This window comes from Zingiber officinale, chromosome 5A (assembly GCF_018446385.1).
Source record: "Zingiber officinale cultivar Zhangliang chromosome 5A, Zo_v1.1, whole genome shotgun sequence".
NCBI classification, from domain to species: domain Eukaryota; kingdom Viridiplantae; phylum Streptophyta; class Magnoliopsida; order Zingiberales; family Zingiberaceae; genus Zingiber; species Zingiber officinale.
Genome location: NC_055994.1, coordinates 151,921,703 through 151,992,789, shown reverse-complemented (window position 1 = coordinate 151,992,789; position 71,087 = coordinate 151,921,703). Strand labels below are relative to the sequence as shown.

The following is a 71,087-nucleotide window of genomic DNA, read 5'->3' as shown; positions in this document are numbered from 1 at the left end:
CGAGCTTGTCTTTAAATAATCCGAAGGACGCTACGACGAGCTCCGTTAAAATCAAGAGCCGACCGGCTATAAAACCGCCGAGCTCCGACGATAAATATCGAGAGACGAGCCGTTTTAAATAATCCAAGCGGACGCGCCGACGAGCTCCGTCGTTAAAATCAAGAGCCGCGCCGACCGGCTATAAAACCGCGTCGAGCTCCGACGATAAATATCGAGAGACGAGCCGTCTTTAAATAATCCGAGCGACGCACCGACGAGCTCCGCTATTAAAATCAAGAGCCGCTACCGATATAAAACCGCTACGAGCTCCGACGATAAATATCGAGACGAGCCGTCTTTAAATAATCCGGCGGACGACGAGCTCCGTTAAAAATCAAGAGCCACGACCGGCTATAAAACTGCACCGAGCTCCGCGTCTATAAACGCCGAGCTGGAGGTCTTATAAAATCCAAAAAACCCTTTGAGACGAGGATTTCTAGCTAAAATAGAAGCTAAAATAGAGAGGAACAGAAGATTATCTAATATGCAAGTCAAAAGTCATTACATAAGCCGGGCCGAACGCGGAATTCAAAAAGCTTACAAAACGCCTTCACACATCAAATCAAAAGAGCGCCGGGATGGCATCCATCACGCCGCTAAGTCCTCGGGGATGGTCACCAGACAGTGACCTTTGGTCTTCAAGTAGCCCACCGCCGCCTTGATTGCCTCCTCGAACGTGAGGGATATCTTGTCGGTAAACTTCTCTCCGAAGCCTTCCGAGCGGAGGAACGCCTTCCTCACTTCCTCCGAGCGGGCCGACTCTCCCTCTTGATATTCCTTGAGCGCGGCATGGGCAGCGTCGCTAGCGGCTTGGAGATCCTTCAAGTCTCCATCGAATCTTTGGAGATCAGCCGAGCGGCTCTCTTTTTCGGTGGCCAGCAGAGCATCCAGGTCCTTAATGCGTTGCTCCAGCCCCCGGATCTCCACCTTCATGTGGTCCATATCATTGATGGCCTGTTGCTTCCGAGTGGTCGCCGTCTGGATCTCCTTGTCTCGTTGTTTAATCATTGTTTCAAGCCGAACGACCTTGCTCGCCAGATCAGCAGCTCGTTTCCGCTCAGCTTCTAGTGATTTTTTGGCCTTCTCCAGAGCGGCCGTCGACTGCCTGGCGTCCCCAGCTGTTTTTTGTTTCTTCAGTTCCTCTTCCAGCTCGGCCAATCGATCGCTAATGGCGATCTGCTCCACCCAGTTCTGCTAGCAAACACGAGCAGGTTAAAAACTTCAAATAGGAGAGAAAAGAAGGGAAGGGGCCATACCCCGGTAGCTGATTGAAGGTTGCTGTCGCCGAGCTGCCCGGGAGTCAATTTGGCTATACGACTCCGAGCATCTATCCAAGCTTGTGCGAGAGGACCCGTCAGGGTGATCATCTGCTCGGGAAATACCGGCCGATCGGCGGCAGCCATGTACGCCTCCGAAGGAAGGCGCAGGACGGTTTTAAGTAGATTCTGGCCGCTCGGCCCCCCAGCAGAAGAGGAGGGTAGCTCGCCTAAACGCTTGAGACGTCGTCGAGTCCTCGAAGGGCTGGACGGCGGAACTTCCGAGCTGGCCCTCGGAGAATCCTGAGGGGTAGGGGTACTCTCGACGGAAACTGTTCCGGACAGCACCGGCGCACCTACACCCTGCTCAGGTTGTGGCTCATCAAGTGTAGAGGCAGGTGCGGATTCCGGTCGCCGGCGTTTCCGAGTGCGCAGCGGCGCATCATCGGCCGAACGGGCCTCCACTTCAGCTTCACTTCCATGTTCTATATTGCCCGTGGCCTCATCAGGAGGGGCAGGGGCGTCCGGGGCTTCTGGGACCGTTGGCGTCCCCTCACCTTCTTCGCCGGCCGGGTCAGCCGGAGCCAGGCCCCGTTCGGCGGCCTCCTTGCTCGTCACCGCCTCAATCTGAGCGGCTTTCAGTTTGAGCTTCTCGGTAGCTCTGGCTCTCCACATGACCTCAGCTGCAGAAGCAGAGAATAAATCAGTTAGAACAAAATAAAAGAGGAGATAGGGAAGCTTACTCATGCTACAAGGCAGATCGGCTGGTGCAGAAGACAAGCCGAATATATGCATTACTCCTGGGAGAAGCATCTTGTCAATGTGATAGCGCTGACCTACTAGCCGTTCGGCTGCATGGAGATAGTCTGCGTCACCTCTAAACTTGCCGAGTTCCGGTTGCGCAGGCATAGCTGTCTGCCACTTAGTGCGGAAAGTAGGCCGCTCGGGAAAACGAATATAGAAAAAATGCTCCTTCCAGTGTTTGTTGGAGCTCGGCATATTATCGAAAAGGACGAAGCCTATCCTAGATTGGAAAACAAAGGTACCCCACTCGGCTTGCTTGGGATAGTAGAAGTAGTGGAAGATTTTCGGGTTTAAGGGAATGCCGTTCAGTTTGAACAAAACTATCACTCCGCTCAGCAATCTAATAGAATTGGGAACTACTTGGCCGAGCGGAATGCGGAAATAGTTGCAAACTTCTAAGAAAAACTTGTGAGGAGGAAAACGTAGGCCGGCCAGGAATTGATCACGGAAGAAGACAACAGTGCCGGACGGAGGATCGTTAGGCCGATCGGAAGGCGTGGCTAACACTATTTCGTGGTCGGTCGGTAGGTCATATGCTCGAATAAGGCGCATGGCGTCTTCCTCGTCGAACCGACTTTCCATGTTCGAGTACCAAAGACCCGGAGCACCGCCGGTTGACTGCGAGGTACTGGTCATGATCGAAAGGCCAGAATGCGGGATAGAAGAGGATGGTTCAAGCAAAGGAAGAAAACCGACTGACGAGGATGATTAACAGAAAGAAGAACGCGTCTCGAGCGAGAAAAAGGATCTTACAAGCGAGGGAGATGATCGGAAGTTGCCGTGTGATCGTCGGGAAGTCTGAGCACAAGGTCGCCGGCGAAAGGAGGAGCGACAGGAATCTGGAAATGAAGAAGATGAAAGGCGGCGGAAACGGAGTCAAGGGCTTTATATCGCCGCCCGGAAGCGATCTCCACCGTCCGATCCAGGTCGTCGATATCGAGGTTGTCATCTGATCGTCCGTTTCAAACGGCGGCTGTCCCATCGGAAGTGACACAACCGCCATACTCTGACAAATGCACGATCGCCACGTGTCAGCCGGTTACTAGCTGCATTTAATGAACTCCCCTTACCGTGCGCAGAGCACGTGATGGGAGGTGTGGGAGAACAACGGACGTCGATTCCAAGAAAATACAAGGCATGGACAAAGTATTGCCGAACGGACAGATATCGCCGCATGGATGAGCAGCCGTATGTCGCGCCGAGAGGCCTAATGCAATAATCATTGTTCAGCAGATCGACAGTCCAGTCAGTCGGACTTTGCCTCCTTCGACTAGACTCGAGAGGAAGGCAAGTGATCCGGCGGTAAAAAGCCGGAACCCCACAAGGAGTCAACGCTGAGGGGAGGTCAAAGGGTCCAGTGGCTCACCCGAAAGGGGCGAGCCGACCGGACTCGGAAAAAAGGGAAATCTGATAGTAAAAAGACACCCTGGTAGGGACCAGGGTTCCGACGCTCAAATGAAGCAGTGCACAATGACCGAGCGGAAGGAAGCACCCCCCGGACGGCGCAAAGAATCAGGGCCGTCCGGACGACTTTCACCGCGTCCGGACTTTCACCGCCCGCCCGGTGGGCCGGGCTCCCCAGACAGGTGGTGGGTAAAAGATGGGAACATTTTCTGACAGCCGTCAAGTCGTGTGGCTATGCCATACGACTAGCCTGACAACGGGGGTCCTGCCGTCCCATCAAAGAACATTCTCTCACGGTAGCAGTATGGGATCAGGTAAGCTCTCTGACAAGTGCATACCGTGGTATGGGTTGCTGACACGTACGCATCTCGATGGGCGTGCATCAATTCTTTCTCCGTCCTATATAAAGAGGCTATTACTTCGCCAAAGGTACGCATGATACAGATTTGGCAGCCACTTTCTCCATAGCCTACCTAACTTGAGCGTCGGAGGACCGTCGCCGGGAACCCCTCCCGGCCCGGTTTGTTGCAGGTTCGCCGGAGCACTCGAAGATCCAGCAGAGAGCGCCACGTGCCCAGCGTCCGCTGACTCTTGGTTCGGACAGGATCAATAATATTTAAAACTAACATAATACTTGCTGGTGTTGATTTCAAATTAATATTAGTACTGATCTTTAACCAGCACCAACATGATGCTGGCTGATGCTGATTTGAAACTAGCGTTGGTGTTGGTCTTTAAAGATCAACACCAAAGTTGTGCTAGTCTTGAAAGATCAGTACTAACGTGGTACTGGTCTTGAAAACCAGTACCAATATGGTGTTGACTAGTGCTGATTTCAAACTAACGTTGGTGCTGGTTTTTAAAGACCAGCATCATATTGGTGCTGGCGGCTGGTCTTTAAAGATCGGCACCAACTTTAAAGACCAATAATATGTTGATGTTAGTCTTTAAAGATTAGTACCAATGCTGGTTTGAAACCAGCACCATGTTGGTGTTGGATTTTAAAGACCAGTACCAACGCTAATTTCAAATCAGCATCAACCAACATCACATTGATGTTGATCTTTAAAGACTAACACTAACACCGGTTTCCAATCAGTTTTAGCCAGCACCATGTTAGTGTTAGGTAAAGACCAGCATCAATACTGGTTTGAAACCAACACTAGCCAGTACCAACGCTGGTAGCCTGATATTGGACTTTCAAAACCAACACCAGTTGGTGTTTGATACGGTGCGTGTTTTGTGGGGTCGATAGGATGATGTGGTTGAAAGTCAAGATCACAGGAGTGTTAGGACCAAAAGTAGCTAGAGGGGGGGTGAATAGCTCGTCGCGTGCTCGTTGCTCGGCGTTGCTTGTTGTTGCTTGTTTCTTCAAGAATGCGCAGCGGAAAATACATAAACAAACACAAACACGCTAACACTAGGAGTTTACTTGGTATCCACCTCACAAGAGGTGACTAGTCCAAGGATCCACACCACGCACGCACCCTCCACTATGGAAACACTCCTTTTCGGTAACTACCGAGGGCGGAGAAGCCCTACAAGACTCTCAGTACAAGAAGAAAGGAAAGGGAAACAAAATACAAGCTTACAAGCTTACAATGAGTACACAACCCTAACCCTAGCTTCTCTTCTTGCCTTTGATCCGCCTCTTGACTTGGAAAGCTTCCAAGATCCTTCAAGAACTGGCGATCTGATCTTTGAGAGCGCTGTGGAGGAGCTGGCGAGTAGTCTGGAGTGAATCGGAGAAGTTCTGCCGCAGCCATCGAACGCCTGCAGCTATAAACGACGCCAACGGTCGGATCCCGATCGATTCGAATGTTCCCAATCGATCGGGGAGGCTTTGGATCGATCCACGGATCGATCCAGAGCGCCTCTGTGCTCTGGAAAAACGCCTGGATCGATCCACGGATCGATCCAGCGCTTATCGCGCGAAGCAGCTGCGTCCCAATCGATCCACTGATCGATTGGGACCTCTGGATCGATCCACTGATCGATCCAGATCCTGGATCGATCCACTGATCGATCCAGCACTTGATTTTTGTCCAAACCAAGTCCCAAACCTCCCAAACCAACATCCGGTCAACCTTGACCTGTTGGTATGTCATGCCTAGCATCTAGTCAATCCCTTGACCTGCTAGGACTCCCTTACCAAGTGTCCGGTCAATCCCTTTGACCCACTTGGACTTTTCTCTGTGCCAAGTATCCGGTCAATCCCTTTGACCTACTTGGACTTTTCTTTCATGCCAAGTATCCAGTCAATCCTTTGACCTACTTGGACTTCCCAACACCAGATGTCCGATCATCCTTGATCCATCTGGATTTTCCCTTGCCTGGCTTCACTCACCAGGACTTTCACCTAGCTTCACTCACTGGGTTTTCCATTTGAGCTTCTCACCTGCATGTGTCCATCAACCGTCACCCACTAGGACTTCTATCTTTGCGCCAACTTCTTGCTGGTTTTCTCACTAGGTTTTCTTCTTCATCAGCCACTTGGAATTTTCTTTTTGCCAAACCATGTTGGACTTCATCAAGTATCCAATAACCCTTGACCTACTTGACCTCTTCCTCAATCACCTACTTATTGCTCAAACATAAACCCAAACCAAGTCAAATCAAGCTTGGTTACCCAGATCAACCTTGACCCGAGGTTGATTGCACCAACAATCTCCCCCTTTTGATGTTTGACAATACCACAATAACACTTACAATCCCATATGTAAGTTAGGCTAATCCCATAGCCTCCTTCTTCATGCCACTAGGTAATGAAAGCATAAATTAAGCTCTTCATTCTCCCCCTAAGAGAGCAAACTCCCTCTAGGTAATGAAAGCCTAACTTACTCCCTTTCATGAGTCCTTTCATTCTCCCCCTATGACCTTCCCATAGGTAATGAAGGACTAAGCTTAACCATACATTCTCCCCCTATTGGCACACATCAACCCATCGTTGGACACACATCAACCCATGCTCCAACTCTGGGTACACTTCAACAAATCCATTTGTTGAAGACTCTCCCCCTGAAGAGTTGCTCATCGTTGTTCACAACATCACTCGTTGTGATCAATACAATAATGAAGGTCCCATACCCTTCATTTATCCTTAACTTCTCCCTCAATGTAGACAACTACCCAACCTTGAGTATTATCTACCACTTGAGTGTCCACTTGAAATAATGAGGATATCCACTCCCCATTTCTCCCCATTTCAAGTTTAAATGCTCAACCTTGAGCAAGTTCACAACAGAAGGTTAACCACCTTCCTAGGTTCATGAAAAATAATTTTCATGTCTTTAAAGAGTCCCTCCCCCTAAAGACATGGTGGTAACTTCTGTCATTGCACCAACAATGACTTGGAATCCCTAAACCTTTAGGAAACCCAAATTTAGAAGTTTTGAGGTTCAAATATTCAAAATGTGAAACAACCTCAACCTAAACTTCTACTTAGTCTTCGTTAACCAATCCATCCTTGTTTTCAACATGAAAACACCCTTTGTATGTATACAAATGTATTTAAGAGGTTTGGAATGGTTACCTAGACTCAAAGCGGTTCAAAGATGCTGAAATCAGCCTTCCCACCAAAATCAACAACTTGGATCGATTGAAGTTGGGTTCCAATCGATTGAACCCTTTTGAATCGATCCACGGATCGATTCAGACTTCGGATCGATCGGCTGATCGATCCAGCGAGCTTCTGCTCGCTGAATTGCCGTTGAATCGATCCATGGATCGATTCGGCACTCCAATCGATCCATGGATCGATCGGAGCTCGATAGTTGCTGAAATTCTATTTCATCAACTTCGAAACCCCTAGAAAATTCTACAAAATCCAAAAATCATGAAATTTCGTGTAGACATTATTTAGGGCATACTTAATCATGGAAAATAGTTTTCTATGAAAATACATCATATTTTCAAAGATTGACACAAACTTGAAAACTTGCAAAAACTTTAGTGTTTTTCTTCAAGTTTGTGTCTAACTATTCAATGGTGATTACTATCAAAAGATAGCCTTCACCAAAGTTTTCCAAAACATTTTAAAACCATTTTCAAAACCAATATCCCATCACATTCCTTGGGCTTAATGCACATGACTTGTACATTAGCTTTCCCAATGATGGGAAAACACATAACTATGTGTTTTGATGAACTTAAAACTCAAAAGAATGTACTAAATCAACATCTTGAGTTTTGTTCATCATCCTAACATCTCACTTGTATATAATATGCACTAAAACACATACAAGTCACCTTAGAGGTCTTTGTGAGATGTAGATTTTGGTTTTTGCCCTAATCTAGGGATCATGCATATCTATCTAGGCATTTTAGAAATGTTAGACATCCACCTAGGATGTCACTTGTCAATAAGTGTCATTAGATGCCATTTGTCCTTAATTACAAGGAATTGAACTTAAAGCATGATTATGTTATGGCATACATCAAAAGAAAATAATTTTCAAAAGAAAATATCCTATTGCTACATGATGTATGAATGTCATGACATGGTATTTTTGTATTTTTCATGATAAGTCATGAATGCAAAATACAAATAAGATAAAATATGATGTCATGGCATATTATGAGCAAACAATCATGGCAAGGTTTAGCATAAATAAAATATACCTAGATTAGCTATCTAAGTATCCTTAAAATCTTAGCTAATCCTAAAACTTAAACCCTAGATTGCCCAAAGTGCTTCAAGAGAGTGCCAAAATCTAAGTTTGCATTTCTTATTCCCTTGATTAATTTATGCCAATTAAAATAAACATGTCCTCAAATGTTGGCATATTCCATTTTTTCTCAAGAGTAGCACTTTTAAATTTAAGGCCCGGATTGCCTTAAATTTCCTAAGAACATACCAAAAACCCAACTTGATAGTTCTTATGAATTTTCCAATATGTGCCATTTAAGATTAAAATCAATTCTTCCACCATTAGACACATCTTACTCTTTCAAAGAGTAAGTAATAATTCCATTTCATTTCAAAGGTTAACAAAAACCCTGAAAATGCTCCTTGAGTGTCAATTTCCTCAAAGTTGGGTTAACTACCTTTCTAATCGGAGTTGACACTCTCTAACCCATCTATGGGGTAGAGAAGATGCTCCTAGGAACCCAACACCTATTGGTGCTCCTTGGATGCTCTAGGTACTCACTAGGGATAACTTCCCTAGATACCTTCCTAGTGACCTTGTTGGGCTTCTTAGAAGCCTTGGTCACATTTTCTAGGTCAACTCTAGGGATAACCTCCCTTGTGGTCTTGTTTGTGACTTTCTTAGACTTCTTAGAAGTCTTAGTCACATTTATTGCAAAAATACTCTTAGGGATGACTTCCCTAGCATTTTTGGCTTGACCTCTAGACTTAGGGTTCGTTCCATAACTATATGGAACCCTATGATAACTAGGCACATCCTTCTTGGCTTTTGGTTTGTATCCCAAACCTTTATGGTCATTGGATGGCTTTTGTACCCCTAAACCTAGGTTATGCTCATTTTGCCCTAATAGGATATTTTCCATCCTTTTTAGGGTCTTTTCCATTTTATCAAGCCTTGATCTCAAGACTTGATTTTCTATCACTAAGTCCTTAGTTTTTGGTTTTTCATTTGATCCATGAGCATTTTTATTTCTAGGCTTGTATCTTACATCCTTAGAGTTATCGCCTAGGTTTTTACCTACATTCCTAGCCTTAGGGATAGTAGTTTTGGCATGTAGGGCCACATGCTTTTCCTTAAAGCCCTCATGCTTCCTATTCTTATGGTAAATCGCATTAAAATGATAAAAATTAGAACTATCATGCTTTTTACCATAATGTAAAGGAGTAGGCTCAATAAATGTTACCTTCCTTTTTACCTTGGAGACTCCCCCTTGACTAGTGCCTCCTTGAGCCTTGACCATCTTCTTCCCCTTGAGGCATTGACTTCGATAATGCCCTTTTTGTTGACACAAGAAGCACACAATGTGCTCCTTGCTCTTCTTTGTCCCGGGGGTGGTCACCTTGGGCTTCTCCTTGCCCTTTTGTGCCACTTGGCCCTTCTTCTTGGCCAAGTTGGGACACTTGCTCTTATAGTGCCCATGTTCCCTACACTCAAAACATATTATATGATTTTTATTATTAATTGAAATATTTATACCTTTGCTTGTAGGGGTGGCATCTTTTTCTTTGGATCCGGAGGTAGAAGCTTCCTCTTGATCGGACCTTGATTCTCCTCCATTTGATTTTTCTTGACTTGTGGAGGTAGAAGCTTCTTCCTCCTCTTCTTCTCTTGACCCGGATGTAGAAGCTTCTTCTTCTTCTTGATCCGGTGTCACCAAGGATTGCTCCCCCTCAATTCTAGAGGTGGAGGCTTCATCATCTTGAATATGAAACAAGGAGTATGCTCCCTCCTTGTTCCCTTCGTTGCATTCCCTTGAGGATGAAGCTTCTTGGATTTCCTCTTCTTCGGAGGTTGAGTATCTCTCAACCTCGGAGTCCTCCTCTTGGTCTTGCTCCAAAGAGTCACCCTCTTTGGATTCTTCATGATCTTGTACAGTGGAGGGGATCTCTTCATGAAGCTTGGCCAATTTGCTCCATAGCTCCTTTGCATCTTCAAACTCTCCAATTTTGCAAAGGATGGTGCTTGGCAATAAATTGACCAAAAGCTTGGTCACTTTGTCATTTGCCTCGCACCTTTGGACTTGCTCCGGGCTCCATTTGCTTTTCTTTAGAACTTTGCCCTTTGAATTGCTTGGAGCTTTGAAGCCTTCCATTAGAGCAAACCATTGCTCTATCTCCATCATAAGAAAATTTTCGATTCTTGATTTCCAAGAATCGAAACTTGTAGAAGTGTATGGTGGAGCCACCCTTGTATCAAATCCAAGTCCATCTTGGAATTGCATCTTGAAGTTGAGCTTCTTGAATTCTTTGACTTTGATGAATTTGCTCCAACTTCTTCACCCTCTAGCTTTTCTTGTTGTACTTGACCCTTCCGGCGATGATTCCGGTGAAGAGCGACCTTGCTCTGATACCACTTGTTAGGACCAAAAGTAGCTAGAGGGGGGGTGAATAGCTCGTCGCGTGCTCGTTGCTCGGTGTTGCTTGTTGTTGCTTGTTTCTTCAAGAATGCGCAGCGGAAAATACATAAATAAACACAAACACGCTAACACTAGGAGTTTACTTGGTATCCACCTCACAAGAGGTGACTAGTCCAAGGATCCACACCACGCACGCACCCTCCACTATGGAAACACTCCTTTTCGGTAACTACCGAGGGCGGAGAAGCCCTACAAGACTCTCAGTACAAGAAGAAAGGAAAGGGAAACAAAATACAAGCTTACAAGCTTACAATGAGTACACAACCCTAACCCTAGCTTCTCTTCTTGCCTTTGATCCGCCTCTTGACTTGGAAAGCTTCCAAGATCCTTCAAGAACTGGCGATCTGATCTTTGAGAGCGCTGTGGAGGAGCTGGCGAGTAGTCTGGAGTGAATCGGAGAAGTTCTATCGCAGCTATCGAACGCCTGCAGCTATAAACGACGCCAACGGTCGGATCCCGATCGATTCGAATGTTCCCAATCGATCGGGGAGGCTTTGGATCGATCCACGGATCGATCCAGAGCGCCTCTGTGCTCTGGGAACGCGCCTGGATCGATCCACGGATTGATCCAGCGCTTATCGCGCGAAGCAGCCGCGTCCCAATCGATCCACTGATCGATTGGGACCTCTGGATCGATCCACGGAGCTTTCTGTTCGCTGGGACAGGTCTGGATCGATCCACTGATCGATCCAGAGCCTGGATCGATCCACTGATCGATCCAGCACTTGATTTTTGTCCAAAACCAAGTCCTAAACCTCCCAAACCAACATCCGGTCAACCTTGACCTGTTGGTATGTCATGCCTAGCATCTAGTCACTCCCTTGACCTGCTAGGACTCCCTTACCAAGTGTCCGGTCAATCCCTTTGACCCACTTGGACTTTTCTCTGTGCCAAGTATCCGGTCAATCCCTTTGACCTACTTGGACTTTTCTTTCATGCCAAGTATCCAGTCAATCCTTTGACCTACTTGGACTTCCCAACACCAGATGTCCGATCATCCTTGATCCATCTGGATTTTCCTGCTCGGCTTCACTCACGGGACTTTCACCTAGCTTCACTCACTAGGGTTTTCCATCCGCCAGCTTCACTCACTAGGACTTTCACCGGCTTCACTCACGATTTCCATCCGCCTAGCTTCACTCACTAGGACTTTCACCGGCTTCACTCACGATTTCCATCCGCCTAGCTTCACTCACTAGGACTTTCACCTGGCTTCACTCACCAGGATTTCCATCTGCCTAGCTTCACTCACTAGGACTTTCACCTGGCTTCACTCACCAGGATTTCCATCTGCCTAGCTTCACTCACTAGGACTTTCACCTGGCTTCACTCACCAGGATTTCCATCTGCCTAGCTTCACTCACTAGGACTTCCTTCTGCCTGGCTTCACTCACCAGGACTTTTCTTCTGCCTGGCTTCACTCACCAGGACTTTCATTTTGCCTAACATCCCAGTTAGGACTTCCCAGTCAAGTATCCAGTCAACCTTGACCTACTTGACTCTTCCTCAATCAATATCTTATTGTCAAACATCTAAACCCAAACCAAGACTCAGCTTGGTTACCCAGGTCAACCTTGACCTGAGGGATATTGCACCAACAAGGAGGGTTAGGAATCAAGATGACCTGTAAGGCGAGAAGGTCAGAAGTCATGCCAGCGTGGCTGGTCAACAGGCTAGCTGACAGGGAAGTCAGCAGAGTCAAAAATCAAGCCAGCGTGGTGGGTCAACAGTCTAGCTGACAGAGAAGTCAGCAAGGTCAGAAATCAAGCCAGCGTGGCTGGTCAACAGTCCAACTGACAGGAAAGTAGACGGAGGTCGGGAATCAGACCCAGCGTGCGGGTCGGAATGCTCATGTCATGGATAAAAGCAGACACATGTGGGTCGGGAATCAGACCCAGCGTGCGGGTCGGAACGCTCATGTCATGGATAAAAGCAGACACATGTGGGTCGGGAATCAGACCCAGCGTGTAGGTCGGAACGCTCGTGCCATGGATAAAAGTAGACACATGTGGGTCGGCGGACAGACCCAGCGTGCAGGTCGGAACGCTCGTGCCATGGATAAAAGCATACACATGTGGGTCGGCGGACAGACCCAGCGTGCAGGTCGGGATGTTCATACCATGGATAACAGCGGACAGATGCAGGTCAGGGAACCGACCCAGCGTGCAGGTCGGGACGTTCATACCATGGATAACAACGAACAGATGCAGGTCAGGGAACCGACCCAGCGTGTAGGTCGGGACGTTCATACCATGGATAACAGCGGATAGATGCAGGTCAGGGAGCCGACCCAGCGTGCAGGTCGGGACGTTCATACCATGGATAACAGTGGACAGATGCAGGTCAGGGAACCGACCCAGCGTGCAGGTCAGGACGTTCATACCATGGATAACAATATGCGGGTCGGGAATTAGACTCAGGTGCAGGTCGGAGCGTACATGCCCTGGATAGCAATAAGCAGACGTGGGTCGGGAATTAGATCCAACGTGCAGGTCGAAATATACATGCCTTGGATAGCAATAAACAGAGGAGGGTCAGGAATCAGCAGGTCGTCGGGATGTACATGCTTCGAATGACGCAGACAAAGGTGGGTCAGGAGGCCAGACACTACATGACAAATAGGCCTGCAAGGAATCTTAACCACCTGTCAGAGAACAATCATCACATGTCAGGGAATATTCTAACGGTGGGGCTCATGCTCCTCTTGGTTCCTCCGCCAGCCTATGAGAGAAAGTCACGTGTCGACCACCACCAGACAGAGCCTGACATCCGACATTCCCTGACATTCGCCAGGTTCCAGAAGCTTCCGTTGCAGTATAAAAAGGGATGCTTTGTCCCTTACGCAGGTACACTCACTCGTCATTTCTTACCAGTCCTTCACTTTTCGTGCTTTTTCTGTGATTTCTGGGGAAAAAGTACCTGACTTGAGCGTCGGAGGGCCTGACCCGGGGACTTTTTCCCTGGTTTCTGGTCTCTAACGATCGTGGGACTCGTTTGAGTGTGTGCAGATTGATAGCGTCATCATCCTGATCATTTCTCTCCATAGAACCGCCCGTGTGAACCTGTCCAAGGGGTACCTCGCTGATTCAGCCTCTCAACGACTCTCCGTCAACTTTGAGCACAACAAGGACCGCCTTCATCCGACTCAGCTTCCGGACGGGATCAGTGTTGGTTTCAAATCAACATTGGTGTTAGTCTTGAAAGACCATCATCAACACTAGTTTAAAATCAGCACCAGTCAGTACCATGTTGGTTCTGGTCTTTCAAAACCAACATCAACGCTGGTGCTAGTCTTTCAAGATCAACACCAATGTGGTGATGGTCTTGAAAAACCAGCACCAGCTGGTGCTGATCTTGAAAAACTAGCACCAGCTAGTGCTAGTTTCAAACCAGCACTGGTGCTGGTCTTGAAAGACCAATACCAACGTGATGCTGGAATTGAAAGACCAGTATCATGAAAGACCGACACCAACTGGTGCTAGAATTGAAAGCCAAGCACCAACGTGGTGCTGGCTGGTGATGATTTCAAACCAGTATTGGTACTAGTCTTTAATGATCAGCAACGACATAATGCTGGTCTTTAACGTTGGTGCTAGTCTTTAATGACCAGTATCGATATAATGTTGGTATTTAACGTTGGTGCTAATCTTTAAAGACTAGCACTAATGCTGGTTTGAAATCAACACTAGTGAACACCACGTTAGAAAGACCAACTTCCAATGTGGTGTTGGCTGATGATGATTTCAAACATATAGGAGAGAGACTTACATGCAGAAAGGAGAAAACCGTTATGCATAATCCATGTCTGCTATCACCCGCCGTTATACAAGATAAGTTATACAGGGTATATATATATATATATATATATAGATAAAAAGATTGATCAGTCGCCGTTTATGCGCTAGTGCAAACATTAGTTCTCGATATACATAAAATGCACATTAGCAAAAAAAAAAAAATAATGAAGATCCTATTACTTTGCCTTTGATCCACAAATTAAGTGAAAAGTCAAATTTATTGATTTATTAACGTTCATCAGCAAGTAATTCTGCATAATAACTGGTGAAGCTAACAATACATGTAATATCAGGCAGGGCAGCATTCAAATGATAAGATTGTGATGTAGAAATATCAAGAGTAGTTTTCTGCATACTTTATGAGTTGCACCAAGAAGGATTGCTGGTAAAGTGATATGTTATACAGATCTGTTGATATACATACAGCATTATACATCTCAGGTCCACTTAACTTGCATTCTATGTTACCAGATCTTCATCATTGTTCCGAGATTAAGGAGCAATTAGATACTTTTGAACAGAGAACTTCAAGGCTGCACAGTGATGATACCATCTGCTGAACTTTCATCGGTGATGCTGGTGGCAGTGGTATACTCATCTTCATTAGGATGGGTTTCAGAATTCTCTATTGCGGATTCAGGAACTTCATTGCCTTCGATTGCATTTATGTCCTCAGGATTAATCTGAGATTTGCATGGAGCATCCTCATGACTGCCCAAACTCTGATGCCGTGGCCCACCATTTATTCCACTGGAGTTATCTCTACTTGCGTCACTGCAGCTCTTCCTCCGACCAAGTTTAGGAGATTTAGCTCGTGTTGGAGGAGCCTTTTAGTTCGAAGAAAATTGGTCAATTTAAGAGAAGATTCACAAGTATTTCACCTAAGCTGTGTAGTGAAATTGAGGCAGAAAACTTCAATAGCACGAGGCATAACCCAAATCAACGTGATGGAAGGACCAATCACATTCTCTTTAATGCATAGGTAGATCAGTTGTGGAAAAGTGAAATCTACATGAAATGCATGCCTCCAAATATGATTGATGGTAAATCATGAAGATTTGTGATATTAGTAATTAACCTTGCTAGCATACATGTATCCTTTGTTTTCTTTGTGAAAAATCTCATAAGACTAGTCAGTCACAGGGTGCTCTTGCACGGCTGGAGAAATATAGTTCTTTGTGAGGCCAAAAACGAATTGATACACTGAAAGTTTCCATCTGCAGGGAAGTGTTTGAACTTAATAGACTTTGAGAATCATTGATATTCCATTTGTGGGAAACTCAATTCAGACCAATTTAAACCTGGTTAGGCAAGAAGCTATTTTCAATGAAAGTTAATTTTGAGGTTTCTGGAAACTCTAATGTAGTATTTTTTATGAACTAGTAAATAGGGCTGTGAATATTAAAATATCTCTTTAGATTTGCATTCTAGTTGTACGATTATTTCCAACTTAGAGTGTCTCAAAAAGAATGCCATGTAGCCGGCGTGAGAGACATGCTACACGAATGGCCATGAACATCCACTTGGGATGTGACAAGGTAAATATATGAGCATTGCAGGTGGCAAACCAAGCCCGCATAGAGCTAGAAAATTGAGTACTACATTTTGATGAAATCAAATGCAGGGGCAGATCAAAGATATGGGAAATATGAATGACTATTGCTGCATATTGCCAATCATCAAATTGTGTTAGTCTCAACTATTTAGATGGCCTAGATAGGCAGTATAAATTGAATCCTGAACAAAATTATTATATAAATAAAGTTATTTTTTATTATATTAATTATAGTTTTTATGTTGCATATTGGCTATTTAATCCAAAAAATGTTAGGCAAGATACACCTACCTAGCCAGCAAGTTTTACCAATGAGCTTGAACCTCATACGGAGGACAATTAGGCAAAATGAACAAAAATACACAATCAAATTGACTGATAACAACCCCAACAAATAATCCTGCAGAGATTGCATTAGTTTATCCAGAATTTCTAACAAATAAAATAAACCAAGTGTATCAAGTGAAAGCATTTTTATTTTTCTACTATCTAAACGCGTGAATTTTAGCTAGTACCTTCTTCAGTTCGACCTTAGGAGGAGGGCCTTCATGGTAGAAGCTAGGCATTGGTGTCGCTTTGAAATTCAAGCGCTTTCTTATCTCCTTCAGAGTTGCCTCTTCCTCTTCCTAAAAAAATAGAAAGTGAGACAAAGAACAAACTCCAAAGGATGTTCAATGCAAGTATATTAAACAATGAATTGTTGGGATAAATATATTATAAGCAGAATTTATTGGGATCCTCTAGAATGCTACAAGCAGTACATACAATTTCAAACCAGAAAGGAACAAGAATCAAGAATCTTCATAATGATAAAAAAAAAATCTCAGTTATCATCTCAATTTGCATATTGGCAACATATATCTACCAGAAAATTTTGGAATGCAGATAAAATATAAATGACTACATAATATGCAGATAAGAAAACTATGCTCCCTAAGGCCAATTTCATATTTCCAAACCTTTTCAACAAATAGAGGACCACCAACCAGTTTCAAGTTAATGTTATGTTAGCACATGCACGTTTAGACATGAAAGTATCATCAAGAATAGCAAACTGCATCGACAATTATGCAAACTATATTGCTAGTAACATCCTTATTGTTTGTGGCACCTCGTGCCAATTATATGCAACAAATACAGGGATTTCAAAGTGAAAAATTCCACATGCTGACCAATATGCAACATGGAATTGGAAGATCAATGAGACATTGCAACAGGTGCTTATTCCGATTTTTGACAATAGTGATTTCATATGGAATATATAAAAGTTGTAATGTCAAACTTCTCAAACCTAACTTCACTTCTAAGTAGTGATTCCAAGCTAGTAACATCCTTTTTGATTAACTTAGAAACTCATTAGACTGATACAACACAAATTTATGGGATGATAGCAGATTGAATGGTTGAATTCCAACATATTGCATGACATATCAGTTAGGGATTCCAATTTGACAACTCTGATGAGAACCAACACGAATCCAACCCTAAACCATGCATCATGACAAATATGGGAAGGAGAAGATGTAAAATTTTAAGTTCTGCCATCTCTGTTTTGCCCCACATGATATCAAGTGTACATATACTTCTCCACCCATCCATCATGCCTCATAAGGTGGGGATGAGAAAGAAGACTATCATGAATTCATAACCGCCCCATCTTAACCCTATCTCTGTCCATTATACCAAATCCTAACCATTCAATATTATTGGGTAAATAATTGAAAGAATAAAAACGTGGCATATAAAACACTAAATCAGCAACAAATCAAATGCTCAAAAAATTGATTGATGGCCAGCCCAACAAAAACACCAGGTAACAGCTAGTTAATAACTACAACTTTGATCTAAACCATCAAAATGCTTATAGATAAAGGAAGATATCTAAAATTCTGTATCCTCAAACTTCTGCTACTATAAATTCCAATCTTGAATGGACAAGCACTTGATTCTCATCTCTCTTATGCCAAAATTATGACTTTTCCTTTTCCAACTTTCAGACAATTTATCTATTCAAGTTTCAACCATCCTGTTTATACCAGCATGATCTGTTTTAAGCATGCAAATGATTTTTTAGCTAGAAATTACTAGCACATAATAGCATCCTGGTTTAAGATTTTGAAGCAGTACATTTGGTCTCCAGTCAATATTTTTCTTTTTTTATAATAAAAAATGCAATTACACTAACGTTTGATAAACCAAAGTAACCTGACCAAAAACTTATCAGTTCGAGTCAGTTTGATGTGGGTTAAACTGAATAAATATAATTTTGTTTATTTAGTTAATTATCTTATTTTTTAAAATTGAACAAGAATAAAAAGTTACATTAGTCCTGATTCTTTGGGGGCAACTAGATGGGTCTTATCCTCTGGTATACTCTAATTTTATTACCTCAGCCTCACTATATCCCCCTCATCACTACTTTAATCAATATATCTAGAATTAGTGTTTGTCTTTGAATATATTACTGTCACCAAGATCTACTTTTGCTTATTATCTATTGGAGTTGCATTTAATTGAACCAAAGTAATAGTATAAACGTATTACTAGTATATTGATTTTTGTTAATAAAAGGGCAACCCGGTGCAGGAAGCTCCCGCCATGCGGGGAAGGATCCATTGTATGCAGCCTTACCCTACTTTTTGCAAGAGGTTGTTTCCAAGATTCAAACCCGTGACCTTTTGATCACAAAGCAACAACTTTACAGTTGTGCCAAGGCTCCCCTTCTATATTGATTTCTTTTAATAAAACTAATATAAAAAAATACTAATCTACAAATTTATTGTATATATTTTTCAGACTGAATAAAACCAAACTAATCTATGAAGAATTCAAATGGCAAGCAATTAATTTACTTTGGCAGGTGCAAGACAACTTTTAAGATCTGAAATCCTATTTACTAGATGTTTTCATACGACTTTTCATAGCTTACCAAAATGCCCCAAAATTGAATAAAAGATAAGTCCAATTGCGCCATTACCATCAGAGACTAAAACAGAAGAAAAAAACACACACCTTGGCCCTAGCTTCATGTTCGAGTTTCTCTGCTTCAAGAGCCTGTTGTTTCTCTTCTAACTTTGAGTAGAACTATTATGGAAGAAAAATAAATGTTAAAACCCATTTTTAAATGAATGTAATCTCCAACAATACAAAAGAAAAATACCTCTTTTCGTTTTTCTGCACGTTCAATACATCTGAAGGTAGGGGCAATTGCAACTGTTTTAACTTTCGAATTTTTGACAGATGCCGTGCTACTATAAGCAGTTCAGGAAATGTAAACAAGTGTTTTTCCTAAAGAAGGCAAAGGAAGTTCAAGAAACAAAAGTTGGCAAAGGATACAATGAATCAACGGAGCAAGAATCGTCTTCATCTGGGTGCATGATATTATCAGCATTTAAATCTTTCTCTCCACTGATTGCCGTTTCAGGAACAAAAACACGATGTTCACCAGAAGCACGTTTTTCAGTTGCAAGTGAGAACGGTTGGGGAATAGTGCAGTTAGATATCACAGTCACATTAGCAGAATGTGATGATGCTGACTTTTTATTCAGTGATTTCTGGTCGACATGTTTCTTTCCTGTGCTGTTCTGATCCAAATCCAAATTTCCAATTCCAGGTGTGTTATTCACATGATAATTTGCATCCAGATTGTTATCTGATTCAACATCTAAAGTCTCGTGAGGATTAGCATGACTGGTTTTGCCCATAAAGGAATCCGTTTCTTCAACCACTGAACTCTCTTCAAATTCCTTGCCCATTGGACTGCGAAAGGTGAGCAATACATAGAGCACTCGTGCAAATGAGAAGATACACAAACAGGAATTAGATGATTTTAGAACATACTAATACAAAAAACAAAGTAAACATAAAATACAATGTCAACTGACACCCATCAAGCGCAAAAGATCTCAAATGCCAAACACAGATCCGACACCATAATGGCATAATCTAATCCTCCCGTTATTCAATAGCATCAGATCAGCAGTTAAGATTGGGTGAAGCAGAATGAGAAATCGACAGAAAGCACTTACAAATCACTCTGCAAGCACCGATTCCAGGGATCGAGGAGGTTTCCCCTTGGTTCCGCCTCTCTCGTTCGACACTCGCGGGAGCGGCAATGAGACGCCCTTTTATCGTAATCTCCGGGGTTAACGCCGTCAGCTAACGGAGCGGTGACGAGATCCTTTTCGCTAGCTGTCGCCTCCGAGCTCGGGTCGGAAGTCCAAACGCTTGGATCGCTTTAGTTTATCGGTACCAGAGAATGGTCACTGTCCTCTACCTGCCGGTGACGGTATCACCGCGACGAAACCGCGAGGTCGCAAGACGCGAACCGAATCGGTTTCGGCTATTTTGACGCGCCATCTACCGTTTGTTTCGCAACGGCCACGGCCTCGTCGACAGCGAGTCTTCCAATTTTAAGGATTTAAACTTTTTTTTTTTAGTTATCGACAAATTTTAAAGTATTTTTTTTTCTATTTTAAGTTATCGACAAATTTTATTTATACAACAAGTCTTCTAATTTTAAGGATTTAAACTAATTTAATTTCTTTTTTAAATTATCCACAAATTTTATTTAGAGGTAGCCAGCTGGCTGGTTATTCATTAATTATGAACATTTTCACAGGTTGATGGAGTTAATCTTGCATTTTATCAGGCAACATATCGCATTTCAGCCGATAAAGTTTATTGTAAAATTCAAATAATTAATTATTAAATAATAAAATAATATTGAAAATGCATGCTGAAGTTGTTTATAGTATTGATTGTTTTATGGAAATTAAATTAACATTATATTACTGAAATTTATTATTAGACTTAGCTTGCATGGGATATTCATTATGTGGCAAAAGACGATTCGCTCGTCCAAATGGTTAAGACATGGAGGAGGTTATGCTCGATCACGTCGAGTTTCGACCCCAAGACCTTATGTGGTAACTCTCCATATTTTAACCATCGTACCGCCCGAAGAAACACATGAGATATTCATTATGAATATATTATATGAACATGATATCCATGCATAAATTTATGATAGACGAAAGACTCCAGTAATTTTATAGCAGACTAAGCTATAATTTGGATACTTTGAGGTATAATTTGTTTGATAATTATATATCGAATATTTGAGGTATAAATCAAGTTGACGTTTAATTTGTTAGATAATTAAACATCCCATCTATAATTTGTTCGATAATTTAAGGTATAAATTCGAAAACCCTTAAATTTGGATACAAGAGCTTTAACAATTTGGATGTGGATACAAACCCCTAAATATTTTGTTGAGATTTTTGCTAGCTTATGAAGTTGTATGGAGTTTCAATCATTTTTCAATCACAATAGACATTTAGACATTAATAGTGATCGTGAGATGTTATTTAACAAGAGCAATTAATATGCTATAATATTTGGCAAAACTGAATGATTTATTTTCAAATACTTACTTTGTCTATAAAATTTTATTAATCATACTAGTAATAGTTGAATTGGCAAATAGAAATTTCTCAAAATTTAACTTAATCAAAATTAGCTTCGATCAACAATGTCACAAGATATACTAAACAGGTTAGCAATGTTATTAATTAAGAAAGAAATAATCTGACAATTAGATTATGCAGATTTAATAAATACATTTGTACCTTAAAAAAGGTAAATCTGTTACCTTAACGACCCCCTAGTGCCGAATATATGTGTACCTTAAAGCAACTAGACAAGTAGCATTTATGTAATTATTTCAAATATTTTTTAAATTTTTTATTGATCCAGTATATTTTTTTGGTTTATTGATGTATTTAATGTATTTGTTATTTACAAATTCAACTTTATAGTTATTTACCATAACAAAAGAGTCCACTTTTTATTATTTACTTCAGGCCCTATTAAACACAAGTACTGATAGATCGAGTGGAATGGTTAGAAGAGGATGAATAGCTCTGCAATAATAGTTAAATCTTTCTTCACTAATTACCCATAAGGATAAGCATAAAATAGAAGGTAGAGACTCGAATGATTTATGTTGAAAACTAGATCATGATCTTGGTAGAGACCTGGAAAATTAGACAATAAGTCAAGTGATTCTATAAATAGTAAGTTGAGACTAAAACTAGATCATGGTGGCATAAAGGCGTATGTGCTCGTCCCAATGCCCCTGCTAATCCGTCCCAGGGCCAACACGGAGGAGGTAAATCACGGGCGGCTACTAGCCTTTGGAATAGTGATTAGCACATAAGGGAGGTATTTACCTCGGCTTCATGATCTTAGTAAAACAGGATCTAATTCATAAATTAATTTTTGCATCTATGCTGACTTTATTTTGCATGTAATTTGGTTATTTGGACTAATATGTTTTTGTAGAAGTTTAAAACAAAATTGAGTTTGGATGAACAGTACTCGACAGTAACGAATCCAGACAAATATTTAGAGGGGTGCTCAAAGAAGAAACTAAAAAAATGGAGTTACTTGTATAGACACGAGTTTGTTTTTGTTTGATCTGGTTTTTTTGTTAGTTCAATTGCTTCTCCACTTTTACCCTATTATTCTGTTTCGGTAATGCTGACTGGCTATCTGTTTTGACAACGTTGACTGTGGTTGCACAATTCTATTGTATTTGCCACTAGCAAGAATGGAATTTAATAATACAGCAATAGGTCATTTCTTCTTTAATTTGTGTTTAAAATTTGTGCTACCATTAATTGAAATCTGATAAAGTTGTTTGACATAGTTACTCATGTTTTACGGACCTTTTCAAGGAAACATGCCTATCAATTTTATCCTCCCTTTTATTATGCCAAATACTTCTTTTTTATTTTTAAATTCATTAGTCTTTTTCATTCGGCCTCTCTCTTTCGCAAGAGGTATTAGCTCATTCTTTTTCATTTTTGGTTCTGGGGTGATCTCTCTGCGCCGTTGTTCCAAGATCGTCTTTTTCCACGCCAAGATCGTCTTTTTTTTTGCCAAAATAGTCTTTTCTTGATTTTCTTAATCTGTATGCTAATTTAATTTTTTTGTCAAAAGCAAGGGGGTGTTTCCGCACCCCCTCGCGCCCCTTGCATCCGCCGTTGGTACTCGAGGCGCTTCAACTGATGGGAGGCAAAGGTGCCCTAGATGGATGGAGGCGCCTCCGCATAAATAAACTTCACGGATAAAGTTTCATCAGTTGAAGGCGTCTTGGGCTAGTTGGAGGCGCCTCAAACGACAATGAAGGCGCCCTCAAACAATTAGAGATTTAGATATGCCTCTAGAAGGATAAAGTCTATAACCTTCGGATTGGATCAGCTCGAATATAGGTGTCTTGGATCATTAGAGGCACCTCCAATACAGTATAAAAGAAGTCCACAGCCAGCTCTTCCAACACAACTTCTACATAAGCATTCTGCTCTTTCTACCGCACCGTCTCTTTGATACTGTACTGTTAGGACTCTACTATGCCCAACTGCAACATACACACACACCAAGATTCGATCCTCAGCTACATTTTTGTGTCAGTAAAATCATTGTTTTATAATTAAGTTAATTTTCAATTATTCTTGCATAAGATAGTATAACATGTTACAATTTCTTTATTTGTAATCGAGATTCGAGTTTTAGTAGATTACTTAGTCAATATAGTCCAAGAGATCGTGGGATTTGGAGTATGAGTCGTCGAAAGCTCCGAATCAAGCAAAACCAACTTGAATACTCTCGTTGTTTTTCTTGTAATCATTTTTCATTATTTCGTCTGCATACTCGTGTTTTTGAAAAGGTTTTAAAAATCGAAAAAGGAAAAGTTATAAAAACGATATTCACCACCCCCTCTTTCTCTCTTGTTCTTTTTGATTTTTCAATTACTTGATTACAACTTAGATGATTGTTAATTTAAAACAATTAGAAGTATTATCAATCACCTTCTTCGATAAGGGTCGAAGGCAGAGTAGTTCCTTACAAGATTTGAAACCACTAGTAATTAAAATAATGATTACTGAATTGAAAATAAATGTGTTATATCCCATAACTGGCTCTAGGACATTATTTATAGTCCACTGGTCGAAAAATGATCGTTGCTAATGTGGCACATCTGAGGTGCCTCAGGTGGGCTCAACTAGACTTAACAGCTTATCTCTACAGCAACGGTCCCAACTCTTCGGAGGCGCCTTGAATAATCGAATGCGCCTCAAGCCCCGCAGCTGTCATCTGCGACAACGGCTCCTCTCTGCATGCGAAGCACCTAAGATCCATCTAAGGCGCCTCAGCTCCATCATCCGAGGCGTCTGGAATCAACTGAGACGCCTCAAGTCTTCAAATCATCAAGGCATCTTCGATCAATTAGAGACACATGGTTTAATGGTCAACTTCTGAGTTGAGTATTCGCTTCTTCGCACTCTTGGGTGATGGTCCAGCTGTTCGGAGTTGAGCTCATCTAAATCTAATTTTGACTTTCTTCCTTGAGCAGACTTTCTTGTCTCTCGGATGCACCTTACGTGTCCTTCTTACTCTACTGAAATACTTAGTATTTCGTCGCTCAGATACATCGAACCTGTCGACTCACTTCTCATATTAGCATTTTCACTCACTGTCTCTTTCGCTCAACTCCTTATCTTTTTTTAAATTTCTATATACTTAAATATAAGACATTAAATCCGTGACACCTAACTTAATCTAATTAACTTTCACATCAAAACTATAGCTCGCTTCACATCAAAACTATAATATTTAATTTATTAATTTGCAGAAACCAAATTCACATGACGGGTATGCGCGAGGAGGACGCGCAGATGGCCTAATTGTTTTATAAAACATAATAACTTTTCTAATCTAAATTTATTTTAAGTTTCGTCTTAATAATTTATTAGATATCATATTGCATAAAAATAAAATAGATTAATAATTATGTAATAAATTCACCTCTAATTTATATACATGTAAAATAATTGTTGTTCTAAAAAATCCATTTTTAAAGCCGTGTTTTTTTTTATAGTGGCCGGTTAAATTTTATTTGATATAAATTTATCAACTAAATTTTTTATCGATAATTTTATCAAATTTTATTATAAAATTTTAAAAATTTAAATATGGCATCACATTAAAATTTTACTGATAAGATTTATGCCAAATGAATTTTTGATGACATTTAAAATTTTATAGCAATCAATTTAATATAATTATAGTTAAATTTTGGCCAAAAAATTAGATTTTATTTATTAAATTTATAGACCAACTGTGTTCTATTAATTTTACCGTCAAAATGAATTTTAGATGATATTTTTATATTTTGTCCCGGTCAAGATTAATTTTGATGTGTAAAAAAATTAAAAATATAGGCAAATTTTATTTTGACAAATAAATAATAATTATTACTCGCCAAAATTTGATTGGTATTTTTCAATATTTTACTTGTCAAAATCAATTTCACGAGCCATAAAATAAAAATATCAATCAAAATTTATTTTAACCAATAAATAATTTATAATTATTGACCAAAATATAGTCGAATGGTATTTTTTAATATTTTAAACATAAAAAATCCCTTTTACATGTCAAACTTTAAAAGTATTTTTTTATTAAAAAAATACTAATGACTTATAAATATCTTTTAAAAAACAAAATTATCACTAAATAATAAAATTACCGATCAAACTTTCGTTATTTTTTTAATATTATACTTGTCAAAATCAATTTTACTAGTCAAAAAATTAAAAACATCAATCAAAATTTATTTTAAGCAATAAATAATTATAATTATTGACCAAAATATAGTTGAAGGGTATTTTTTTTAATATTTTAAACATAAAAAAATCCCTTTCACATGTCAAACTTTAAAAGTATTTTTTATGAAAAAAATACTAATGACTAATAAATATGATCAATAAATATTTTTAATTTATCAATAAATAAATCAAATTTTAATCAATAAAATATTTAAAAACTCCTTTAAAAATTATAAATTAATATTATTAATCAAGTCCAACTTTAATCACTAAATAATAATAATTACCAATCACATTTTTTAATATTTTACTTGTCAAAATAAATTTTAGTAGTAAAAAAAATTAAAAATATCAATCAAAATTTATTTTAACTAATAAATAATTTACGATTATCGACCAAAACACAGTTGGTCGGTATTTTTGAATATTTTAAATATAAAAATCCCACTGACATGTCAAACTTTAAAAGTATTTTTTATGAAAAAAATACTAATGAGTAATAAGTAGGACCAATAAAAAGTCTTATTGATCTTGATACCATATCCATATACGATGGAATTATGATACCGGCAAGAATCATACAGGATGATGCCTAATATACCAAAAAAACTGAGATGAGCAGCTCATCCTTTAATTACATGTCCTCATCCAAAATAGGAATTCAAGTTCTCCATCATGAAAGAATCTGATCAGGCTCATTTTTTTGCGAGTCGCCCTGCAGCTCCTCCGACTAAGAGGGCTTTCCCGATATGACCAGCATGAAGACCGCAAACCACAGCAACTCCACCAATCACCACCCATTTCCAGTCGATTCCTCGATGCTCCTTGTTACTGACAATGCTATCGGCTGTTTTAGAAGTAGAAGTCGAGGACTCCGGGTCGAGTTGAGTGATGGTTCCATTGTCGAAGAACTTAGTGGTGATCTGTGCCATGAGTGCGCATCTAGATAGCGAAGCTTCTGTTTTTCTCATCAGTTGATATGCTCTCAGACCAGCATGCAGTTTCTTAACAGCTCCCCACATCCCATGTCGAACACCAACTTTGGCTACATCCTTTGGTATGCCCATATCTTCGTAGTGGATGAGAGTCACTTCACATGCAGATAGCTGGCCATCTTGCTTGCGTGATTCCACTGTGTCCATAGAAAAAAAAGAAGGATTGAAAACCTTTCAAATGACACAATTTCCTATTATTAAGTACGAGGTGATTGAAACGAGAAAAAAAAAGAAGTTAAACAGCTATTTTTCAGACATTAACAGGGTTAGACTTTCGAATTTCATTTGAAAGCCAACAGAAGAGTGGAAATGGCTCCGGAAAAGAGAGTGCCCAAGTTAAATATCAAACTTCTTAAGGCTTAATCTTATGGTTTTTTGTTTATTGAAAGATGAGTAGGAGTCATCTGGAAGGAGTCAGGACTGGTGTTTCCTCTGAACTAAGTATCACAAGATGAAAACTGGATCGGCTATCTTTCTAATATTTAGTTGTGTTGTGGAAACTTTGGTAATAGTTCTGCAACTTCAGACAAATATAAGAAAAGTGGGAATAGGAAGTTACCGGCTCTGATGCGCCAACTCGAGAAGTACAGATCGACACGCCTGGGTTTCTCCTCCTTGGGTAACGCGGGGTATGGTATTCCCTGAGTATTGAATATCACAAAACAATCAAAATGTTTAAACTGTGAAAAAGTGAGCCTTGCTGCAAGTTGCTTAAATCATTATTTAGGTTTTGCCCATGAGGGTGCACACTCAACCTTTTAGTCAATATTAAGGACTTTTAAATAGTCAGTGATCTTGCTATTCAAGCAAATTTAACCTCTAAGATCAGAAAAGTAAATTTACCATCCATTAAGAAATTAAGTTTAGCACAGGTTTCAGGACAAGCTATATGCAAAATTATTGTTAAGAAAAGAGGAAACATTATAACTTAATTTTCCGTAAAGATCACATCTACACTTTATATGATGAGAGTGTCGTAGGTTACTTATAAATCATAAAATAAAACAATAATGATATTCAAGAACAATTAGGTGTAGCTCCGATAGATGATCAAATGAGAGGAAGGAGTTGAGATGATAAGAACATGCTGAAAGCCAACTAAGAGTAATAAAATTAAAAGTGTTGAGCTAAAGTGAAAGCTGTAGGGGTATAACAAAAGTTATATAGCCTCGCATAGAGCTCAATGTGATGGAGTGACAAAAAATTCAAATAGAAAAGAAAAGAAATCGCAAGATCCAAATGAATTATCTTTCCAGCAACTAAATTGGGCAGCTATGTTCCAATATGTAAGTTGGCATCAGAAAGAGGAAGATCAAACAAATAACATATTACTTGACAAACTAAGACAATCGCCTCAGATTTTTAATAAAACCCAAAGTGATTTTATAAACTTTCTTTTAAGGTGACAGGAAAGCAAATAATAATGAAGACAAGCGCTGCAACATTTAACTTGAAAAAGATCTGATTCCACTGTCCAAGAGATTCCTTGTCTATATTACCAATCAAAATGGTATTGCTACAGATATAAATATCTCATCATGCAAAGGCAGCAATGATAGGCACCATTCCCAAAATGAGAAAAACAGGACCAGATTAGAAAACCAATAAAATGAAGGATTCTGTTTTCTATCAGAATCATCTATGTAAGTCCTGTGTAGGGTTGAAAAGAATTGAGAGTTCATTAGACCTTAATAGCCAACATCAAGAATATCTAAATCCATGAGCATGGATCTTAGTCATATTTAGCTAATCAAATTTGAACCTCATAACCCCTTAACCCTTAGGGAGACTAAAGAAAGCAGTAGTTAATATAATAATAAATGTTTTAGTTGGATTGAGTATTACTTAACCCCTAACCCTTAGGGAGACTAAACAAAGCAGTAGTTAATATAATAATAAATATTTTAGTTGGACTGAGTATTACTAATGTCTATAAAGCTCAATGGAGGGGTAAAATATGTACATGATTCCAAATAATTGCGCAGACACGGTTTGAGGATAGCATATTTCTATCATCAATAAATTAGCTCTGATTCAAAACAAAAGATGGGTTATCAAGCAATGTGGAGCTTTCACGCATGGTTGATTCTACACAAAATTATTTCTATTAAAGGATTGTTAGGTATGAGAAACTAGATTTTACAATACTAGCCCAAATAGGTAACATATCATCTGTTTTTTGAGAACTATAGACGAAATAGTATAAAGTCACCATCATAGGAAATGTAACGTAGATCATGTGTACCTTTGTCACACAGTAATAAGTTCCTCTAGACTCCCATATACGCCGAGCAATTATATATTCCCTATCATTGCAAAAAAATGGGAACTGCAGACAGCAACCACACGTCATCATTACTAAGATGTAATAGCCAAACAAAATCAACATTGATTTTTAACATTTTAAAAAACCTTTTTAATCCAGTGTATAATCATGGTTCCACTCTGATGGAATTCCTCCAATATTTTCAAGTATGCAAGCATTGAATCCCATTTTAACCGGAAATCATCATCCCAGAAAAAGTCTCTGACCAACTCAGGAGTTGCATCCTCAAAAATTGTTCTACTGCGAAAAATTATAGGGCCCTCCTGTTCCAGACAAACAAAATTGTAAACTATTACCATACTTGAAATTTTCTTTCAGAGTCCATCAGAAAACTGCATTGCCTTTTCAGACAAGTCAAAGGAATACTTCAAAGTTCAAACAATCAAAAAACATCAAAAGCAATGAATCCTTCACAAAGGTGACATGTATAAGAGATTTTAGGAAATTAAGAATTACCTTTATCTCTTGACGCCATGATTGGTAAAACATATTGGGTGTGGTGCGTTCCATCTGATTTTGCCAAGTTGCATCTCCAACATTACTATCTAGAATGTGTAATAGATGCTCCAAATCCTTTTCAGATACAATATCATGCTCATCCATTTCAATGCTAGAACTGGAGAAATTTAACAAGACAGTTTATTTTTTGCCTTCAGCTATATTGGTATTAGATCTGAAAGTTTATGAAACATTCAATCTCATATCATTTAACGATAGTAAACAAGGATATATTTTCTTGCAACGAACCAGAATGACCAATCCCCAACTATTTGCATAAACTTTTAGGTTAGATGTTTGAATTTTGGATGAAACATCTTAGTTGAACCAAGACAGAAAATAATAAGAACGGATGTTTCAAGAAGTTTCAGTCATACAAAGCATACAATCTAACAAATCTATTACAGAACTAACCAAACATGAGTTTAACAGAAAAAACACTTCACTATGCAAGACAAAAACACTTCACTATGCAAGACACACGTGGATAAAAAAATCTACTTACGATTAAAATTGACATAAAATGGACAAGTACTATGGTACAGTTAATTAGAAGATTCTCCAATTGACGTGCTGAATTCTTAACAACATCAATGCTCTAATGTATAAGTACATGAGATACCCAACCCAACAAATGAATACGAAACGACTTAAGTCTGAATGCCACAACTTAACAACTTATATATGAAAGTTTTTTCAACAGGCAACCACAAGTTTGGCAAAAAGAAACATATGATTTGCAAATAAGCATCCAGTAAAATAGCAAAAGGCAGTTGTCATGCGGACTATGTTTGAAATCCAGTGTGAATCTTCAGCATTCGATGATTCTCACATGAATTATTTTCCAAAATCAAATAACAACCAGACTATGTTGATGATTTCTAATAATGTTTTCTGAGTTCTTCTTGACAGTGCACATTCCTTCATGATAACAATTGATAAGGTCTTGGCCAAGCATTTAGGATAAGCAGCATTGCTCCTTTTAATCCATTGAGTTATTATAAGAGAAACTAATCCAGTTTTTTTATAATACTTTACAATAAAGTTTCTAATTAGTTACCCTCCATCATTCCTTGTAACTCTTACCCTTTTTAATTATGACCGTTTTCTGCCGATATAGTTTTAGCTTGAACAGCACATATGTGTAGACCAATCTTGTTCCTAAACATTGCATAGTTTGAACAGCACATCTGTGTAAACCAATCTTGTTCTTAAACTTTGCACCTAGCCTAAAGATAAGTGAAAACACTTCTTAACCTGTGTGTTAGAGAAGCTGTGATCACTATGACACAGAAGTAACAGGCTTTCTTACATGAGTCTTATTTTTATTATTTCCCACTAAACGATTCTGAATAAACTACAAAGATTATTTAGTTATTGACCAACATACTCAGTATGTCAGCAGAAAGCTTGTATACAATTGATGGTCGCAACATAATAAGCATTCACTGAGAATAATTTTTGAAATGCCTTTAGATGTGTAAAGTAGCATAAGATAGAGATGATTGCAAAAATAAGGAACTTGATAAGCCATCTTAAGTAATTCTCCGTGTACATTTACATTCAATTTGGAATAAGATAATCATACCAGCAAGTGGATATGGAACAAAAAGAAAATAAATAATGTGGAGATGATCAACATAAGGATGAGTTTTGACCTCCAGAAAAAATTACATTTTCAGTCCTGTAACTTATATCTTTTTCAATTTTAGTCCTGTTATGAGTTAATTTACGTTCTTAGTCCTGTAACTTGTAATATTTTCTAATTTTAGTCCTTTTTCCTCCAAAATTGAAATTTTTCAACGGAAAATGTCTAGTTTGTGGTTGGAATATAAAAAGCACATAAGTCATAAAAAATCAAAATCCCCAAATTCAATTTACAACTCATCATTTTCCGTTGAAAAATTCAATTTTGGAGGAAAAATGACTGAAATTGGAAAATATTACAAGTTACAGGACTAAGAACGTAAATTAACTCATAACAAGACTAAAATTGAAAAAGATGCAAGTTACAGGACTAAAAACGTAACTTTCTCTTTGACTCCATAATGCTTTGTATCTTGGGTAATCATAATTCAACTACAAAAAGAGTCACCCTAATTACATTGGTGAGATTGCATATCTCCTTCTTAGACCTTATTTTTATTGAAGGGAGCCTCATATCTTCATGATCATGTTGATTCATCAGCACCCAACTACTAAAGCCGGTTCTTTTGATAATGTAAACATGTTTGCCTATGACCAAGAATCATATCCCAGAAAGTGTATAGACCCAGAAGCACCATAAGTTATAGAAAAAGAAAGTCATATATGAATGTTCCTGAGGACCGCTGAAGGTACAGCGCAGTCCAGTTTAGACCCCATATTCAAGGGACAACAAACAGGCTATGCCACCATCAATTTCTAACTTCATTATCAAATTAAGCAAAATCAGTATTTGAAAAAAAAAATACCATAAAAAAAAGGGCAACGCAAAGATTTGTTCATTCAATATCAGAGCAACAAGTGAAAGGGAAACATTGAAACGAATCGTCTATATTAAATTCTACCAGGCAATCAAGGGAAAAGGAGAAGCTAAATTCGCTTCATAGATACCTCAAACTGCCTCTATCTCTTTCGACCTCCGTTGCGCTTATCGAAACTAGCGTCCTCGAGCCCGTTTCCTCCGACGCCGGCAGCCCCTCGTTTTTCCCCTTGAAACTCGACCACAATTTCCTGCTAACGGAGAAAGCCGAGAGTGCGGTGACTGCAAGCCAAAGCCGTCGAGCGCCGAATCCCGGAGGGGCCGTCCAGATGAACCGAAACCTACTCCGGAGGCCAAGGTAGAGCAGCCCCGTCCACCGCGGCCGCCACGACCATCCGATCACTAGCCCGATCATGACCGCGACCCAGATCGGCACGGCGCAAAGAAGGACGTCGATCAGAGTTTCCACCAACGCCGGCTTCCTCATCCACGTCGTCAAATCCGCGTACCAATCCCCCATTTCTCGATCAAACAACCAACAAGATCACGGAAGAAGAAGAAGAAGAAGAAAGAAGAAAAACGAATAAACAAAAGAAGGAGAAAAAGCGCCCTCAAAATATGATCGCTCTACATCGAATCCAAATAACGTCGAAGAACAAGAGCGAACAGAAGAACCCAAAAAAAGCGACGAAAAGGAAGCTCCTTTCTTGTTGTAGCCGTGGCGTTGCATCAATCGTCATTAAATCGAGCAAACGTTCTCGTACTTGAAAAATATTTGCTCAATTCGTACCGGTATTTTCATTGGGTCTTAGCGGATAAGCTTGGGCAATGACTCGGGTAATTATCTTTTATTTATGTTATCTGCCACCGGCAAGATGGTGGGAGCTAATATGCGAAAGTTAAGGATATTTATGAAAAAAATACTTTACTTACCAATTTTTTTATTGCCTAAGATAAAAGTTACTTAGTGGCACATGGAAATAATAATCATATGGATTCTCGAATATTCTTTAATCTCCCTCCATTTTCTATTTTTTAATAATTCATATATCCAAATTTTGCCCAACTAATTCTGCGCGTCGCGTGACATATTAGTTTTGCTTTGCTTTTTTTTAAAATTTTTTTTTTAATTTTTAATTAAAAAATAATTAAAATATTTTTTAAAGATTTTATTTTTAGATTCATATTTCTCAATTGGATTATAATTTGTAAGTTATATTTTTTTAAGATTTTATCTCCGGAGTTTAGATTTTTCAATTAGATTACAGTATTTAGTAAAAAAAAATTAAAAATAAAATAAATTTAAGTATTTATAGAGTATTATAATATATTTAAGGGATATATAAATGAATTAAGATTTATATATAGAAATATTAATTTTTAAAAATTCAAAATCTAAAAAAGACTAATAGACATCATTTGTTATTTATTATTATTATTTTTTTATATTTTAAATTAAAAAAATTGATTAAAATATTTTTTAAAAATTTTATTTTAGGGAGGATAATTTTCAAGTTTTTTTTTTATTTTATACTGTAGGATTCAGATTTTTCAATTGGATTATAATATTTAATAAAAAAATTTTAAAAAATAAATTTAAATATTTATGAAGTATTATAATATGTTTGGGGATATATTTATGTATTAAGAATTTATATTAAAAAATATTAAGTTTTTTTAATTCAAAATCTATAAAAAATAATAAAAAAGTTTTGATATATATATATATATATATATCAAGAAATTCTATTTTGGGACATGAAGCCTTTCTAGGAAGAAAATTATTAGCAGTTAAAGTTCATTTAGGAGCAAATTCTTTATGGATAGGAAGAACATTATTGATTGAAAACGATCCAAAAGTTTACTTATACAACAGAACATGAACAAAACTATCCAGAAATTTCAGAGCATTGCTGAATCAAACTGAACTACAACTCTTTCCGAGCAAGAAATGCCACACAAGATGGATGGACTTCATGAGATTTTCTAAAAGTTGGAATATCTCTAACATTAGATATCGACAAGGCAACTAGTTGGCATTCGAGCAACTTACACAGACAATAGCTGCTTCAGTTGGACTGAATGTTCTTCATTCGATATATTGAGCGAGAGCCGAAGATTTGTTAGCAGTGACTCCTGCTCCCAACTCAAAGGCCCGGATGCATACAGAGCTTGCAGAGTTGATCTATACGCATTCAGCTCTAATTTATGGATGTTGGAAGCTAACTTGTCTTCGGAAATGCTTTGATGCTTTCTCCTATCTTCATGAGGACTTGAATACTCGATATGCATAGATTTCCTGGAAGCATTCCTAGAATGTCTTCTCATTTGCCAAAGATAACTTTCCGGTGTGCCATTACCGCTACAGCTAGCGACCGAACATTCATCAGTCTCATCTGGTAACATCTTATCGTCTCGTATCTGAGTTTTGATCTTTCTTCTGGCCTTGCTGAATTCAGGCTCCCAAGTTCTTCTGTTAAGCAGATCACAGTCATCAGCTTCCAAGCTATCCTTCCTTTTCCTACTGGTACCCCTAGGCTCATGATCAGAACTCGAGATGCAGATGATTTTGAGGTCTCCTTTTAAAGCTGTCTGAGTGGAAATGCCCCAAAACATTTTTCTGCCGGACTGCTGTTCCTTGAAATCTTCTGGGTGTTTTTTGTCAAGTCTCTGTGTCATTAAAGCTGCTTCATGTGTTCCATCCTCCAATTTGACTGACTGTTTGGCGCTCGAAGACATAAAACCACAACCATAATGCCTCTCACTTTCAACCTGGAAGGGAATTTCTAACAAAGCTTATGATCATTACTAGAACAAGTTAGAACTAATGGAAGAAACGGACCTCAAGGATCTCCTAGTCATGAACATATGGAATTAAACCACGATATAAACTTTTAAACCATGATAAAATGGATGCAAATGGTCATTTGGATGTACTTCTACTCGTGCAAAATTACGATAATTTCAAGTAACATATTGCAATTAAGCAATAAACACGTTAAGATGAGCTAAATTAGTCATGCTCGGCTGGAAGTTAAAAAGACTTAGAGAGAAGCAAAATCAAGCAAATTCTGAAGTGATAAATGAAGTAGATTGTGCTTGTAAATTGTAACATGGATGAGATGTCGATTGTCGATATGGAACACTTGAAAGTTGAAACACAACTAACTTGTCATTTTTGCTCTACGGGACAACCTTAATAATACTTCAATCAATTTGGTTTGATCGAACTCAATTGAAGCGATGCATATCGCACAGATTAGGAAGATTTGACCTCTTCCTATCAGTTACTGCTACTTCCATACTTTTGACATTGTTTATGCATCTCTCAAGACTAGACGCAAGTAAATAACATATAACTGCATATACAAGTCCATCAAATGTGAAGAACAAGCAATTATTCAAGCAATGCATGCCTTCGTTGCAGGTTTTAATCTTTTAGATAATATCTTAGAGCAATTGAAGTGCAACAGAATATCAAACAATTGAAGGTCTAGAATGTAATATCAAGTGAAAGTTGCAGCATGTGCAGCCATAAAATAAGAACACACAAACTACGCGATCAAGTGTTAATGATTTCTGCTTAAGATATATGCTTATAAGACGATATGAATAATAATACTTCACAAGGCCTGAAAGTATAAAAGTATACCTTATCGAACCAATTGTTGTTCTGCCAAGCCTGTGAAACCCTTGCTGCGTCATAGATGGAAAATCTTTTCAGTTGTATAGAGCCGAAGATTTTGGCAACGACGTATTTGTTCTTGACAATCTTAACGATCCTTGCTACCTTCCAAGAATGTGTATCAAGAACCTCAGCAACATCGCCGACATGCCAATCCTGGTTGTAAGGAACAATTGGTGGGCAGGGCCTGACATCTTTGACATCCACTGTTTCTACAATGGGCTTTCCTTGAGGAGATACAAACAGTTTGTATGTTACTGAATATTTATTAACAAGCACTGATAAAATTATTGAAGGAAACCAAGAGGCATAGGTTTCCTTGTTTCTTCTTAAGACCTCCACCTCATCACCTTGTTTGAACTTCATGGCTTTGTTGATGCCAATTTCAGTTCAACCCTGCTCGATCTGCACCATAACAACCGATCAACAAGAACTTCGAGGAAGAAACCATTTGATCCAGAATAGAACACCAAAGATTCTGATTAAGTCAAGTATATAAGGTCTTTTGCAATACTTGGGATCCCAAAATGAAAACTGTGAAGGAGTCTCGTTGATTGATTGACTTCTAAAGAATAAACAAAATATTCAACAAGATTCGAAACCAAGCAAGAGGAATCAGAAATAAAATCTAAAATCAAGTAGAAGGGAAGTCCCAACACTGAAGAAGATATCGACTAAACGTGAAATCAGAAATGGAAAGACAGACAAAAGGGGCATCAGTAACTCACATAATTCTCATCCCCAAAAACTCAATCCGTGCGATCATCAGGAGACTTCTAAACAATAACAACACAACTTCATCACATTGAAGAAACCGACATAAAAGGGGGGTAAAACCAGCAGCATTTTTCACACGAAATGAGGACAAACCAAGTTTGGATTTTGGATTGGGGAACAGGAGCGGCACAGACTTTGAAGTAGAAGACGCCAAGAAAGATGCAATCTTTTTGCAAACCCGAAAGGATTAGAGAAGAAATTCCCGGGGTCGGATCGCAGATCGATCTACAGCGATTAGGAACGCTTGATTCGAGGGTGACAGGACCGCTTATTCAGGAAAACGGCGTGCTAGATTGCTTCAAAGATAGCTGTTTCTGCATCCAACACGAACACGAAATAGAGAGAGAGATAAAAGAGATGATTTTATCGTATTTTCTCGTTTGTTTTGCCGAGAAAACGATGATTTTGATCCTTTCTGTGATTAAAAATGGCAAATTTGAAAGAGGTACTCGAGTTGAATCCTTTGTGGCTTTGCCCTCAAAAGGGGTTACTAGCTTAACCTTCAAATGCTATTTTATTCAATTAAAAATATATATATAAAGTCGACATAAAAAAGAAAAAAAAAAAAAGTAAAGTAATCCGGTGCATGAAGCTCTCGTGGTCCCAGGAAAAATCTATTATACGTAATCTTATCTTATTTTTCATGACCTTTTTGATCACATGACAACAATTTTATTGTTGCTCCCCTTCATATATATATATATATAGTAAAACAAAAAAAAAGTTAAATTTATAGATTTATTGATAATCTTTTGTATGAAAATTTTGTGAACAACATGGTTGATCTAAATTCAATAACGTTTTTATTCATTTTGAGAGCAAATGAGTGTGTTTCTCGCATTAAAATATTAAAAAGGGCATGATTTAGATTTGAGATTTCTCTTCTTTTTTTTTTAATAATCTAGTGTCCAAATTTATTTTCATATAGTTTAGAGTTTGAAACTCAAATTTTAAATGACTATAAATAATATAACATATTAAAAAAATTAATGATTATATAAAAAGATGGCTTGAATTACATTTTAATTTGTAGACGAACAAGATAAAATTTTGTTAAATGACATTAAATATCAAATTAATTTCAACTCAAACTAGGTTGTCTTCTAACACAACACAAGGTATCCAGTCCTTCAACCCATCCTGATGATAGCTGATCCGATCCATGAAAATTTTCCTTTCACCCAACACACCGTAAATAATAGAGAATTAAACCATGGATGCTTTGGAGACTTAGGGTCGGATCGGGCTGAAAGAAAATATATAAAAATTTCTAACTAGAACATGAATATAATTCAAAATCCTTAAACTTGAATTTGAATCTGAACCTAACTATTAAAATTCGACCTAAATAGCTTGATTTAAAATAATTTTTGTTTAATATTTTTTCTATAATTCTTCACTTGTATCTCAATACTATATCATTATCCTACTATCATTGATTTTGATATACACAAATATCTTAATTTTAAAAATAAAATTTGATTTAATCTTAAAAATCCACTAAAACTTAAATTCGGATTAATCTGAGTCAATTCGAATCTGATCAAAAAATCTACAACCCGAAAACCCTCTAATCTAAATTCAACCTGAATTCAAAAATCTTTAATTGAACTTGATTTTTTTTAAAGATGGACTCGAGTTAGGTCATCGAGTCAAATTAATTTTTGACACCTTTAATTATATGGTGTTATGATACAGCAGCATCGTAGTCCGGACCCTTTGTAAAATGAATCAATTATAGAAAAAAAATATTATACTTATCCCAAATATTTCTCACTGTCCGTCATAGATTATATAAAGAGAGTGATCTTATATAATCAGTCTCATAATTTTCTATGAAAAGATAAATTAGAAAATTATAATTAACTAACAAAAGAAAACTCTTTTTTTCCCTCAACTATGATAAAAATTTTCTCCCATATTAATGAGAAAATTAAGTTTTTAGTCTGGTAACTTATACTTTTTTCAATTTTAGTCTTGTTATGAATCAATTTATATTTTTAGTCCTTTAACTTGTAATATTTTCTAATTTCAGTCCTTTTTCTTCTAAAATTAAAATTTTTCAACGGAAAATGATGAGTTGTAAATTGAATTTGGGGATTTTGATTTTTTATGACCCATGTACTTTTTATATTCCTACTACAAATTAGATATTTTTCGTTGAAAAATTTTAATTTTGAAGGAAAAAAGACTGAAATTAAAAAATATTATAAATTACAGGACTAAGAACGTAAATTAACTCATAACAGGACTAAAATTAAAAAAAATATAGATTACAAGACTGAAAATATAATTTTCTCCATATTAATCAACTCACCCCCTACTCCGAAATAAAACTTTATAAAAAGAACGTAGTTACTCATGCATGAAGACGGAGCACGTGAGAGCATGAGGGCGCGTGCCACGTGTGATCCGAGACGTTGTCCGTGTTAAGTTCCTAAACTGAAGACGAACAATTTGCTTTCTAATAAGAAAGAAGAGGAACAATAACGAGTGGATCGCTTGCCATTCAAACAACACATATATGCACTTTCAATGATAAAATAACAGTTAAAGTATATCAAAATTTGAATTTCAATAGAAAAGAATATTTAAGAGAATATACATAAATTGTGCTTCGATTTTATTTTTACCCAATAGATAAAATAGAGGGTAAGACCATCTAGCTACTTTTAGAACCAAGTCTGAATATCTAAATTATCAAAAAAAAAAAAAAAAAAAAAAAAAGCAAGAAATATTCACTTTTCCTCAATCTTACCTTCCTATTAGCTTATAATATTGATCTTATGCACAATAATATGATAGACTTGTTTGAGCTTATAACTAAACAAAATGATCCACTTTCAAACAAAAAATTGAAAAGCCTCTTCATTGCATCACGAAAAGAGAAAAGAGATCAATAAAAGAACAGAAAATGGATCATAAATACCATTCTTCAATATCCATATATGATATATATTCCTAGAAATGCATCTGAATATCAATATCCATGAAGTAATTAAAACCATAGAAATTAGCTTTATGATCTATATATTCATCCAGTGGCTCTGTACGTAAATCACAATCACAAACCTGCAAACATCAGATGATTTCTAGCTAGGGTTGAGCACCACAAGCAAGATGATTAGGGATCAGCTTAATTCCTTCCAAGATCTGAAAACCACTCGAGAAACTATTATGTTAACTCACCATTATATTATTTAATATAATGAAACTAAATCAACATAGAAAAAATAAATGAAATTGTTTGTTTTGCAAGAGAGAAATTAAAACTCAGCCTTCTTCCATTTGCAAGCCTCCATCACATCAATCATTAGGCTAAAGGAAGAAGAAAAAGAAAAAGAAAAAGAAAAAAACTTGGTGCTCCACCAGTAGATGAAGCTTCAACATGATCTGCATGTCCTTATCCAACCAAGAGCTGGAGAGGATATATGGAGTACTCAGATCATGCTGGCAGCTTGAGCTTCTCATGGTGCACCTCTAAAGGTTCTCTTGCATTTTCTAGGGTTGGAACTTGGAAGGAGGAGATATATAGGGGAAAGGGAGCATTTCTTTTTTGATAATGTTAATCCTCAAACAGTTTGGTAGTGCATACATAATTTAAGGAGTTCTGCAGAGAATGGTGGTCCTGCATTGAAGACACTCGAGTAGCAGCCATTAATTGCTCTTTGTGTGAGGCCATTCATGCATCTCCACGTCCCTAGCTAGCAAGCATTCTTATTCCATCTAAAGTGTCTTCAAATCATACTAATTCACATCAAATTACACATAAATGTCTTCATGAAGTCCTCTCTGATTAAGTTTTAAAACTTCTTCAGTGATATTGATTAATGCTCTTCTTCTTCTTGTTCCTCTTTCTTTTCGCCTTTTTGGGTCTGAAAAGCTAGGCTACACCTACAATGCATGCAGTGGCAGTTACATGTAAATGGTTTCTGGTGCAACTTCTTCCTCATGGCAGCATGCATGCATGCCATCGATCGTCCCTTCCTAGTTCTAAGAACACCTAGCTAGCTAGCTAATTAAGATGAAGTAGTGTTTGTTCAGAATCTGCTCTTGGATCAGGAGACTCTCCTCTGCCAAAGATCACAGTTGCCATAATATATAGTAATTTGAAAAAGAAGAATTAAAGAGGGTTTTTGGATGAAAGGAACTGTCAGTGAGAGATGGCTTCTGTCGGTATCGACTTGCAGATTTACCAGATTGAGGCTTTCATTTGCATCCTTGTTTTGTATCTATCTATTATGCATGGTACGGAGTGCTGTGAGTATTCACAAAGATAATGTAAGGTTGAATATTAAGACGATGTGGTAGTCAAAATTAAGATAACGTAATAGCTAAAGTCAAGGTGTAAGTATCCAAATAGATCACTTTCAACGGGACTCAACTCTCTATTTCGTATGGGCATGACTCTCAGCATAAACTCGATCGACCTAAGAATTGATCGGATCTCCGGAGTTTAGCTCTCCATTTCTCATGGACATGGTTCTCAACATAAACATGAGCGGTCTCAAATCCAATCAGATCTCAATGAGGCACAACTCTCCACTTCTTATGGGTAGGGCTCCGAACATAAACTCGATCAGCCCAAGAACTGATATGATCTCTGGTGCTCAGCTCCCCACTTTTTATAGGCAAGGTTCCCAGCATAAACCCGATCGACCCAAGAGCCGGTCGGATTTTTGAGGCTTAACTCCCAACTTCTCATGGGTATGGTTTCCTGCGTAAACTCAATTAGGCCCCAGAGTCGGTCAGACCTCCGGAGCTCATATTCTTACTTTTTATGGGCACAACTCTCATCATAAACTTTGTTAGCTCCAAGTCGATCGGGCTCCATCTAGAAGACAACATTGTCAGAGAATCACAATCACCTGTTAGAGAATAATGATTACTCACTAGAGAATATTCCACTACTCTAATATATACGCAACAGAACCTTCCTCTACCTAGAGGAAGACTGTTGTACATCCTCCACTACCCAACATATTCTGACATCAGATATTCTATGATGTCTCACCATTGCGGAGGTTATGAGAAACGACATAAAAAGGAGGATCCTCTCCGTTGATCAAGTACGTGCACGCACACACATCCACACTATTGTTTATCTTCTTCATTTTTTGGCAGGGGCTACGGTGACTTGAGCATCTAAATGCCTGCACCAGGAACCCCTTAGTTACTGGTTCTCGCTCTAACGTTCTTGTTTGCTCTCTTTGTGGTGTGGACTCGTCCGCGGCTTCCAACTCCAGGTCCTTCCTCTGTCAACATCCCTGACTTCTCACTAGCCGTTCATCTACTCAGCTTCCCTAAAGGATCAAATTTGGCACCATCTGTGGGAAACACACTCACCTATTTCGAAACGTAAGGATGGACGCAGCCAGTAAAATCAACTTTGCTATGATACCGGAGGAGTACGAGCTATTTAGGAATGTCAAGACACAAGCACTACCCCAAGAACGAGTCACGGATTCTCACTCGCTCCGAGAACTTGTAGCCTCGGTAGAGGAGTTTCTTGTGTTAAAGAGAAGATCCAAGCAGAAACAGTCGTTTGAGTTTCCTTGAGCATTTTTTCGAGTGCTTGGGGCGGGCTACACTAAAATTGAGCGGTTGCAAGCCTCTTCGGCTGAAAATTCACCCCCGAAGAGAGGAAAGGCTCATGTCACTCGAGAATCGTCTGAACAATCCAGCCTACCTTTCTCTCAAAAGGTATTAGATGAAAAGTTGCTTAAGTATTTCTGACCTTATTGATTGGGAGTATGGAGGCAACACCGATCTTGAAGATCACCTCCGAAGATTCAAGAACGACGCTCTACTGCACTAGTATAATGATGCAATAAAAAGCCAAGTGTTTCTAACACTCTCTCAGGTTCGACACAGAGATAGTTCGACCGACTGCCAGTTGGATTTATTGCTTATTTTAAGGAATTCAGAAAAGCCTTTCTGCACCACTTTGCTAGTAGAAGGAGATATCAAAAGAGCAGCCTAAGTCTTTTCACACTCAAGCAAGTGGTCCTGGAATCCATGCGAGCATACATCAAGCATTTCAACCAAGTGACGCTAAATGTTCCATTCGTCGCTTCAAAAATATTAATAAATGTCTTTTCTCAAGGCCTTTCAGAAAGAGAATTCTTCCAAGCTCTTGTCAGAAAGACCACAAAAGACTTCGACAACCTGTTGGGGAAGATGGTCAAATACATTAATGTAGAGGAAGCCCAAGCAACCCGGAAGAAGAAGGTGACTGTCCCAGCTCTAATAGGCCAAGCTAATCAGAAACCACCACCACCTCTAGTACGACCTAGAGTCCCTCAACTAAATCCTCTATCAGTTTGGGAAGCAAGAGCGGTACAACACATCAAGGCCGTTTGAACCTTTTTTACCGAACCCCTCTAGTCGGTACCTCAATTTTGCACTTACCATCGGTCTAAGACCCACGATACAAGATTGTTATCAGCTTGCTCGTGAAACACGTCGAGCAGTCAAACTAGGCCTGCCACCGCCTTAAATTGTGCCTCAGCTTCTGAAGCAATTAGCTCCTAACCCCAGCACCCCAGCAGGTAAGGTCAGGTAAACAACTAAAGGGGAGAGATTCAATGAGGATAAGCTCCAGTTGGGATATAGGCACTAATCCAACTTAGATCCATTTTGAAAGTCTAAGTTGAGACCAAGATTAGATTTTGGTCTTGGTAAGACATGGTCTAATTTATAAATTAATTTTATTTTATTATGTGCTTGCTCTATTTTACAAGGTATTTTTGTTACTAGCTAACTCGTTTTTGCAGGAGTTAGTTTGTAAAAATTCACATCAGATAAATAATGCTAGAGGCGCCTCGAGTGCTAGGAGGCGCCTCGAGTGCTAGAAGGCGCCTCAGTTGAGTTGATGGAGGCACTCTGAGTAGGCTGGAGGCGCCCTTGCACATATATAGTTTGAAGATGAAGTTTTGCTTCAAGAAGATGCCTCGAAGCTTATTGGAGGTGCTTCGGAATGCAATGAAAGCGCCTTAGAGTTGATAGAGGTGCCTTAGAGTTGATAAAGGTCGAAGTCCACAGATCAGATAAGCGTTGTTGGAAGCACCTTGGGTTGTTAGAGGTGTCTTTAACATTGTATAAAAGACAAGTTCGGCTAAGAGGTTCTACATAACTTTTCTATGTGATTCTTCTACCTTCCAGCTACTCCAACTCTATGCTACTATTGTTTTACGATGTTGCTACACCTGACTATTACAGATTGACCAACAACAACACCCAAACTCGATCATTTCTCCGTCTCCGTGTTGGGTAACTGTTTAATTAAATTATTTATCACTTAAGATAATGTAGGGCTGTTATACTTTCTTTATTTGTATTATTTTTTCTATTGTTAATGGATTATCCGTCGAAAAGTTCCAAAATGCCTACCCCCCCCCCCCCCTCTTCTCACGTGCAAATGATCATACACTATCGTCTTGCAAAGTATTTCACTAATTGAAGGTTAAAACTTAAAAGATACATTCTTATAAATATGGTAGAAAAAATGATTCGCTCGCCCGCAATTCCTTCGCCAGCCTATCTCCAGGTCAATATGGAAAAGGTAAATCACGGATGACTACTAACTTTGGACAGTTAAATAGCGCATGAGGAAGGGTAGACACCCGACTACTAACCAGGATTTAACCCCCCAGACTTTATGGTGGTAACACCACTATGTGTTAGTCAACTGTTCATCCTGAAAGGACTACCTTCTTATATATATTAATCTATTATAATAAGTGTAGAAGAAATATTACAATCTAGTGGAGGATTGTGTAATATATGTGAGGGTTTGAATTGAACCAATATGTCTTGGATGATTTAATCTACAACTAACTTTGATAGTTAATTAAATGAAGAGGTATGTCTTTTCATTGTTGCATCTATTGGTTTTATACACATTGATTCATGAAAAACACTAATATTCAGATTTCATTGTTGCATCTATTGGTTTTCATTGTTGCATCTACTGGTATTTTTAATGGATATTTTTTTTTAAAAAAAATGAATTCTTGAATAAACTGCTTTCTATATATGATTCGGATATATATCAGCACTACTGACTGAATTGCTGTGGACCTGCCGTCCATATATAAATAAAACAAACAATGATACATGAAGCTGGAATCGGACAATAAATATACAAAGTAGTAGGAAAAATCTATAGTTACACATACTATCGATTTATGTGATCCTTCATCGTAATTGATAACATCATTCATTGGAATCGAACGGAACCATCATCAAGTCTGTTGAGAAATAAGATTTATGTCAAATTTAACATTTTATTAATATCACTAATTTTTATTATTTATTGTTAAAATGCTCTTTTTATTAACAAAAGAGTTACTTAGATGGATAAATAAATATTTAACCCCTAGGGAAAAAAAGGTAAAAAAACAAATAGGGGGATTTTGATATTAATGAAATTATTTTGGAAAAGATACAAAATCTGCAGCTCCTGTAACTATTTTGCATAAATGATATAAACGATCATAGTATTAAAAAAACATGCATGTTTAGTTGAAAATGTAATGAAATGTGACGAAATTGTACACACGCATGAGACATCGATAATACAACAAAAGGTCACAAATCTTTCGAGTAGTTCGTTGGCAAAATTGAGGTACCAAAAAGTTGCGCACTAATCTGCAATCAAGTTTGTCCCAATCCACACAATGAAAAGCAGAGAGATACCGTCATCACAACAGCATGAGACCTAAAAGGTAGATGCTTCTTTACAAAACGTCTTGATTGGACTCTTTGAAAATGCGAGGAAGCACTTCATGAGCACTGATATCCAAAACCTCTGGATTCCTAAAATGTCAACTAGATTTTTAGCTGTTGTATTTGCAATAAGAAAACATTTGCCGAACAAAAAGTGATGAAGACTATAACAAGCGTACAATTGTAGTAAGAACCAGTCTTGGAAAAATCAGCAATGTAAAAATGAACACCAATGACTGTTTATTAAGCAATATCAAATCACCATAGACCAGCATGAGTACAAGGCAAGGGAATTTAAGTTCAGGATATAATCATGCAAGGCTTTATCATTAAAACATCAAAAGCAATTCCTCAAAAAGATGTATGCAATTTTCCAAACACAGTAGTACTAATTTATTTTCCCTTGGCACACTGAAATGCCCATAGACTGCATACCACATATGTCAATCTTACGTTACAACACAATTACCTTGAGAAGACCCATTCTGGCCATATTGTAAACTAACAAAAAAAACACAGAAACTAACAGATATTATGAGGAAAACCTTGAGGATTGTGTGTGCCTTCAAGTTTCTCCAGTTTCAGACAAGGTTTTGGATTCTGCCCAAACAACTTATATTTTGAACTTTAACCAAATGATATATAATTGTAGTTTACGAATTTTCTTTTAAGTTAGCATGGAAAACTACTCAAAATCTTAAATAATACACCTTGTTTTGGTTTAACAAAGTGTTTTAACTCAAGACATCAAATTGGCCATTTAATACCTGATATGTGTTTCAGGGAGTAACGGGAGCTCAAATTTGATCTTAGTTTGTGATTCAAAGTTGTAGAGGGTTATCAAGTAGATGTGTACCAAAAGTAATCAGAAATTAAGCTAAAATTACTTGATGACTCAAAACACCTCACATTCACCATCTAAGACCTAAAATGTATTTATAGGAACATGAAGCGTATAAATCTAAGGAAGGTCAATAAGTTGTTTTGGTATAAAACAACTTGCGTTGATTTCAAGTCCTGAAAGGAGTTCATAGGAGCATGGAGAGCCCAAATCTAATCTCAGTTTTTGGTTTTAAAATCCAAGAAGACCAACATTTTAGTAAGCTTTCCACATATATTTAGTTACCTGCACAAAGTTTGGCTTCCCTCGGTAGAACTAGGAACAAACCATAATTTGCGCAGAAGAGGTGACTCAAACTGCACAAAGAAGCCATCATTTTGGCCAAGCTTCCATTTCCTAGAACCTTGCCCTTTCCAGACCTACAAAGAATATTTTGATGCTTAATAGGACTCAGCCTGATTATATAAATAAAATAATAATAATAATAGTAATTATAAAGGCCCTCAGCATGCTGCCTCAAATATGAGGAATTCATACTTGTGGATAGGACATAATACTCTTTGGTGCAATCACGCAAGCAGCCCTAGAGAAGGAATCCTCTGCATACTGCCTCAAAAATGAGAAACAACTGCTATGTGTGTCAGGAGATTCAAAGGCCTGACAAAGCAAAGTAAACATCAGTATTCAAACTAGTAATAAGTAATTGCTGGACCAAATAAAGAGCAAGTAAATACCAAAATATAAATTACCTTATCAATATTGACAACCGGAGCATACTTATCAGTCTGACTCTTCTGCTTATCAAGAAGGAAATTGACCCTAGGATCCACCCTACCAGTTTCATGCCATCCCTTAATTGCTGAATCCATTACTTCAACTAGGAAAGAGAAGATATCTTTCCATACACCCTCAATTGGGAACGCTGCAGACTAAAAACAATATGGATCTACATTTTAGATTCAACTAGCAGAAGAAAGAGCATCCAGAATGCATTAGAAAATTGTGAAAATCAATTTCTTCCCAAGATCTAATTTTTCAAATTTGCTTTTATGTTTTCTTTTTCCATGTTTTCACATATCTCCCCTTCTACTGAGCATAGTTCTTAGCTAATCTGATTCAGCAGATAAATCATATCTTTGTTAATTTGTCCCCATACCAGCACCAATTTAGCAAATATGTTCAATTTTTCTAATGTATGAAAAAAAAATAAAAATGACATATCAATTTCAACAAAAATATAGAATCAATATAAAACATAAAATATCTTCAAGTTACATTATTATATGTTTTTCCAGAACCATGCAACCATAAAGATTTGCATATGGGTGATACTTTGGTACATCTTGAATATTGCATTCCTCATTTCATAGTGATGCAAATACACATTTTGCATTTAATGCTAGAAGAGCAATTTGGAAAAAGCAGGAGGAAAAACAGACAGACACAAACAAAAGAAGTCGGTACAAGATAACCAATGAATCTTAAAACAAATATATTGATGCCATTTAATTTTAAAGAAAAACAAACAAAAAATAAAAATAAGTGTCATGAACTTACAAATTCAGGTTTCAGGGGTTCCAGAAACTTGGTCATGTTAACACTAGAATGGATATTTTGAACTTCCAATACCCGCTTATTTTCTCTAGCTAATTGTGTGAGTCTCTTTATTTTCTTTGATATTTCCATGTTCTGGGGATTGTGTTGCAGAGCCACCTGAAAGGCAGCTATTGCCTGCAAATTACAGAATGAAGATGATGCAAATATAAAAGAATAACAACTCATAACAACAACAGCAGAAAAAAGAGGATAAACAAAACAAAAAAGATCTCCTAAGATTTTGTATCTACTATCTAATAAGTTGAGAAAGACATGATTTAAGCAGAGCATTGAATTGATAAAGAAACTTATCAATATATGGATACTGTAATAAGGGATCTTAGTTGATACATCTACATTTGCAAGCAATAGGTCTAAGATTAGGGTGGTTTAAAAGACAGCTTCAAGCTACAGGAAGAGTGACTGTATATCCTTGATGTCCCATCATTAAGGAAAGAAAAACAAACAATTTAGTACACTTACATCATCAAATCGCTCCATTGCCTCTAAAGCACATCCTTTCCTGAAATAACCCTAAAAGAGCATCAAATGGCAGTTAACTTTACCTACAAAGAGAAAGTTATTTTACGTGTTATGAAAAGAAATGTGCTCAATAACATATGGATGACAACCTTCTCCCATTGGGGGTTAAGAGTGATGGTCATCTCAGCATCAGCAAGTGCTTTACTAAGCTTGACCAAATGGAGAAATGCTGCAGCACGATTACTACAAGACAACAATAGCAGATTGAAATAACTACAAAGAATCTACAGAGCAAACTCAAAGTAGACAGAGACTTTTTTACAAACAACGTGAAACAAAATTTTATAGAATTAATGACACAAGTTGCAAGTCTCAACAATTTGATTTCAGGAACACAATTCTTTTTTTAATTATTGAGGCATGTGTAAAAATATTAGGTTAAGTAAGGTCAATATTAAAGTTTTCTTTGATGCCATCTACTTTACAGCTGATCACCGAACAACCAGGGTTGACCCCATTGTCAATACTTATGATATTGTATTGCATAGACTTCAATGTTGGGGCACGACCCATGTAGCTGCCCTAGAATGACAATGGCGGTACGAGTGATAGTCCAGCACGGAGTTCAATGGATGACAAGGTGCATGCGGCTGAGCGAAAATAGTTAGTTACGATTTGCAAAGCTTTGCCAAGATACATAAAAGCAATTTTCAGACAGATGCACGATACTATCTTTTACAATATTTAGCTTCCATGCAGCAATCTATCTCCCAAACAAGAAACATAGAGAGATGCAGTCACACAAATCTACCTCCTTTCTCGCATAAGATAAAAGACAAGAACGGTTGAGAGTTAAGAACGACACCGAACCTGTAAAGGGTAGGATTGTCTGGTTCCAACTTGATGGCCTGCGTATAGAGGGCGGCCGCCTTTAAGTAGTTACCAGATTTGAAGAAATCGTTCCCCTGATCCTTCAAAGACACAACTTTCCCTCCCGAGCTCCCGCCGGAAGACGGATCGCCGCCGGCATCCGCCATCTCTTTTCGCAGAACTAGGGTTCAGTGGCCTCTATTGGGCTTTCGTATATAACTCGATTCGGAAAACAAAACCTAAACCTAGACCATAGTTTATGACTTTATGGGGCAACTTTTACAAATATTATTTGATTTTTTTTTAAAAAAAATATCCAAAATATTATTTAATCATCTGAAAATCCATAATTATCTTGAATTTTTGCTCTTCTTCAATAAATCATCAAAAATTATTTATTTTATAAAAAATCTGTTATTATCTTGATTAAATTATTTATTTTATAAAAAATCTATCATTATCTTGATTTTGTAATTTTAAAAAATAGGTTCAAATCCAACTTTGACATGCGTGTCTATATATACAATGGATCGGAAGAGTAGATCGTGTATACTTCAGAAATATGGTGTTCCTCTTCCTTTGCCTTCTTCCTCTTCTCTCCTCCGCCCAACGCTACCCTCCGTCGAATCCCTAGTTGGAGTTGGTCTACGTGGCACTCCAAGCCCGGAAACACACTAATTCTGTCCAAAATCTAAGGAGATAGCGACCTGATGACTAGGCTCGTGGCTTGATTGGATGAAGACTCCGCGTGGACTAGCTACCTAGGAAAGATACTCCTCGCGTTCCCTAAAAGCAAAGGGGAACGTCAGTGTCAAACCGGGAAGGGGTTCCCGACGTTGGCCCTTCGATGCTCAAGTCAGTTTCCACCGAAGAGTAAGGGAGAAACCGTAGCAAGAGCATGTCTAAGTAATATTGTGCGCCTACCTCTCTAGCGAAAGAAACCCCCTTTTATAAGGGTCCTGTAGCGTCTGAGCACGCATCTCCAAGTGTTGGCACATTTCCCCACTTGTCCTATGAAAAGACAACACCATAAAGTGTCCCTGACACTATTCCTTAAGCGAGCCAACCATCCTCTGGCACAACAGCTGGAAGCTTCTAAAGTACCTTCTGTCGACTGGAGCAACCCTGCTGTTAGTGATACTAACTCCCAAAAGGATATGCCAGGAAGCTCATAGGGGCCAAGCAGGTTCAACCCGGGCTAACCTGGTCCTAGTCCTCCACACAGCTAGTACCCAGTCCGCTCAGTCGTGTTGGAGCACGCAGCGGAATAAGAAAAACGAAAAGAGAGAGCAACGCTAACACAAGTATTTTTTTACTTGGTTCGGAGCCTTCGGCGACTCCTATTCCAAGGCCCGCACTCGTCGAGTGCTTTCGTTGGACAATCCACTAGCAATTCGGAATATTGATTACAAATTGAATTACAGAAATGCTAAAAAAAACAATACCGACAATGTAAATAAGGAAACGGAAAAGCACTCTATCGGTTGTGAAGTCGCAGGAGCACAGCATAGCACTAAGGCTAGCGTTGAAGGATCTTGTCGTTTGTTGTTGTGTTTGACTCCAGCCTTTACTCTCCTTATAGGAGGTTCGGGGGCGCCTGGATCCTTTCAGGCGCCCTGAATATAACGTAGCCAAGCCAACCAGGGTGCTCCACGTGGCGAAGCGACGTTGTAGGATAAATTTTGCATTCCAAGCGCCCAGACTCCATTTTCCAGCAACTTCATTTCCCTGCAAGAAAATGTTAGTCTGAAGCATAAATGCAAAAGATCCTGCAAAACAGAGTGTCAGCACAGTTTATGAAAAAAAAAAGAATAGTAATTAGATTCCGTCTCCTCGAGACCGGAATCTAGTCACGATCTCGACTTAGATATCCGAAATGGATCTAAGTCGGATTGACGCCTAATGTTCCCTTCCTAGGAACGCACCCTCACAGTCACTCCCCTCCAGTGACTTACCTCCACTTATCTGCCAGATGTCCGGTCAGTCCTTCGACCCGTCTGGACTTCGTGTCAGCTACCTGGTCAGACGTCGACCTAGCTGTGCTTCCCTGCAACACTGAGTTAGCACAGTATTAACAGAATTCAAGTATAACATGTTAGGATGTATACTAAAAGCCTAACTTTTTGTATGAACATTTATTTTGAAATAAAAATCACATTGGTCAAATGTCTGCATTTAGTAAAATGTAGTTGTCCATTTAATTTATATTGTAGATAACATGATGTGTGGTGTCACACAGAAGATCATGTTATCAGTTTCTTATAAATTATAAATAGTAGCTCACAACTAAGATGGATTGGGGCAAACCATTGGAATGGTTGTAGTGTAATTTGATACTAGTTTATCTTGACTATAAAATTACATTAGTACACTATATGTGTATTGAGCAGGATCATTTGAGGTTGTTCCTTTTATACTGACTGCATAAAAGAACATAACCTCTGTTATTATGGATGTGCGTACTCTTAATCCCGATATAATAACAAGTACATATACTTAGTATTTATTTCTTTAATTTATCAATCGGTGAGATTTATTTGTTAAATCAATAGGCCCGATAAGTTGAGAAATAATATTATTTATATGGTGTGTTATTGATTATAGAAGGAAACTGTGTCCTAGTTATCTAGGTTGATGATGTCCCCTTGAGGGGCTCATAAGGATTGTCATGTAAACCCTGCAGGTGGACTTAGTCCGACATGACAATGAAGTTGAGTGGTACTACTCTTGGAGCTAGATATTAATTAAGTTAGTTGTCAGTAACTCATTTAATTAATGAACATTCGATATCTTAAACACAGGGAGATTAACGCACTCATTATAAAAAGGAGCCCATAATGTAATATGAGATTGGTGTGGTAGTTCAATAATAACTCTTTAGTGGTATGAGTTATTATTGATGAACTTGAGTTGGTGGTCGGGGCGAACACAGGAAGTTCAAGCTCATCAAGAGGTCAAAATCAATTCCTCCTCTCGGTCCCTGCTGTAGCCTCTATAAAGCCTCGCGTTCATCCATTTTGATTTTACTTCTTACCAAAATGAGGGGTCGGCCACATCCTTGCTTGGTGCCCAAGCAAGGGCCCGACCAAGCCCTCTTGGTGCCCAAGATGTGGGTCGGTCAAGCCATGCTTGGTGCCCAAGCATGGGGTCCGCCATACAAGAAGAGAAAAAGGAAGTTTTGTTGAAAATAAAATTTTGTTAAAATCTTTCCTTTTATAGCTTTCTACAATGGATTAAAAAAGATATTTTAATTTTGTTAAAATCTTTCCTTTTTTGTAATTATCTACAATGATTAAAAGAGAGATTTTAATTTTGTTAATTTTTTTTTTTTAGTTATCTACAATGGTTAAAAGAGAAATTTTAATTTTGTTAAAATCTTTTTTTTTTGTAGTTTTCTACAATTGATTAAAGGAGAGATTTTAATTTTGTTAAAATATTTCCTTTTTGTAGTTATCTATAATAGTTAAAAGAGATATTTTAATTTTGTTAAAATCTTTTCTTTTTTTTTTTAGTTTTCTACCCTTATTAAAAGAGAGATTTTAATTTTGTTAAAATATTTCCTTTTTTGTAATTATCTACAATAGTTAAAAGAGATATTTTAATTTTGTTAAAATTTTTCTTTTTTTGTAGTTTTCTACCATGAATTAAAAGAGAGATTTTAATTTTATTAAAATCTTTCCTTTTTTAGTTATCTTACAATGGTTAAAAGAGTGATTTTAATTTTCTTAAAATCGTTCTTTTTTTTAGTTTTCTGCAATAGATTAAAAGAGAGATTTTAATTTTGTTAAAGTATTTCCTTTTTTACCGTTATCTACAATGGTTAAAATAGATATTTTAATTTTGTTAAAATCTTTCCCTTTTTTTGTAACCAACCATTATAGGAATAAAAGGAAAATTTTGTTATAATCTTTCCTATTTACAATACTTTAAAAGAGAGATTTTAATTTTGTTAAAATCTTTTCTTTTTGTAACCATCTACAATAGAAAATAAGAAGGTGTTTGGCTGAGTTTATAAGCTCTCTAAAACAGCTTATAAACTATTTTGGAGCTTATAAGCTCTTCAAATTTGTTTGGTAAAATTTTTTTCAAGCAACTTATAAGCTGTCAAAATAAGTTGTTTTGGAGCTTATAAGCTGTTTTTAAAAAAGTATGGAAGACCCTACTTTTTAAAAAAAGATCTTATTTTAATAATTTTTTTCTCTAAAATATCCTTATATAATTTCATAAATCTTTATCTTATCATCCATAAATTTTTATAAGCCTAATATCTTTTTATCTCCGCCGACTTCTCTTCCAGCGCCGTGTCATCTTTTCCGCCAATGCCTCTTTTCAATTTTCTCTCCCCCGGTGCAGAAATTCACCCAAAACCCTCTAATAATAAAAATCTCAAAACCCTCTATTAATAGTATTATACCCTTTTTGGTAATTTTATTAATAAAAAGATCTTATAATACCAAACACATCAATACCTTTAAGTTGATTGTAATAAGTTCACTCAAACACTTTAACAGCTTATTTTTAAAATAAGACATAACAACTTATAAGCTCCTAAAACAACTTATAAGTTGTACGAACTTAAAAGCTGTTTTTAAAAAGTTTAGCCAAACACCCTCTAAAAGGAAATTTTATTAAAAACTTTCCTTATTAGTCGCTAACAAAGATTATAAAAGAGGAGGAGGGTGGTACCCAAAACTAACACAACCTAAGGCTCTCTCTCTTTTATTCTATTTGGTGGCCGACCCTTCTTCTCCCTTTTTCTCTTGAGGCCGACGACACCTCTTTTCAAGCTTGGTGGTCGATTGCTTGGTGGAGAAGAAGAAGAAGGAGGAGGAGGTCTCTTCACTTTTCCTTTCTTGGTGGCCGAAAGCTTAGAAGCAAAGGAAGAAGTTCGGGTGTTTTGTCTTGGAAGATCGTCACCCACATGACGTCCAAGAGGAGGAGACGAATACAGCAGAAGATCAAGAGGTCTTTAATTTACAAAGAAAGGTATAACTAGTTAATTGTTTCCTCGGTGTACTAGTTTAGTTTTTTATTTGTATAGATCCTAAAATACCAACACAAGAGGCTAACGATTTTGTGTTTCAATTGAGTTCTCTGTAGTTAAACCTAAGGTTACTGTAAGGAGGTTAAATATTCAATTTCTTTGAAATGCTTTGTCTAGGAAGTTGTGGATGATCCCATAACCAAGAAGGTTGAGTGTCTCGCCAACGACCTGGAAGTCAATCCTTGAAATAATATTTAATCAACTTCTGTAAATTGGTTTAATTTCTGAAGAACTCATGAGTTAAACTTTGATTAATAATGTTAAGTTTCGTTTGCAATCCAAGTTTAACTTCTGATGAACACATGGGTTGAACTTGAATTAATAATGTTAAGTTTCATTTGCAATTCAAGTTTAACTCCTGAAAAGCACATGGGTTGTTAGGAAAAGTTCTGTGCTCATACAAATTTTTGTACAGGGAAAAAGAACGGAATTCCAAGTAGCACCCAACATAACCTAGGGTTACCTCCTAGGATTGCCTAGCTTCACTCACTAGGACTCTCATTGCCTGACTTCACTCACCAGGACTTTCTCCACCTACCTTCACTCATTAGGGCCTGACTTCACTCACCAGGACTTCCTCCACCTAGCTTCACTCACTAGGGCCCTGCTTCACTCACCGGGACTTCCACCACCTAGCTTCACTCACTAGAGCCCGATTTCACTCACCGGGGCTTCCACCACCTAACTTCACTCACCAGGGCTCGACTTCACTTACCGGGACTTCCACTTTGCCTAACCTTTGGTTAGGGCTTACCTTTACTAGTCATCTAGTCCTGACTAGACTTATCTCTCCCAAACATCAAGTCCTCTTTGGGTAAACCCTTGGTCATATTGTCAAACATCGAAATCCTAGAGGTCGATTGCACCAACAAGTCGCACGTTGCTCCTTCTGAATGTTGCACCCCGTTGTATGTCCATCTGCTCAGTCACCCACTGGCTCGCTGGGTTACTCGGCCGCATGCTAGCCCACTTGCTCTCATGCTGCCCTATCACCCGTTGTAATATGCTCGGCCATACACCAGCCCCCCGCTGCTATCGGCTGCTTGGCCATATGCTGGCTCACCGAACCCGTCGTCCGCTCGGTTATATGTTGGCCCACCGAATTTGTCGCCCGCTTGGCCATATGCTGACCCACAGAATCTATTGTCCGCTCGGTCGTACGTTGGCCCGTGCCTCCCATGTCATCCAGTCTTTGTGAATTTAACCTCCTTTGGGTGGACCTCGCCATCATCTACGGATCACACGCCATCATCGCCGACCTAAAGAATATCACCGGCGACTGGTCCAACCCTATCGTCTGCAACTACACCGGCGTTTACTGCATGGCAGCTCTCAACAACCCGAGCCAGATCACTGTCGCCAACATCGACCTTAACCACATCGCCCTCTAGGGCTCCCTCCCCATAGAGCTCAGCCTCCTCTCCGACCTTGCCCTCCTCCACCTTAACTCCAACGCGTTCCATGGCACTCTCCCGGGGTCACTTGAGAATCTGAGGCTCTGGTACGAGCTTGACATCAACAACAACTAGCTCGACGGTGGCTTCCCCTCCGTCATCTCAAGCAACCCTTGCTCAAGTTCCTCGATACCCACTTCAACTGCTTCTGCGGCGACGTGTCTTCCTGTATATCATAATACAATTGATAGAAAAAAGAAATAAAAAAAAGTAATTATTTCTGGATGATCTCATTGATTGATGAAGTACTTATTTATACAAATTGTCTAACTAATAATGGAAAAATTAAATATGACATACAATCAGAATAATAATAACCATAGTAGTGAATATAATAAATTTAGAAATATTATCTTTTACTGTCAATCTAATATTATCTTTTGCTGTCAATCTTTGATTACGATGCTAAATATGATAAATCTCGATTGATTGAAATAAATATAAGATTATTTTTCATAACTGCTTTCTTTGTTATCATTACTAGAGAGTATTTGAATGCTATCGCAAGTAGAGCTGTAGAGCGAGTGCATGACAGATAAGAAAGATGGGGAACGAAGGTGGAGGATTCTCTTTTTGCTAGCTATTGTATCCTTCTGCTATCAAGGTGAGTCATGACCTCCTCTTATAGGAATTTCATGCCTTCGCTACATTGGATGACCGAGTAATGGTCCGACATTTGACATGCACAAATCTCGCAAACGAGTCAATTGTATCCTTCTGCTTTCAAGGTCGGTCATGGCCTCCTCTTATAGGAGTTTCATGCTTTCCCTATGTAACGACCCGGCCCTTTGGCCTCTTGGGCGACCCTTGTGGTGGCCCAACTGGCGATCTCTCATGTCGTCGGCCCATTTGGCGACCTCTCATGTCGTCGACCGACGACCCTTGGCCGTGCCGTTACTCACTAGGTCTTCCCACCCCTGGCCAATGGATTTTTGCCTCCCCCAGGATTCGAACTCTAAACCTCTAGGCTTAAGTATTAGAGTTTATGAATCCTGGTAACCAAGTGAGATTACCAGGATTCATAAACTCTAATACTTAAGCCTGGAGGTTTAGAGTTCGAATCCTGGGGGAGGCAAAAATCCACTGACCAGGGGTGGAAAGTCCTAGTGAGTAACGACACGGCCAAGGGTCGTCGGTCGACGACATTAGAGGTCACCAAATGGGCCGACGACATAAGGGCCGACGGTCGACGACATGAGAGGTCGTCAAATGGGCCGCCAAATGGGCCAAGAGGGTCGGGTCGTTACACCCTACATTGGATGATCGAGTAATAATTCGGCATTTGACATGCACAAATCTCGCAAACGAGTCAACTTAGTTCAGTATAATTCGAGACTTGGATTTATATCTATGTGCACTCAAGTGTGAGAGAAAGCATCTCCTTATGTATTTATTCACAACATATATGTTTGTGAATCAATATAAAACAACTAATATGCCTTGAAACTTTCAATGTGTGATTAAAATCTCAATCACAATGAAATATTTTTCCTCTACATGCTCGACCTCTTTTTCATTCATATTCATCCAACACCAAATTTCCCATAAACACAGTCGAGCTCCCTATAAACGCTCTCAAGCTCTTTCGAGGTCAACATAACCCTAAGTGCATTTGTGTCAACTAAGTGGTTTAGGCCCATGTTGACTGAGTAAAAATAATATTATGTGAAATTTATGTTGCCTGAGTCAAGGAAGTACCAAGTGGAATCTACCTTCGCCTCCCCATCAATTGTATTTGTATTTCGTTTAACGGAGGTGCATATATGAGAAAACTACAACGAAAATCTTTTTCACAACATATAAAATCGAGTTTGACACTTGAGAAAATTTTAATTTATCCATGGCAAAAAGTTTTGTCCATGTGTAATTTCATTGTGTGTATTAGTTATTCTGATTATTATGAAATTTTTGTATTGTTTTGCTTTGTGTATTTCATGAATACCTACAAACACAATGTGCGCATTTGTATATTCAAAAGGAAAAAAAAAATGAAAGAAACTTAGATGTTCCAGACACTACAAGAAAAGTCACTTTCCGCAGCGCATCATCAACGGCGTGCATTTAAAGCGCGCCGTTAATAATAGTTTTTACGGCGCGCCTAATTATGTGCGCTGCGGAAAGTATAATATTTATACAAATAACAGCGTGCAGAAAAAGTGCGCTGTCAATACAATTTTCAACGACGTGCAAAGTACGCTGTTAAAATTTAATATTAACAGCGCGCAGAGCGTGCTGTTAATAATTATTAAATATTAAAAAAATATTAACAGCATACAATAGGCGCCATTAATAATCTTCAACATTTTCTAAATTAATATTTAATCAAAATTTTTCACTTAGAAATAAACCTGCCGCGAATAATTTTCTCCCAATATTTTCCGCGCTTCTTAAGGCCGCGAATTATTCTCACCCAAGCTGCCCGCGCGGCGAAATAATCTTATATTCTCCCGCAAAACCTAAAACGCAGCCTCTCAAAAGAAATTCGCTTCACCGAACCTCTCTGTCGCAGCCCAACTCCTCTCCGCCAACATCTTCGCCGGCGAAGCACTCTCAGCCAAAGCCCTCCTCCTCACGCAATCTCTCCCCATCGAAGCCCTCTCAGCCGAAGCCTCCTCAGGCGAACTCCCTCCGCCGAAGACTCTCTGCCGCAACCCTAATATTGTCTCTCTGCTGAACATCTCCATCCTCTCCCAGACGAAGCGCTCTCCTGTGAAGCCCTTTCCTCCGAAGCTCTCCACCAAATTGAATATCTTCGTCGATCCTTCCCTTTCTCAGGTTGGATTTTCTTTTTTTTTTCTTGTATTATGCTGTCGCTGCTTTGAATTAGTTGAACAATTTCGTTTTAATTGATCATGGAGCATCAATTCCGTTTACAGTTGGAACAGAGAACTTGAAGAGGGGAGGTTTAAGTTTGTTGCTACATGTGTTTTAATTTTGTTTTGGTTTGGTTAATTTGGTTTTGATCATGGAGCATCAATTGGTTTTTTGTTGCTACAAAGCGTACATGTATCACATGGACTGGTTGGGCTCGGCGAGAATCCCTTAGAAATTGAAACAAACCAAATCAGGGGTTCTTTTGGTTTACTATTTATTTTATTCAGTATGAAATCATAACTAAATTATTGGTTAGATGGTTATGTTACTATTTCTTTACTATAGTCATTAGAAATTTTCTTTAGTAATATTTTTATATTGGCAACTACTTTTATTTTATTTAATCAAGTCATTCAGATTATTTCGATACAAGTTACAATTTTATTTTGTCACACTGTTATTAATTCGAGATAGATTTTCTAGTAGCAATTTAGTTAACTGGTTTGGTAATAAGTAAAAACATCGAGTATTTTCATGTGTGCGCATTTTTTAATCTGTTTCTATCCTCTTTTCTGCTAGTAACTATTTTACAATCGTATCTTTTTAGTTTTTGTATCAGTTATATCTGAAAAATGTAGGGAAAGTTGATACAATTTATATGCATTGATATCGTGAAGTGTTGATTAGAAACAATACCATGAAGCGATTAGCTATACCTCATGTTGTCAAGTCATAGACAAGAAGAAATATAATGTGTTTTTTTTAACAGACTTCTCATGATTTATAGAATTTACAATAAGGATATTCATCTTCAACTGCTCTGCATATGAACTGAAGACCTATTTCAATTAATAAGCAATAACAGTCTAGAATATTTTTGTTTAAGTTAAAAAAAGTGTTTGAAGATCAATTTCCGAGTTTAATTCGAAAAGAAGAATTATAAATAAATTATTGTATGATCCATTATAAGTTTTTATATGTATATTTTTATTTGATTAATTATATTAAAGGAGATTTTTGATCCAATAGTAAAATTATTGTTGTGTGACCCGAAGGTCATAGATTCTAGTCTTGAAAATAGTCTCTTGTATAGTACAACAGATCATTCCTTGGGATCCATGTTGACAGGAGTTTCTTGCACTTTCCTTTTGCTTTATTAATTATATTATTGTCTACATTGAACTAAAATCCTAGCTCCGCCCCTGTTTATCTTCCATTATGCTTGAGTTAGTGTAATTGCTATTGCTGTTGTTAATTTGGTATTTATGTTTCTTTTTGGTATTATTTTTTAAAATAATTAATTTAATTTGGTATTTTGTGCACGAGGCTTAAGCTATGTTTGCTCCCCTTGTTGTGAGACAGAGGCGACTTTTTTTAAATCGGAAGCTTAGATCATTTACGAAATGGATAAGGAATGGATGCATCTGCCTTCAAGGCTTGTACCTGAGTATGAAGAAGGGGTTCAAAAATTTCTTACACAAGCTAGGAACTATGCTAAAACACGTGAAGTAATCTTATGTCCTTGCAAGCGTTGTAAAAATAAAAAGTATATGAAATTTGACCAAGTGTATGAGCACTTAATTATTAAGGGGATGGATCCTTCTTACACTAGTTGGGTCTTCCATGGTGAAAGTTATACCCCACAATTTCAAGAAGAAGGTAGATCAGGAGGAGTTCAAGTAGATGATGATAAAACTAGAGAGGAATATCACTTATATAGGAATGTCTTTGTGTCGGAAGAAGAGGTTGGACACACTATATCTGAGGCAAAGGATTATGAATTTGCTGATTTATTAGAAGATGCAGAAACTCCTCTCTTCCCTGGTTGCACAACTTACACAAAGCTGCCAGCAGTCGTCACATTATACAATTACAAGTCTACTAATGGTCACACTGACAACAGTTTCAATGAGCTCCTTAAGATCTTAGGTGGCATGCTTCCAGAAAAAAACACACTTCCAGAAACTGTTTATTTAATGAGAAAGATGTTGAAACCATTTGATTTAGAATATGAGAAGATTCATGCTTGCCCAAATGATTGTTGTCTATTTAGAAAGGAGTTTAAAGATTTGGACTCATGTCCAAAGTGTGGTTCCTCAAGATGGAAGGTGGACAAAATAACCTCCAAAGTTCATAAAGGAGTTCCTGAAAAGGTACTACGATATTTTCCAGTAATACCAAGATTAAAAAGGATGTGTACATTAGAAGAAAAGGCTGAAGACTTGATTTGGCATTCCAACAACAAAAGTCAAGATCATATGATGCGTCATCCAGTTGATTCAGTAGCTTGGGATACAATAAATCATATATAAGTGACCAACTTTTGCATCAGATCCTAGAAATCTCCGACTTGGTCTTGCTACAGATGGATTCAATCCTTTTGGTGACCTTAGTTCCAAATATAGTTGTTGGCCAGTAATTTTGGTAAATTACAACCTTTCTCCATTGATGTGCATGGCAAAGGAAAATCTTATGCTAACATTATTGATTCCAGGCCCAAAACAACCTGGAAATGATATAGATGTCTACTTGGAACCCCTTGTGGAGGATTTGAAAGAGTTGTGGGACACAGGTGTAGAGGCTTATGATGCATTTAGCAAATCAATGTTTAATCTGAAGGCTATTTTGATGTGGACGATCAATGATTTTCCTGCTTACGGAAATCTAGCTGGATGTACCACAAAAGGAAAAGTTGGTTGCCCTATATGTGGTGAAGACATATGTTCAATGTGGCTTAAGTACAGTAGAAAGTTTGCATACATGGGTCATAGGAGATTTCTTGCTGCTGATCATCCATTTCGTCAGAAAAAGAAGTGGTTTAATGGAAAAAAAAGAGAGAAAAGGGAAACCTAGACCTTTGACTGGGCTACAAATTCTTAATGCAGTGAAAGATATTGAAAATGATTGGGGTAAAAAACAAAAGGGTCAGACTATCAATACATTTCAGAAAAAGAGGAAGACGCCGGATAATTCAAAAAGGGTACAAAAAACAGTTCAAATGTGGAAGAAAAAGTCAATTTTTTTCGATTTGTCATACTGGAGTGTAAGTTATTTGACTCTCTATTTAATAGTTTTTAATAATTTGTTATATTTCTGAACTAATACTATGAATGATTACTTATAGGGGCTTCTGTTACGTCACAACTTAGATGTGATGCATGTTGAAAAGAATGTTTGTGAGAATATCATAGGCACATTGTTAAACGTGAAGAAAAAAATCCAAAGATGGTGTTAATGCTCGCAAAGATTTGATGCACTTAAAAATTAGAGAAGAATTGCATCCTCAACAAAAAGGGGAAAACATGTATCACTTGCCTGCTGCACCTTACACATTGTCTAAAAAAGAAATGAATGTATTTTGCTCTAGGTTGAAGAAAATAAAGCTACCCGATGGTTATAGCTCAAATATTGGTAATTGTGTTTCTTTAGAAGACCGTAAACTTATTGGACTGAAATCTCATGATTGTCATGTTCTAATGCAACAATTGCTATCAGTTGCATTGAGAAATCTTTTATTGAAAGGTCCACGCAATGCTCTATTTTTGTTGTGTGCATTTTACAATGAATTATGTCAAAGAGTGTTAGATAGAAACTGTTTAGAACAACTCGAGGAGAATATTGTGCAAACTCTATGCATGTTGGAAAGGTATTTTCCACCTGCTTTTTTTACCATTTCAGTTCATTTGACAATTCATTTAGCTAGAGAAGCTCGCTTGTGTGGACCAGTCCAATTCCGCTGGATGTATCCATTTGAAAGGTAATAAATATTATACAACGAATTAGATTTTGTTATCAATACTTCTTTCATCTAATTTATTTTGTTATTTAGATTTATGAAAATACTTAAAGGTTATGTGAAGAATCGAGCAAGGCCAGAGGGTTGTATAGCTGAGTGTTACCTCGCAGAAGAAAGAATGCGATTTGGTAGTGCTTATATTAAAAAAGCTGCTAGTATTGGTGTTCGTTCTAATCGGAATGCAGATTTGGAGACTGGATTATTCGAAGGTCGCCCAATTTCTCAAGGAAAAGTTAAGATTTTAGAAGACCATGTGTTACAAGCTGCATATCGATATGTGTTGTTCAATACTGCAGAAGTTGAGCCTTACTTACAGTAAGTATAGTTAATTGCAAATCCTATTAATCTTGGTCTAGTACATAATTTATATATTTTAACAATCACTCTTCAATGATTTTAAATAGAATGCACATTGAGGAGCTTAAACAAGTAGATCATCGTTTCATAAGGAATGAAGGGTTGTTACAGAAACAACATATGGAAACATTTGCTCAATGGCTATCAAAACATGTTCCTATTACCTCTTCAGGCAGAATTCAATGGCTAGCACATGGTCCAAGAAAGCATGTTATATCTTATACAGGTTATATTATAAATGGATATCGGTTCCACACAATTGATGTTGGAAGGTCGACACAAGATAGTGGTGTTTCAATTGAATCAGATACTGTTTGTCAATCTAGTGGTAATGATTATTCATATACCATAGGAAGGTTATCATACTATGAGGTTATACGAGATATTATTGTACTAGACTACTATTCTTTCAAAGTGCCTGTCTTTAGGTGTGATTGGGCCAATCATGGAATTGGTATTAAAATAGAAGATGGTTTTACACTGATCAACTTACACCAAGGACTAAGTACTTTTGAAAGTGATCCTTTCATTTTAGCATCACAAGCAAAGCAAGTATTCTATTTTAGGGACGATGATGAATCAAATTGGTATGTGTTGCTAAAAGCGCCGCCTCGGGGTATTCATGACATGAATTTGATTGAAGAGGATGCCTATACATCATCAACACCTCTTGATGTGTCTAGACTTGAGATTAACATTACCGAGAATGAACCATATGTAAGGAATGAGTGTGAGGGAATTGATGTAACTGATCCATGACTTAAATTTTATGGTGTAGATTTTATAGTTAATTACTCCATCTAATGAATTTTCTTTTCAAGTTTCATTATACTTTATTTACTGTTTTATTATATTTTTCTAGTTTGTTTATTTTTAGCGATGATCATGTCATATTGTAAATAAGCAGGTTATTAATTATTCAAACGATGAGAAAAATGAGGGGAAAACGTAGCAAAGCAGTTGTAGATGAAATTCAGGTAATGTTGTATTCTATTTTAAATCTTGGTTTATTTCAATAAAGTATACTTATCCATTTCAATTGCTTTATGCCATTTTGCAGGAAAATATAGATTCCAATAGTCCACATAACTCATCACAAGATTTGTACAGTAAAGAGAAAATTGATGATGAGAAAATTGATAAGAAAAAGGGGCGTGGTCCATCAAAGTTGAATTTGGTTAGTGGTCAACAAAAGCCAAAAGAACTGGAGCGTAATGAATTTGGACAACCGATAGGAGATAATTCAGTTAAGTACGCTTCTTTCCTAGGTTGCATGATAAAAGAATTTGTGCCATATACATTAAATGGATGGAATGACGTAGACAAAGAAGTAAAGAATAGGATGTGGGATTGTCTTCGGGTATGTCTTCGGTTACTAATTTTTTCTTGTCCAATATTAATTATAACAAAATGTAAATATATTTTCGTGCTTCTTAATGTACAGATGAATTATAATGTTGAGGAGTGGGAAAAGAAATCAATCTTTCAAAAGTTGGCTAAGTTGTGGCGTGATAGGAAGTCCAAACTACAAATACTTATACGAGAAACTAATGCTCGTCCAGTTGCTTCACGAAATCTTAGTCTTTTGAAGCCTGAATTTATGGATCAAAATCAATGAGAATTGTTTGTAAAGAGGACACTATCATCCGTTTTTCAAGTAAGTATTTAATTAATAAATCTTGCTTTTAATGGTTAAAGTTTTTTTTTTATTATTTTAGGTACTTCATATACATTATTTAGTTTACATCTATATTGTGACATTATTAAAACAATGTATTTTAGCATAGTACTCAACAAAGGAATCATTGGGTGGATTTAGTCCATCTACTTGTACCAGAATCATCGCTTTCCTCCATATGCTGGATAATTAAACATATAGCAACAATAAAATAAAGAACTTTTCCTAGTGTTAAAGTTCATTGGCTAACTACTCATTTTGTAAGCTTTATGTGTTAGAAAAGGTACCAATTTTATATTTATATATTCGACAACCACAATTGTCCATATGAAATTAATAGCATGGAGCTTACTAGCTTCAACATGTTTCTTTATAACGATTTTTAATTTGAAAAAGGTAGTATTCAAACCCAAGAGCTCCTGCTATGCACTACACGTATCCAAAAGCTTGCTGTTAGGCAAAAGACCAATTTATCCAGTAAGCTAGTCTGACATTCCACAATCTTGAAAATCTCCAGTATTGTTATCGCTGGTTACACCGGAAAAGGAAAATGATACAGCTGATTGAACTTGTAGAACTGGTAATCCCTCACTAGAATCTGCATTTCCTCCAGGATTAGACATCAACAGATCAGCAGACACGGCTTTGCTGCATGTTACTGCTTGAGTGAAACAGGTGCTAAATTTAGTAGTTTATGCTGCAATGACAGATCAAACCATCACCTACAATTTACAATTTACAATTTACAATTTACAATTTATAATTATTCAGTCAGCATCCTGAATTTGTTCTCCTGCATTTGTAACGCCAGTGATATTTTACTGCCACATCTTTTGTTTTTTTTCTCTGCTTTTATGGAAACTCCATGACTGTTCCATTGACTGCAGCCACAGCGATGACTATGTTTGAATATGTGATAAGAATCAAGAGAAGCAAAAAATCTCCTAGCCATGTTTTTAATACCAGAAAAGTTGCATATCCCATGCATGAATCACTACATCAAAAGTTGCATATCTCATGCCTTGTCTAAATAATTACTACTGTTTATTTTATTTTCCTTGTCTAAGAAATTATTATTTATTGATCTAATGAATAATTAATTATATATGAATATGATAGACATTTTTTTATTCTCAGGAAAAAAGTGCAAAATTCAGAACAATGAGGGAAAATCAAGATCACATTCACACAATGAGTCGTAGAGGTTATGCCCGTTTGGCTTGCATGATGGTAAAAAAATTTATTTATTGAACTTTATACAAAAACATTTACATATACACTTAATTAGTAACATTATTTGTTCTAACACTGTTTATATGTTTTATACTGCAGGAAAAAGCAAGTCCTGCAGATACACCAATTACACGATCAAAAGTTTGGATCGAAGGTCACAAGAAGAAAAATGGAGAACCTAGTAGTCAAGCTAGTGGAGAGAAAATAGTAATAAAACCATCTCTTTATTATTTGTAGAATTCGCAAAAAAAAAATAATCTAAATTTTTTATTTTAGAATCTGCGATATATCATTTTTAAAAGTTATATTTTTTTATTTGCAGAAAGAAATAGAACGGTGTCCACCTGAATCTCACAACACAACTAACATTCTTGATGATGCAATTAGTCTTGTATTTGGCAAGGAAGCTCGAGGTAGAGTGCGTGGAATGAGCTTTGGAGTAACACCATCGAAAGTTGGAGCATCTGTGCAACAAAATGGAACTGTTAAACGACTTGAAAGTACGGTGAATAACCTTCAACAAGAAATGCAAGAAATGAAGTTCTTGTTTTTTCAAAATATGAGGCAACAAAATGAGCAAGAACAGGTTAGTAATTAAAAACAAAATATATAATATGGAAAAGTTTATCATTAATTGTGTTAATTACTTTGAGTTATTTTGTATTCTTGTTAGTAAAATTATCTTATGGTGATATTAATTGACACAACTTGTTTATTAAATTAGGTTGGTAGCGGTGACATTGGTAGCGGTATTGGTAATTATGTTGGTGGCAGTAGTCATGGGAAAAAAAATGGTAATGTTAACCAACCTCTAACTGTAGCTCAGGTAATTATTTTGTAATTTTTGTTTTCTAAATTACATATTTGTTATAAAATAGATATGGTAGAATTAATAATTTTGTATGGTTATACAGTCAAAAATGAAGGATGTGAGTCATGGAGATATCAGGGATAATGCTAAATGTAAGCTACTTCATTGGTGTGTTGATGGAGTTGTGGCAGAAGGTCGAATCGCATCTACAGATCCAAAAGCAAAAGTGCATCACGTTCTTCTTGGTGGATCATGCTGGAAAGTTTGGGTTGATAAAGTTTTTGTAGAGAAGGTGGATCTAATTAGACCGAATGATGAAATGCTTTTTCTCGAGGATGCAATAGGAAGTACAGTTGCTTGGTTAACAAAGTTTATAGTTGTGTATGACTGATATAGATTCTATTTAGTTTAAAGTCATACTCTATTTAGTTTATAGTTGTGTATGACTGATAGGAAGTACAGTTGCTTGGTTAACTGTTTTTTGGTATAATGAAATGACTTTTATTTATTGTGTGTGGATTGGATTTGTATTTAATTTATTGTGAAATGTTTATTGATTATTTTAGCATAATAAAATTATTTTTTTTTATATTCATTAGACCATCCGCGGCACGCAATGCACGCCGCGGAAAATAATATCCGCAGCGCGCAATGCACGCCTTTGAAATTACTATCCGCAGCGTGCATTGCGTGCCGCGGATATTATTTTTCGCGGTGTGCATTGCGTGCTACGGAAATTACTATCCGCGGCGTGCATTGCGTGCCGTGGATATTATTTTTTTATTTCACAGAAATTACAATCCACAGCGCGCAATGCATGCTGCGGATAGTCTTTTCCGCGACGCGCAATGCGCGTTGCGGATAGTATTTTCTGTAGCGCGCAATGCGCGCCACGGATAGTATTTTCTGCAGCGCACATTGCGCGCCGCGAATAATATAGGACTTTCAACAGCTTTCAACTACGCAGCATGCAATGTGCGCTGCGGAAAGTGAATTTGCGCGCTGCAAAAAGTGATTTTTGTTGTAGTGAGAGTTCAAGAAAAAAAAACAAAGAAGAGTTTATTGTATATATTTTGTCAAAGACACTTCTATTTGTTTGAGTCTAATGTCTATTTTTAGTCTACAAGAGGAATCAATGTTTGGATATCCAAAATTAAAATAGAGTGATTAGTTAAGAGTAAAGTAGAGAAAAATTCTCAATCACAATTTAAATTTTGTATGCAATCTCCATTTACAAAAAACTTTGTTTCCACTCCCTGCATGCAAAGTTTTATTTGTTTCCCTCATGCAAATATTGTGACCTAATTGTCCCTTAGATTTTTTAGGTACAAAAGGTCCAAAAATGAGTATAATTCCTCTTAAATTCAGCACTTTACATTAGAATCAAGTATATTTTCTATTAAATTGAGCATATTTTTTTTTCTGTTTTAATATAATTCCTTCTAAATTCAACACCATGTAAAAAGAAAATCTAGTATATTTTCTATCCAATTAAGTATCATTTAAAGAAAATCTAGTATATTTTCTATCTAATTGAGTATCATTTAAAGAAAATCTAGTATATTCGAGTATATTTTCTATTAAAATTACCCTTCATATTTTTTAGTTATAAATAGTCTAAAAATAAGTATAATTCCTATTAAATTCAACATTTTAAATTAGAATCGAGTATATTTTCTATTAAATTGAGTACAACTTTTTTCTTATTTAATATAATTTCTCCTAAATTCAGTACTATTTGAAAAAATCTAGTATATTTTCATCGAATTGAGTATCATTTAAAGAAAATTTAGTATATTTTACATCCAATTGAGTACAATTTAAAGAAAATCTAGTATATTTTCCATCTAATTGAGTTGGAAAAAAAAATCATACTCAATTTGATAGAAAATATACTAGATTCTAATTTAATGTACTGAATGGATTTATACTCATTTTTAGACTTTTTATACTTAAAATATCAAGGATAATTAGGTAAGTATATTAGATTAGGGAGTGAAAAGAAAGATTTTTTCTAATGGAGAGTGCATACAAAATTATGCTTGTCAATGTAGATTGCATGTAAAATTTTCCATTAGTTAATCACTCTAGATAAAAGTTGATGACTGATGTATAAAAGGTTTATTTTATTTTTCTAAAAGGACGATGATTGATTTTATCATCCTTTTCCTTACCATTTATGCCAAAGATTGAAAAGGTAAACAAACGATTAGATAATGATAATTATAACATATTTATTAAAATGATGTCATTTAATTTAATCTCATCACAGATTAATAATTTTTATTTAGGTGTTAAATTTATTACCATCTTGTAATATTAAAATTAATTGACCGTGTATTGCTAAATCCTAATTATACGGAAGAAAGAATCCAACAGAAATCAGAATTGGAATAGAAGTTAGTATTTCCTAAAATAACTTAACTATACGGTGAGATTAGAGCTCTATACATTGCACAAGGCCGCCGATCCTCCGTCACTTAGCACAATCTCTTTTATTCTTCTTCATGGATCCTTTAGCGTGGCCGTGGAGCATCGACGACGCAGACAGCGCCGCCCCGTCGGTGGAGATACCTGGGTGGGCAGTCGTCGAAACAGGCAGCGCTATTCTTCGCATGAAGGCGCGGGTGGTGGTACGGCCCTCGGGGGGTGACCTAGACATGATGCCGCCCCAATTTATCATCTCGCACTTTCGCCGCCGGAGGAGTTCTTCTTCCGACGTCGACGTCGACGACGCCGCCGAGGACGCCCATGTCACCTTTCGCCAGCCCTTCTACTACATCAACTTCCAGCCGGCCGCCTGGAGGGAGCAGACGCAGCGGATGTTCTCTGACGTCGCTGCGAATCGCGTGCGCCCCGACGACCTCTACCATCTCGTTCAAGGTTTCCACTGGTACACCTACTCTGTGGTCCGCCGATTTCCGATCGCGGAGTTAGTCTCTCTGGAGTTCTTCTCCGTCGTTGAAATCCCCGTCACTCCTTCCGCTTCTGCCAGCGAATTACATCGCTTCAGGTTTTCTCCGGAGACCAACGAATATTTGTTCGGGAGCGACGACGACGATGACGTCGATGGCTACATCGTCCAGTCTCTCAGATTCCTCAGAGCCCGCAGAGGGCCGAGGCCGGCGTCCGCAGCGGCGGTGGAGGGGCTCCAGATGGTAACTGCAGGAGAAGGTATCTCGTGTCCCATCTGCCTCGATGACTTGGAGGTGATGAGTCAGGTCTTGGCGATGCCTTGCAGCCATCCGTTTCACGAAGGGTGTCTGAGGGAATGGCTGAAGCGGAGCAATTCTTGCCCCGTCTGTAGATTCTCACTTCCGGCAGCCGCCGAGTAGCGTCTGTCTGGCAATCTATTGCAATTCAGGAAAGAAATTTCTCAGTCCATGTATTCATTGGTTTAATTTGATGATGATCATCCCTATTAGTTATGTTCTGCTTTAGATTACTTACTATATAACTGCAACTGCTCCTAGATTGTTGACGCTCCTCTTGTTTTTTAAAAGGTAATTATCATGATTTTGAAATGTATGCAGGAGGAAGTTGGTGAGCTCACTGCATAAACATTATGTGGATGCTTATGTAGTGAAGTTTGTCACCGTTTTGTTTCTTTAAGCAATGTTTTCCATCTCATTTTTTTTATTGTATAAATTGCAGATTAAATGTAAATATGCTAGATTGGTTGTGTTCTTCTAGTCTATCTATCTATTTCTAGCTATCTTAAGTTGAGTTGAATTATCGTTGACTTTAATTTGCTATGTCAATTGACAATTAAAAGATCATAGGAGTATTCATCAACTGCTCTATGAAACACTTCTTTAAACCATAGAAATTTTCCATTTTTCTGCCATTTACCACATATTGTTACAAATTAGTGTTATTCTACTATAAGAAATGAAGGCTGACAGTGTTATCTGTATATTTACGACCCTTCTTGAGGCCCTTAGGTTGGTTTTCTGAGAAATAGGTGACTTATGAGACACTAACTGTTCATTTTGTCTTTTCCATGATATTCTTTCAAGATATGGTTGACAAGGAGTTTTTGTCAAAAGAACAGCTTTTCATGGTTCTCTGTCTCTTTTGTTGATGTAATTTTGCAGTATGTTGATAAAGAGTTTGGAACTGGAGTCTTGAAGATTAGTCCTGGACATGACCACAATGATTATCATATTGCTAGAAAGCTTGGCTTACCAATACTCAATGTTATGAACAAAGATGGTACTTTGAATGAGGTCGCTGGGATATACTGGTAAGGCTTCAGTTATGAGATACGACTATTAGGATGTGTAATTTGAATAAATAATTTGGTTAGGTTTTTGTGATGTATCCCCTTCTGTTCAATTGTTCCTCTTGCTTTGCATTCTTATGATTTATTATTATTATTATTATTTTCACAGTGGATTAGACAGATTTGAGGCTCGAAAGAAGGTTTGGTCTGATCTGGAAGAGACTGATCTGGCAGTAAAAAAGGAACCTCATGTATTACGAGTTCCCAGATCGCAGTGTGGTGGTGAAGTATTATTCTTCTTATTTTTTGTGTGCTAGTATATTTGATTTTCATCTGTTAAATCATTTAGTGCCCATGATTTACTATTCCACTAGGTAATAGAGCCACTTGTGAGTAAGCAGTGGTTTGTCACTATGGAGCCATTGGCTGAGAAAGCCCTTCATGCTGTTGAAAATGGAGAATTGACCATTCTTCCTGAGAGATTTGAGAAGGTACTTATTGGTGTTTTTTGTTTCTTCTTAGTTGGCTTGTTTAATTGTTTTACAAAAAGAAACATAGAACCTGTCCTATGTTTGACGAGCTACTTTTTAGTACCATTTTTTTCTTTCATTTTTTGATTTGTTTCTGGAAACAACCTCTTGCAAAAAAAAGTAGGGTAAGGCTGCGTACAATGGATCCTTCCCCGGGATCCCGCATAGCGGGAGCTTCGTGCATCGGGCTTTCCTTTTTTTTTTTATTTTTTGATTTGTTTAAACTTTCCAAGTGATCACACAAAATTTATATATTAGTTTTCCTTTTGAAGCTGCAAACACA

General features: G+C 37.7%; 6 protein-coding genes across 14 annotated transcripts in view; 2 read left to right on the top strand and 4 right to left on the bottom strand.

The window, feature by feature from the left end:
- Positions 1–14,664: 14,664 nt before the first annotated feature.
- Positions 14,665–20,258, bottom strand: LOC121982539 (protein WVD2-like 3). 2 transcript variants are annotated; one of them, XM_042535687.1, is made up of 6 exons: positions 19,949–20,258; positions 19,257–19,679; positions 19,081–19,168; positions 18,933–19,004; positions 16,436–16,546; positions 14,665–15,192 (listed from the first exon to the last, which is right to left on the bottom strand). In XM_042535687.1, exons 2-6 carry the CDS (start codon positions 19,673–19,675, stop codon positions 14,893–14,895), a joined length of 990 nt encoding a protein of 329 aa, XP_042391621.1. In that variant the 5' UTR covers positions 19,676–19,679; positions 19,949–20,258; the 3' UTR covers positions 14,665–14,892. The 2 variants fall into 2 exon arrangements, with proteins under 2 accessions (XP_042391621.1, XP_042391620.1); XM_042535686.1 differs by having other exon boundaries at positions 19,081–19,171; positions 19,949–20,257.
- A 5,792-nt stretch (positions 20,259–26,050) lies between these two features.
- LOC121982538 lies at positions 26,051–32,596 on the bottom strand. Its single transcript, XM_042535685.1, has 6 exons — positions 32,012–32,596; positions 29,375–29,534; positions 29,005–29,181; positions 28,838–28,921; positions 27,152–27,233; positions 26,051–26,729 (listed from the first exon to the last, which is right to left on the bottom strand). The coding sequence occupies exons 1-6, from the start codon at positions 32,398–32,400 to the stop codon at positions 26,293–26,295; spliced, it is 1,329 nt and encodes a 442-aa protein (XP_042391619.1). The 5' UTR covers positions 32,401–32,596; the 3' UTR covers positions 26,051–26,292.
- A 1,106-nt stretch (positions 32,597–33,702) lies between these two features.
- LOC121982536 lies at positions 33,703–36,836 on the bottom strand. Of its 4 annotated transcripts, none has more exons than XM_042535682.1 (4): positions 36,436–36,834; positions 36,294–36,341; positions 35,533–35,970; positions 33,703–34,652 (listed from the first exon to the last, which is right to left on the bottom strand). In XM_042535682.1, exons 3-4 carry the CDS (start codon positions 35,929–35,931, stop codon positions 33,930–33,932), a joined length of 1,122 nt encoding a protein of 373 aa, XP_042391616.1. In that variant the 5' UTR covers positions 35,932–35,970; positions 36,294–36,341; positions 36,436–36,834; the 3' UTR covers positions 33,703–33,929. The 4 variants fall into 4 exon arrangements, with proteins under 4 accessions (XP_042391616.1, XP_042391617.1, XP_042391615.1 ...); XM_042535683.1 differs by having other exon boundaries at positions 36,294–36,338; positions 36,436–36,824; XM_042535681.1 differs by having other exon boundaries at positions 36,294–36,836.
- Positions 36,837–44,863: 8,027 nt separating this feature from the next.
- LOC121982535 (RNA polymerase II-associated protein 3-like) lies at positions 44,864–49,108 on the bottom strand. The gene is made up of 8 exons (XM_042535680.1): positions 48,863–49,108; positions 48,142–48,235; positions 47,993–48,043; positions 47,471–47,644; positions 46,663–46,842; positions 46,451–46,570; positions 46,199–46,332; positions 44,864–45,162 (listed from the first exon to the last, which is right to left on the bottom strand). The coding sequence occupies exons 1-8, from the start codon at positions 49,027–49,029 to the stop codon at positions 45,084–45,086; spliced, it is 999 nt and encodes a 332-aa protein (XP_042391614.1). The 5' UTR covers positions 49,030–49,108; the 3' UTR covers positions 44,864–45,083.
- A 10,658-nt stretch (positions 49,109–59,766) lies between these two features.
- LOC121980216 lies at positions 59,767–63,086 on the top strand. Its single transcript, XM_042532175.1, has 7 exons — positions 59,767–60,327; positions 60,638–60,974; positions 61,060–61,154; positions 61,299–61,402; positions 61,542–61,820; positions 62,004–62,285; positions 62,375–63,086. The coding sequence occupies exons 1-7, from the start codon at positions 59,767–59,769 to the stop codon at positions 63,084–63,086; spliced, it is 2,370 nt and encodes a 789-aa protein (XP_042388109.1).
- Positions 63,087–68,510: 5,424 nt separating this feature from the next.
- Positions 68,511–71,087, top strand: part of LOC121982534 (valine--tRNA ligase, chloroplastic/mitochondrial 2-like) — a 5,818-nt gene continuing 3,241 nt past the window's right edge. For 2 of the 5 annotated variants that reach the window (XM_042535679.1, XM_042535677.1), the window contains exons 1-3: positions 68,521–70,295; positions 70,444–70,561; positions 70,649–70,765. In XM_042535679.1, the coding sequence (XP_042391613.1) occupies positions 70,252–70,295; positions 70,444–70,561; positions 70,649–70,765 (279 nt within the window). In that variant the 5' untranslated portion in view covers positions 68,521–70,251. Of the gene's footprint in view, positions 70,296–70,443; positions 70,562–70,648; positions 70,766–71,087 lie in introns of those variants that run through there. The other 3 variants (XM_042535678.1, XM_042535675.1, XM_042535676.1) reach the window with 3 other exon arrangements.

Bases quoted from the DNA above. Each gene is read 5' to 3' on its own strand.
- LOC121980216 (XM_042532175.1), top strand. From the start codon at position 59,767: ATGGATCCTTCTTACACTAGTTGGGTCTTCCATGGTGAAAGTTATACC. The intron at 60,328-60,637 runs GTACTACGATAT...TGCATGGCAAAG, and splicing joins ATAAAGGAGTTCCTGAAAAG to GAAAATCTTATGCTAACATT. The intron at 61,821-62,003 runs GTATTTTCCACC...TTTGTTATTTAG, and splicing joins ACTCTATGCATGTTGGAAAG to ATTTATGAAAATACTTAAAG.
- LOC121982539 (XM_042535686.1), bottom strand. From the start codon at position 19,675: ATGGGCAAGGAATTTGAAGAGAGTTCAGTGGTTGAAGAAACGGATTCC. The intron at 19,005-19,080 runs GTATTTTTCTTT...CTTCCATAATAG, and splicing joins GTGCAGAAAAACGAAAAGAG to TTCTACTCAAAGTTAGAAGA. The intron at 16,547-18,932 runs GTGTGTGTTTTT...CTATTTTTTTAG, and splicing joins AACATGAAGCTAGGGCCAAG to GAAGAGGAAGAGGCAACTCT.
- LOC121982536 (XM_042535681.1), bottom strand. From the start codon at position 35,931: ATGAAGTTCAAACAAGGTGATGAGGTGGAGGTCTTAAGAAGAAACAAG. The intron at 34,653-35,532 runs GTATACTTTTAT...ATTCCCTTCCAG, and splicing joins ACAACAATTGGTTCGATAAG to GTTGAAAGTGAGAGGCATTA.
- LOC121982538 (XM_042535685.1), bottom strand. From the start codon at position 32,400: ATGGGGGATTGGTACGCGGATTTGACGACGTGGATGAGGAAGCCGGCG. The intron at 28,922-29,004 runs GTTTTTTAAAAT...TGCTGTCTGCAG, and splicing joins TTATACACTGGATTAAAAAG to TTCCCATTTTTTTGCAATGA. The intron at 26,730-27,151 runs GTAACTTCCTAT...CTATGGACACAG, and splicing joins GAGTTGGCGCATCAGAGCCG to TGGAATCACGCAAGCAAGAT.
- LOC121982535 (XM_042535680.1), bottom strand. From the start codon at position 49,029: ATGGCGGATGCCGGCGGCGATCCGTCTTCCGGCGGGAGCTCGGGAGGG. The intron at 46,333-46,450 runs GTATGAATTCCT...TATTCTTTGTAG, and splicing joins GTATTATGTCCTATCCACAA to GTCTGGAAAGGGCAAGGTTC. The intron at 45,163-46,198 runs GTAACTAAATAT...TTGACATTTTAG, and splicing joins GGAAGCCAAACTTTGTGCAG to GAATCCAGAGGTTTTGGATA.